Here is a 72,089-nt window from a genome sequence, read left to right as displayed (position 1 = left end):
ACTGCTTGGGGAAAGGCCTTGCATCCCTCCATATTGGATTTATATATTGAGCATCCTCCTATAGATAGCAGACACCTCCGCCATTGTTGAGCTCCAATGTAATGGCGAGCATCAACAAGCTGAACCCTGTACTGATAATAAGACTACCCAATGGGATACAGCCTCAGAATTCTACTTCTTGGGGGCCCAAGATGACAGTAGTGATGGTATATTATGTTTGAAGCCTACTGAAATTCTGGATTTAACTTGTGTCCCTGGCGACCATCACTCAGGTGTTTGGACGGGACCATTACGATGTGCTGAACTATGACTCTTTAGCAACTCAGAGTGGGGGATCAGCTTTGTACATTTATAATAATGAGGATGGATCAACCAATGAAACTCCCCACATGTAGTGAAACCCAGTCACCACTCAAAATATCAATCTTATTGCATCCATGGGGTGTAATGTTATCAATTCCCACATGGATTAATGTATAACTTATCATCCAGCCCTTCCTGCAGCTGCTCAATAACAGCCCTAAATCCATATCAGAAGCTTCTTAGCTCCTGTTCACTGAGGCTGCCGATAGATCACACCAGCTATGGTTGATTCGATATATCAGAGGACAGGATAATGGGGGATGGGCAGGAACAGACAGAAAGTGCAATTTTAATTAGAAAGTCCCAAACAATGCAAGCACTTTGCCTCATGCTGTACCCTGTGAGCACTATGCTGATACTTGCTGTCATCCCAGTTCATTTACCTCCAAAAATATCACAGAACTAAGTTGCTGACAGTTAAACAGAATCCACTAGGCCAATAGATTTGTTCAAGGGAGAACGTGGATTAACTTACATAGACTGGGCCAACAGCATACACACTGGGTGAGAGATTGGGACAGAGAGGAGGTTCACTGACAGAGGGGAAATCAGCATCTCAGCTGTAGGTCAAATAATGAGTGATAAAGTTTGCACATCACTTCCAAGATTTTGTAACACTCACACGAATTTATATAGCTCAACATCATGAATGCATTTTTACAATCACATCTCTTTGTTCTTTCCATATTTTACTATGGACAGAAAATCGTTTTGTGCATGCATTTTGTGTCGCACATTACATTAATAAGGTTTCACCTTATTCCTCTGTACCCTTAAATCTGCTGTTTATGTAAGTTATCAAGAATAATGTTCCAAAACTGGTCACTGGTAAATATCATTGTCGCTCCACCACTCTGACCAGCAATGTGCCCCAATTCTTTCTGTTTTCTGTCTATTATCCAATGTCATAATCACACTTTAGTTGAAGTTCAGTAAATGATACATCATCACAGTTCATTGATATCGATTATATCAACAACATGACCCTAATCTGCCCTCTGTGATCCTGGTATAACAATCTGCGCTGCATTTGTCAGGTACAATTCCCTGTTAACATATCCATGCTATCTGTCTACTTTAACCCTATGTAGTCTTAGGCAGATTTGTCAGTGTAAGTATGGATTATAAAGCTCTCTCAGTGTTTTACTTATGTTGTAATGACTGATCAGTGGTTATGGGATTTATGCCCCTTTAATGAACAAAGCAGCATGTTTATGCTCTGCCAATCTTTTAGAATTACTCCCATATCCAAGGTAGATTGCACGATTACGCACAACTGATCTACCATCTCCAATAATCCTTCCTTCAATCGCATTCACATGTCCCATTCAGAATGTGTAAATTTTAAACTTTTTAAAAAATTTTCGTTAAACAGTAGCGAACTGAAATGGGTTAATTGGAGCTATTTGTTCAGCAACTGTGATTAATGTCAGTCTCTGTGGATCCTAAATGTAGAGGGTTTGCCTCTTCTATTAATAAGTAACTCCTTTCAACATGTTATCCCACAGTATGAGCAGGAGCATCACCAACAGCCCTGACAGGGTTCAGCAGCTGCAGAGAGAGGCGGAAGAGAGATCAGAATATGACTATAACAGATACGAATATTCCAACAATGAATCAGAATCTGAGATCAAAATGATGGTATGTGACATTAATGGACAGGAGTTTATCCCTGGGTCTTTACTAGCTTTCTCAGCCTTGGGAATCATTAGTATTGTGGATGTACTGATGGTTATTCAAGGCGGTTACAATCCCCGATATATTTGGCGTTCCTGATGAATCTCTCTGTCTATTAAACTGGGTTGAACTGAATTGCTGCTCATGATATTTAAAATTTTGAATGGTCGAAGTCAATGTTTTCAGTTCCAATCAAAAATTTCATTCCATACAAATTATAACTAGCAAATTGCTATTTACTGATTACTCAACAATATGCTAGGAGGATACAAACTGTTCTCAAACTCCGTGATCCTTTCTCTCCTGCACAGATTTATGTCTCCATATCCTCACCACTCATGAATCTTGGACAGTACCACCATCATGATACCAAGTCTCCTCCTTAGCCTTAATTCAACTTCTGAATAAACAATAATTTGTGATTTCGTTAAATCTGGATACAACTGTTTCAAGTCCCTTATAATTACACTTGCATGACAAAATAATTGCACTTGAGGAGTTTCATTTTTTTCTCGCCATAGAATCTGTCAGATGGGAAGACAGTGCATGGTGCTCAAGTAATTGACTCATAATCTCAAGGCGCAAAATAATAAACTGTTCATGTCTCATGAAGGAAATTTATGGAATTCAAATGAAAACATCATTTTTTTTTACAAAGACAATGCTCATCTGCTTGCCTCATGTCTGTTAGAGACAGTAACGTGCCAGCCTTCCCTGGTCAGGTCTCCGTGTGACTGCAAACACACAACTATGTGTTTTATCCTTTCTAGTTTCACACAACAGCTGAACAAGCCATTCAGTTCAAGATAGCCACAACAAGCTGGCCTGGCCAGGGCAGCACACATCCCATGAAAGAAGAACAAAAGTCAAGATAGTTCCCTTCCTCTGCCTGTTTCGCATATTCCTACAACTCATTTCCATTCAGGTATATGACAGCTCCCTATCTCAATTGCATTCCCTCTCATTAAGTCTCCCCCTGCGAGTGATGTTCATCTGCATAGGCACCTCAAGCTGTCTTTATTGATGATGTCATACAGATGCAAGGGAATTTAAAATTTCATGTCAGTCACAGTACATTTTGCACCACAGGGAAGAAACGGAGGATGCTGATTGAGGAAAAAGAATTATTGCGCCCAACACTGAGAATATTGTTGAGGCAGTATTGAGGAACTGCGTACAGATTTTCTTTCTGATCTTAGGAATGATATCCTTCCCACAGAGGGAGTTTCACCAGACACATCACTGGGACAATGATACCATGAAGATTGAGTGAAGAATAACCTGTAGCACTGTGGAGAATAAGAGGTGATTGCATTGAAACTAGAAGATATTGGACAATCAATCATTATATTCTAAACAGACAGTGCTCAGGTGATAAATTCCTTGGATTTATTTTTTAAAACTGAGTATACATGATTCTGGATAGTTCAATTGCCACTCAGGACATTCCTGTTATCCCACCCCTATTCCCCAAGTTCATTGAGAGAGAGACAGAGAGACAGAGACAGAGAGATATCAAGGTTTTGAATAAAGTCTCATCAAATAAATGTGCATTTGGTGTGTGAACCTGCACTCAACGCCATATTATCCACAATCCCAGCTACAGCGACAATGTATTTACTCTAAAAGGGTTAACTATTACCACCAGTTTCTGACTTCCATGGAGAATATGGATCTGTCTTTTTGGAAATCTAAGATATTTCCTTGAGACTTGGCACAAAATATTTGGCTTCCCTCCTCACAGCCAGCAACCCACGTTAAAGTAACACGTGTTCCATAGGCAATGGAGCTACGAGGAACAAAATGAAGCAGTCTATCTGTGTAATCTCTACTTCATTGGTTTGTCATTTGAGTAAGTAGTAAGATGTGAGTATTCTCTCTTTCTTTTTCAGTTGTCAAAACTCATTCGCATTTCAGCCCAATTAGATTTTCTGTGATTGAATCCAAGTATATAATTTGTATGAGAAGAAAATGTAGAGTTTTTGATGTGAAGAAAGGTCAGAGGAATTAAATACAGTAGCGTCAACATAACTTATGCAAGAAGGGACATTGGCTGCAGTATATTTACTCGAGAGTAGTAAGGGAGTGGAATGCTTTGTCTGCAACAGTAGCAGATTCGCCAACTTTAAGTATATTTAAGCCATCATTGGATAAGCATATGGACGAACATGGAATAGTGTAGGTTAGATGGGCTTCAGATCGGGATGACAGATTGGCAAAACATCGACGGCCGAAGGGCCTGCACTATGCTGTAATGTTCTATGTTCTATGTCATGTTGGAGCATCAATGACATCCTTGTGTTCCTGTACAAGTGGCTTGAGGACCAACTGGGCTCTTCCTGGTGTCATCCAACAGATTCAAGAGCCTGATTGGGTTCCACACGTTCCTGTTTAACAGCTCGCTGTGCTGATCGGGTTCTTTGTCTTCCTGTGTAACAGGCAGGAGAGATTGAATGTATTGTCCCTCTTCTTGTTCAAATGTTTCAATCAGCTGAAAGACTTCATCTAATGCCTTTGCCAAGCGCCTGAGTTGCTGAATGAGCTCCTGTATTGACTGTGGAAATGTGCAGCATCTGGCAGAGCTGTTGCATGAATGTTACCTCCAGTTTAACAGCTCCAACTTCAATGTTGTACAGGTCTTGCTCCACCTGGAAATAGACTGTTTCAGTCGGTGAGAGGTGACAATTTTTTTTCAAATATTATGTAAACCTCAATGAACATCCCCGCTTCTGATCCTATGATAGGGAAAGACATTGTTGAAGCAGCTGAAAATGTTTGGGCTGAGTAAGCTACCCTGAGTATCTTCTGCAGAAATGCCCCAAGACTGAGAGAACTGGCGCCCATCAATCACAATCAGGAATTGTTTAGCCTCGAGAGTAAGGGGAGATAGATTACTGAAAGTATTTAAAGAGGAGGTGGATTGATTTTTGACCTGTCACTGAGGCGTGTGGAGAATTGGGCAGTAAGGATGAGTTGATGACAACAGTAGATTGCCATGATCTTATACAATGGCAAACCATGCTTGGCTATCTGAATTACTGACTCCTGTTTCTTATGTTCTCATATTCTGTAATTGGAGAGTTAATTGTTGTGATTTTCCTGGATGTTCTGTTTTTGATTGTCACGTTCAAAGAAAATGGAGTATTTTGTGAGTATCCTTTCACTGAGGCAGGGGGGCTATATCAATAATGAATCTGGGTCTACAACACGACCAACAAATGAAGCACAAATGCAGAGAAGGGAAGCTCTGTAAAGAGACCAGCCTGGATTTCACAACAACACTTTCCAACCCACACCAAACAACGTTTGACAGTCTTGATGAGGCTGAATTAAATCCTGTGTTACAGTGGAGAAATACTTGGAGCAAATGGCCTCCATCTGCTCCTGTGCAGGATGGTTGAGGGATTGAGTGGAGCATAGAAACATCGGACTGAGGAGCAGGAGTGGGTCATCAAACACTTTGTCAATGCTGCTGCAGACACTAATATTTTAACTGATCTGAGTGTGGTCTCATCAGCATTTTTTTCTAATCTGTAAAAACTGAAAGAACTGCAGATTCTGTAAATCAGGAACAAAAGTAAAAGTTGTTGCAAAAGCTCAGCAGGTCTGTCAGCATCATGGAATAAAAGATCAGAGTAAATGTTTCAGGTCCATTAAGCTCCAAAACGTTAACGCTGATTCTTTTCTTCACAGATACAGCCAGACCTGCAGAGGTTTCCTTGAAACTTCTGTTTTTGTTCTTTTTCTGTCTGTGCACCACTTTCCGTCCTTCATTTTTCTGTCAAATACTTAAGAAAATCAACTTTGAATAAATGGAAGCACCCAGGCACCGCAAACTTCTGGGGAAGAGAATTCACACCTGAATACCCTTTAAGGAATTCTCATTCATGTTGCGACCAATGTTGGAGGGTCACTGATTCCTTTTCCATTCCAAATTCTCTACTGGTTGCAACAAATTTTAAATGTAACCAGTTCAGTGCTTTTGCCATTCATAATAAGTCTCAGGCTGGGTCATTTTATCGAAAAATGTGAGACACAGCGACACACAAACCTCCAGATGCACACAATGCACAGAGAAACTGAAAAATGAAAGCTTTCCAGAGTTTCATAATAGTTTAATTCATAACAAATGGGAAAAAATGACAGTGTCCCAAATGTTATTCTGCCTCCAAAGTTGTTCTGCTCATACAAGCTGCTGGCATGGGAATTCTGCCTGGAACAATTGGACTTGGCTGAATTCCCTTTGTTCCAGGCAGTGGAAAGCTTTCAGCGAATGTTCAAAAGATGACTCAGGGAATTTCTGCTCTCATGCTTTGTTGTCATAAGACACAAAATAAAAGAGGGGGAGAAATAGGAAGGGAACACTTTTCTTCATATCTGTGTTGAAAAATACAATCATGTCGACTTAACACCCAAGCGGATCATATGAGAGCTCCTTGAACATTCTCTGGAATATATAATTATGGACTATATGCAGGTGCATCATTGTTGTTGTCAGACGGTGCGTATCATTAGTAAAAAAAAGTTCCCACTTTATAATTTAATGACATGTCTATATACATCTGCGTATTTTTAAAAAAACTCCCTTTTTAAAAATACATTTTCTTCATAATATCTGTTTGAAAACAATGCATCTTATTCTTTAACTTTATTCCTTAGCTTTAGTCTCACACATTTCTCAAAATCGTGTATCGTTCAATAAGATTTTTCATCTACATCTGAAACTGGTAATCTGTCATAACCAAAGGACTTTATTCCATGAATAAATGAAGGGAAACATCTTTGAAAATCTTCTAAAACAATTACTTTTGTTTCTGTTTTAGTTTAGGCGAGCAAAACTGCACACAGTGTATCAGATATGGTCTTGACAATGCCCTGTGCAGATACAGTAAAACATTCCTCCGATTGAATCCAATACCCTCTGCCAGAAACAGCATCATTCTGTTTATCTTCCAAATCACTTGCTGCACCTGCAGGTTAACGCACCAGGAACACAACAACAGTCTGTGCCACAGACGTCTGCAATTTCTCTCCATTCATATGGCTGACTGTTGTTTTATCCTTCCTGCAAAAACAGATGACTCATGTTATGTTATTTCTGCTGAAGATTTCCTCACTCTATACCCCTGTCTATATCACACTGAAGACTCAATACCTCTATCTGACAACTTATTGAAAGGCCATCTCTCTGTATGGGCAAATTGAGCTTCGCTCCATTTAATCCCCTTCATCCAAGTCTTTGATACAGATTACTGATTATTGATGACCACTTGTTGATCTCTTCAGCACTCCACTATTTACGTCTTTGCAAACTTGAAATAAAAATTCAACTCTACTCTCTATTTTCTGTTAGCAACAACTTCCCTGTTCCTGTATGGCAGCTTTGGTTGTTTGAATGGCCTCCTCCTGTGCTGTCTCAGATACTCAATGTGCCAAATTACATCGTTGTCTTTTTTTATGCATGTGTCGGAGGTGGGTGTTGCTGGCTGAGCTAACATTTATTGTCCATCCCTAGTTGCCATCGAGAAGGTGGCAATGAGCTGCCATCTTCAAATGCAGCCGTACACCCGTTGTGGATTGACCCACAATTCCATTAAGAAGGAAATTCCAGAGCTTTGACCCAGCAACAATGAAGGAGCAATGACATATTTTTAAGTCATGATAGTGAGTGGCTTGGAGGGCAACTTGAAGCTGATGGTGTTCCCATATACCTGCTGCAGTTGTCCTTCTGGATGGAAGTGATCATGTGTTTGGAAGGTGCTGTCTGAGAATATCTGGTGAATTTCTGAGATGTATCTTGCAGATAGTACACACTGCTGTTGCTGAGTTTCGGTGGTGGAGAGTGATTGCATGTGGATGCAGTGCCAAGTAAGTGGGGTGCTTTATCTTGGGCAAAGTCAAGATTCTGTCGTGTTGTTTGGGCTGAAGTCACCCAGGCAAGTCTGGCGTATTCCATCACACAGCTAACTAGTGCCTTGTAGATGGTAGAGAGGCTTTGAGGAGTCAGGTGGTGAGTTACTCTTTGCAGTATTCCAAGCTTCTGACCTGCTGTTGCATCCACTGTGTTTATCTTTTGAGTTAAGTTGAGTTTCTGGTCAAAGATAAGCCCCAGAATGTTGACAGTGAGGAATTCCATGATGGGATATTCCTTTGAGGCGCAGGATGGTCTCCTCTCGTCTTTTTGTAATGATCCTGACTGGTTGAATGGAGTGGTTCTGTGCCACTGGCTCTTTCCAATCAAATATGCATCAAACCCAGCCTTCACTGATCTCTTGGAAAGAAAAAATCAGATAGCATCACACCATGGAAACATACAAAAGGACGAGAAGTGGCCATTTGGCCAATCAGATCTGATATGTTCAAATATGTCTTGCATGTTTCTCAACAACTTTCTCCTGCTTCCCCTGTAAGGCTTGATCCCCATATTACTGAAGAAGTATCTATCTCTGTCTTAAAGACACTAGTGCCGGTGTCTCTGTGTCTGTATGTGTGCATGTGTCTCGTTTTCCAAGTGTTGATGTGGCTGTGTATTTGTGTCTATGGCTATTGGCCTGCATATCAGCCTGTGTGGTTCTGTGTGCACGCGCATGCTCATCTGTATATGTATTGTGTGTGTGAGCATACTTAGGTGTTTACCGATGTTTCTGATTATTTCTGTGTCTGCATCTCTGTGAAATGAGGTATCTGTTTTGGGGTGAGACAACTGAAGTCAGAAATGACAGTGGGTTTAAAGTGAAAATTGCCCTTCACTGATCAAAGCTCCTTGGTTGGTGGAGCATCAGTCTTTCAGAATCTCGACACGAGTCACTTGGGCCATCTCCAGCTTGTACCAGGGTCCACTCTACACTGAGGGTGGGGAGGTGACAGGGGAAGGGTAAGGGAACGGATTTGGCACACTGCAACATACGGCTTGGCTCTTTCTGTTCTATTACAAGCTGTTTCTCCTTGAACGAGGGAAAGGGAGATACATGAGTGAGGGTGAAGCGATGGGACTGCTGTGCGAGCTGGTGCAGGTTGGGAGAAATGGTGAGGTGCCCAGAGTGAGTAAGTCCATAATGTTGAATCCATGCAGTGTTATTTTTGCAGGGATATTGCCGAGGTGACAGAGACTGTGAGGCAAGGAAGGTATTGCATCCAGTAGTGGGAGGGGTAAGAGTTTGAATCTTAGTGAGGTTTGAGAAGATTTGCAGCTCAGGTTGAGATTCTGGATGCGAGTTTGCTCGCTGAGCTGGAAGGTTAGTTTTCAGACGTTTCATCACCATTCTAGGTAACATCATCAGTGAGCCTCCAACGAAGCTTCTTCGGAGGCTCACTGATGATGTTACCTAGAATGGTGACGAAACGTCTGAAAACTCTCCTTCCAGCTCAGCGAGCAAACTCAGTCCACATTTTGAGTCTTATTTGGTGATAGAGTGTGAACCTTTTTCAGAGTTAAGTGCTACAACAGGTGTAGAATGAGTGTGAAGTAGCAGGAAAAATACAGTGGCACTTATCCTGGCAGAAATGGAAAGGTTACTGATACTCGTCCTCTATTTCTGGGTGTTTCTTCAGATCAACTCAGCATTAAGGCATGGCCTCACTGTCTTGTCCAAGTCCATCACTACAACACCACAGGCTACATCCCTCAGATTCCACTGAATCAGTTTGGGTAGAGCTTACCAACAGCAAGAGGAAGCAATTTTTAGTATGTTGTATGTCTAAACCAAAACTAGCAAAAAAAAGTGCATATTTTCTTCTTTGAAAATTGGATATGCAAGTATTGTGGATGCTGCAGTAAGAATGGATGGCTAAAAGGCGCATCTAAACTGCATGAAGTGACTGCGAATGCTTAGAAAAATAAAATAAATTAAATTAAATAATGTGAGGTTGATTGAAAAGTACGTTGTGAACCAAACCAAAAACCAGGTAATTTTGACTTTGGTGTTATGTGGTCAGAAGAGCTTATTAATAACATCACTCTGAATCAGCTTTTGAAAAATAGTGACAATAATATACTGCATATTACATGGCATCTGCGTAAATGTCGAATTTTTAAACATTACTGTCAAACATCAGGAAATCCATGAGGATCGATTGTCAAGTTAGCTGGAATGAGCTGGGTAAAGTTCAATGTAAAATTTAGTGGCAGACAGCCAAAGGTTGTTATTTCTAGTAATACTCCAAAGTCTGAAAAACGCAAATATTTCTCTAAGTTGCAAACAACAATGAAAGGGAAAGTGATTCAATGATGGAAAACATAAGAAATTAAAATTGTATTAAATCAAAGAAAGTGGTTTCAGAGGAATTCCAGATAGTGTGGAAACCTGAGAATGCTGAGAAACTTATTACCGAGAAAAGGAGGACCACAAAACTGATAAGGAAATCAAAAAGAGAACATGAACACAAAAGAACACAAACACAAGGTCTGTCGACATTTACCAAGTATTCTTCAAAGAAACGACTAAAATCAAGGTTAAATATGGAAGATTAGCAATGGGGACAGGAGAATTCTTCGTGAAGAACAGGGAAATAGTGGATAAACTAACCGGCTACTTTGCATCTTTCTTCATGAAGGAAGATCCTGAAAATCTCCCAGAAACACAAAGTGCTGTTGTGGCACTTTTGGAAGTAATGACGTAAAGTCAATTCATGTCAATAACAAAATAGTATTTGGAAATGCAGCTGGATTGAGCATTGCAAAATCTGATGGACCAGGCGCACTTCATGTCAAAATGTCAGGAAAAGAAAGCAGCAATAGAATAATTAGTTGCACTGTTGATGACTATCTTTTATTTTCCTGTATATTCTGCAAAGTGTGGAAGCCATTATAGATAACTGGAAGGTAGTAAACCTGATCCAAGCATTTACAAAGGGAACTAGGGATAGTGTGGAGAACTGGCGTCCAATTATCTTGATACCAGCAAGGAATCTGTTGGAATATGTGATGGCGGTATGTGATATTGGATATTTAGTCATTCAAAGCAACATTGCAGAGAATCAGTGTACATTTCTGAAAGAGATCCAAAAGATCCTCCCCCTCACCACTCCCCACCGCCAACCAACCACATCAAAATACCCTGCATGTACTGAGAGTAATGAGGCAACTTGGAACAGCAGAGAGTCGCCCATCAAGATGATAGAGCAATATTTCCACAGTCTGAAAGTTTCTACGCTAAGTATCACTATGTCCCATAATCTCCCTAAATTTTTGTCATATATAGCGTTTCGTTCTTCCTGAAAAAAACTCAGAAGTTCACAGTTACCAACCTTATATATCATCTGCCAATTTGTCCGTTGCTTATCCATTTACATTCTGTCTACTTCCTCCTGATAGCTTAATGTACTGCTAACCTTAGCATCACTGACAAATATAGTTAGAGTACATTTTGTTGTGTTTACCTAAACCCTTGATATAAGACAATGCCCGAATATAATAGTTCACTTCCAGGCTCGCAGTCAGACCACGCCCACCACTCGAATCAAAAGGACGCAACGCACGAGGTAATTTTTTAAAAGCAGAAGGTTGCCGTCCTGGCTGGCCCCCGTCTCGCACTCTCACCACTCCCTCCAAAATTGTAAATCTGAATTGTAAATTTTTGATGACCACACACTGGTCCCTGGAGAATTCCATCAGGTGCAGCTTTCCAATATAAAAGTAAGTAGTTATTTCTGCTCTGTATTTAATTTTAGCGAACCAGGGCTCCCTGTTCCCACGTAGCAGCCTAGAAAGGTTGCATGACATCCTCCTGTGGTGCGTTGCTGGTTATCGAGGTGTTTCTGAGCTCAGCAATTCACCATTAGGGACATTTGTTGTCAGATAATCAGGGAGCGGTTGTGCTGTCAATAATTCTGATTTTTGAGACATTAAAAGACAAACGCAAAATAGAGACTAACACTTGAGTAGAATGTTGCTTGGCCAAAAATGCTGTCTTTCAGACGCAGCAAGAGATCTAACCTGCCCTCTCAATGCTGTGCTCAATTTTCCCTGGGCACGTATTAAGGAGGAGGGGAAATTTCCTGTTAGCCTGGATTACTTTTGTCCCTTAATCAACATGACCAATACAGATAATCTTAACGATTAATGACATTTCTGGCCGTGGGTGCTGTGTGGAAAAAAATTGCTGCAATCCCTACACAATAAAATAAACAATTGCCACTGAGGGGTGACTTATAGAGGTTTGTAAAATCATGGTAAAACAGCGTAAAGAGTCAAGGTCTTTTCCCTAGAGTGGGGGGAATCCAAAACCAGAGGGCAAAGGGTAACATGAGAGGGGAAAGATTTAAATGCGACCTAAAGGGCAACATTTTCATGCAGAGGGTGGTTCTTGTCTGGAATGAGCGACCAGGGGAAGTAGTGGAGGTTGATGCAGTGACAACATTTAAAAGGCATCTGGATGGGTACATGAATGGGTAAGGTTGATAGGGGTATCGACCAAATCCTGGCAAATGGGACTGCATTTCGTCAGGATATCTGAATAGCATGGAAGAGTTGCACCAAATGGTTTGTTTCCATGATGTATCTCTCTGTGACTCTATAAGTGAATATTTCATTCTATTCCTATGTAACTCCTTCAAGGGTCAGAATGGTCTCCTCCCATCTTCCGTAATCCTGACTTGCTGAATGGGCCTTCCTTTTCCTCTGTCACATCATCGAGAGGTGGAGTGAGATAACAACACATTGGAAAGGACCTGCAGTTGGCCATTTGGACCCTCGAGCCTGCTGCTCAATTTAGAAAGTTCATGGCTGATTTTCTTTTTGCCTGTCCACCTCTTTCTTGTTGATTCCAAATAAACAGTGATTCTACTGATCATCAAAGGTCAGTTGAGGTCATCATTAAATGTCTTTAATAACCGACAGTTCAATGTTCCCTGGGGATGACATCACTCCAGACAGCACAATATTATCCTTATCTCAGTCCTAATTTGGAGATGTCTTAAGGTGTGTTCACCTCACAGCAAATCAACTCCTCTTTAAAGAGCACAGAAAAATGGAGCAGATGTGACCATTCAGCCCCTCAAACTTATCCTAAATTCCCATTTACTTGATTCAGGAAAGTATTCATCAATCTCAGCCGCCACTGCTCTCATGGGAAAGTATTCCCAATTCTTTAAGACCATACAGCATAAGAAATTGGAGCAGTCTGCTCTGTTGTTCAATCGTAACTGACAGGTTTCTCAACACAATTCTGCTGCCTTCTGAATGTAACCTTTGATCCCCTTATTAATCAAAACCTATCTATCCCTGTCTGAACGACACACCTGTGTCTGTGTCCGTTTCTGCCTGTGTGTGTGATTCTGTGTATTTCTGCTTAATTGTAGGAGACAGGGTGGCCGTGTAGGGTTGTTTCCCAGACTTAAAACTGATGACCAGCAGTGGTCCAGAGAAATCGGTGCTGGATCTACATTTATTCACCATTTATGAAAATGATTGTGGTGTGAATTACAGAAGGCACAACCATCAAGATTGTGGATGACACCTAGGGTGGTTGTTTAGTGGACAGGGAAGAAGCTTATCTAAGACTGCAAAGAAATCAACTGGATGAATGAATCAAAAAGATGAACAGCATGGGAACAAACCGTTCAGTCCAACTTGTCCATGTCGACCCGATATCTGAAATTAATCTAGTCCCATTTGCCAGCATTCAGCCCATATCCATCTAAACCCTTCCTGTTCATATACGCATGCTGATACCTTTTAAGTGTTGTTTTTACCAGCCTCCGCTGTTTACCCAGGCTCTTCATTCCATGCAGGCATTATCCTCTGTGTGAAAAGGTTACATCTGAGGTCATTTTTTAAGATTTTCCACTCTCCCACTACACCTGCTCATTTTGGACTTCCCTACTCTAGGAAAAGATCTTAACTATTCACCCTGTCCGTGCCTTCCTGATTTTACAAACATCTAAAAGGTGCAAATTTTACTCCAATAAACAAAAATGACTCTGCTTTCTGACATCGCGGGCTTAAATCCTGAAATTCAAAACCGATACCTCGTCCTCCTCGATCAATTCACAATTCTAAAATAATTTTAACCAACTTGTTTAGATATGTTATGAAACACATCTGTGTGATTTGAATCTAGTCTTTGGGCCTAAAGGTGGAGACACTACCACCACACTGCAATAGTCCCTGAATCTGCAACATTATTCTTCTGTGTGTTTCCTCATTAACCTGCTCTGACATGCTGTCACACAAATCTGGAAGAGCAGGACTTGAATCTGGAACTTCAGTTCCAGAGCTGGGGACATTACCACAGGTTCAGGGGTGGGAATCAAATCCAACGTGCTGCCTCAGTGGCATGGATGCTACCCACTACACAAAACCTAAACCATGCCCAGATTTTGGTAACATTGCAAATTCAGCTAGATTTGGATTTCTTAAATTCTGGTGAACATTCCTGATTTACCGTGGAAGAACATGGGAGCCCATTCATACTGGCTCGATATAAAAAGGAGATGGCATCAGGGCTATGGCTTCCAAGCAGTATCAGATGGAAACAGAACTGACAGTGCTTTTAAAGTGAGAATTACCCTTCACTGAACTTTGCTCCTCACTCAGTTAGTGGGGCAGGGTTGTTTTGGAAACTCCACATGGGTCATTCCAGTTCTCCCTGGCTTGTGCCAGGTTCCTCTCTGCAAGGCAGGGGCAGGGATGGATGGAACTGATGTCGGACACTCTTAGACCCGGCTTGGCACTTGCTGTCCTCTTCCATGCTGTTTTCTCTGGAATGAGAGAAAGGGAGGGAGGGAGTGATGGTGATGTGGTTCTGTTGTTAGTGATGGTGTAGATTGTAGTGGGGAGAAATGGTGAGGTAGCTAGAGTGAGCCAGTCAGCAGCATTGAATCCATACAGTGTTTTCAGTGTAGGAGAGTAGTGGAGTCGCTTGAGAAAGGGAGAGGCGGAGAGACAGAGAGGAGAGACAATGCAGTGACACTTACCGTGGCAGAGCTGGGAAGGTTACTGATGACTGTCCTGTGTTGCTGGACACTTCTTCAGACTGCAGATATGGCACCGAGCTGGGTGGTGAGCTCAGACCATGCTCAATGGGTCTGGTCATGTGGCCTCATGTGGGAAGAGAATGGTCCTTCTCTGTATGAGCCCATCCACCAGGGCATCCGTGTCCCTTTCCATAAGGCTTGGTGCAATTGTCCCTTATCTGCCAGGCTCAGGGTAAACCGTGCAGGGCGGTTCCGGACTGAGAAATATAAACTCTGTGCCCATTGGCCATTTAAAGATGGCGCCTACGCCAGGGGTCATGGAATACCTGGGGAACTATTACCAGCCATGATGGGTGAGAGAATCAGGCTGGCATTGAATGAGAGGAATGGCAATGTGGTGGGGTAGGTAGATAATGAGGGGAGTTTGATAAGATCGTGTCAGTCAACTAACTCAGGCTCCTGCAGACTATCCCTCTGTCACACTCAATTAAAATGTCACTGAGACAAATTATTGTTAGATTCAACCCAATGAGTCAAAGACTGCGCTCACCACACTCTCAGTCACAAATGTAGAACAAATGCTCATTCAAAACTCTCCATCATCTGAACTCACAGCAATATCTTATTCACGCATCATTCCTGAAACACTGACCCATGTTACAAGATGCTACCAAAATGCCTACATGTTGGCATTCTAAAACATGTGAGAACATCCTTCTGAGACACCGTCTCTCCATCTCCCCCTTTATGTCTAAATATCCAACCCATGCCATTTGTTCATATTTAAACTGGTTTCCTACCATCTCTCTCTGGCAGTGATTTTCACACCCATGGCACCTCTTGTCATGGCACATTGGAGATATGGAACTGTAAATGGATGCGAGCCGCACATCCTGTCACTTCCAGCATGGGCTGCAAGCTTCCCCAGGCTGGGCAGCGATTTAACGCAGCGTTACTGAGCACAGCACTGGGGTGGTCTGTACAGATCTACACGCTGGGAGGGTAACTGCTCTGGGCTTACAGATCAGCTCAGTGGTGTTCACTTCACAGCCCCCCGTGCTGGAGAGATACCTGGCCCGGGTTTATAGATCAATGCACTGGTGTGGTCTGCACAGCTCCCCGTGCTGGACTGATATCTATTTGACTGGTGAGGCCTGCACAGTGTCGCACTCTGGGCAGATTTCCGGGTTGTATTGAGCAGGACACTAGCCTGGCCTGCACAGTGCCCCATGCTGAACAGCTATTTCAAGATAATAAAATGTGAGGCTGGATGAACACAGCAGGCCAAGCAGCATCTCAGGAGCACAAAAGCTGACGTTTCGGGCCTAGACCCTTCATCAGAGAGGGGGATGGGGGGAGGGAACTGGAATAAATAGGGAGAGAGGGGGAGGCGGACCGAAGATGGAGAGTAAAGAAGATAGGTGGAGAGGGTGTAGGTGGGGAGGTAGGGAGGGGATAGGTCAGTCCAGGGAAGATGGACAGGTCAAGGAGGTGGGATGAGGTTAGTAGGTAGCTGGGGGTGCGGCTTGGGGTGGGAGGAAGGGATGGGTGAGAGGAAGAACCGGTTAGGGAGGCAGAGACAGGTTGGACTGGTTTTGGGATGCAGTGGGTGGGGGGGAAGAGCTGGGCTGGTTGTGTGGTGCAGTGGGGGGAGGGGATGAACTGGGCTGGTTTAGGGATGCAGTAGGGGAAGGGGAGATTTTGAAACTGGTGAAGTCCACATTGATACCATATGGCTGCAGGGTTCCCAGGCGGAATATGAGTTGCTGTTCCTGCAACCTTCGGGTGGCATCATTGTGGCAGTGCAGGAGGCCCATGATGGACATGTCATCAAGAGAATGGGAGGGGGAGTGGAAATGGTTTGCGACTGGGAGGTGCAGTTGTTTGTTGCGAACTGAGCGGAGGTGTTCTGCAAAGCGGTCCCCAAGCCTCCGCTTGGTTTCCCCAATGTAGAGAAAGCCGCACCGGGTACAGTGGATGCAGTATACCACATTGGCAGATGTGCAGGTGAACCTCTGCTTAATGTGGAATGTCATCTTGGGGCCTGGGATGGGGGTGAGGGAGGAGGTGTGGGGACAAGTGTAGCATTTCCTGCGGTTGCAGGGGAAGGTACCGGGTGTGGTGGGGTTGGAGGGCAGTGTGGAGCGAACAAGGGAGTCACGGAGAGAGTGGTCTCTCCGGAAAGCAGACAGGGGTGGGGATGGAAAAATGTCTTGGGTGGTGGGGTCGGATTGTAAATGGCGGAAGTGTCGGAGGATAATGCGTTGTATCCGGAGGTTGGTAGGGTGGTGTGTGAGAACGAGGGGGATCCTCTTGGGGCGGTTGTGGCGGGGGCGGGGTGTGAGGGATGTGTCGCGGGAAATGCGGGAGACGCGGTCAAGGGCGTTCTCAATCACCGTGGGGGGGAAGTTGCGGTCCTTAAAGAACTTGGACATCTGGGATGTGCGGGAGTGGAATGTCTTATCGTGGGAGCAGATGCGGCGGAGGCGGAGGAATTTGGAATAGGGGATGGAATTTTTGCAGGAGGGTGGGTGGGAGGAGGTGTATTCTAGGTAGCTGTGGGAGTCGGTGGGCTTGAAATGGACATCAGTTACAAGCTGGTTGCCTGAGATGGAGACTGAGAGGTCCAGGAAGGTGAGGGATGTGCTGGAGATGGCCCAGGTGAACTGAAGGTTGGGGTGGAAGGTGTTGGTGAAGTGGATGAACTGTTCGAGCTCCTCTGGGGAGCAAGAGGCGGCGCCGATACAGTCATCAATGTACCGGAGGAAGAGGTGGGGTTTGGGGCCTGTGTAGGTGCGGAAGATGGACTGTTCCACGTAACCTACAAAGAGGCAGGCATAGCTGGGGCCCATGCGGGTGCCCATGGCCACCCCCTTAGTCTGTAGAAAGTGAGAGGAGTCAAAAGAGAAGTTGTTGTGGGTGAGGACGAGTTCAGCTAGGCGGATGAGAGTGTCGGTGGAGGGGGACTGGTCGGGCCTGCGGGACAGGAAGAAGCGGAGGGCCTTGAGGCCATCTCCATGCGGAATGCAGGTGTACAGGGACTGGACGTCCATGGTGAAGATGAGGTGTTGGGGGCCAGGGAATTGGACGTCCTGCAGGAGGTGGAGGGCGTGGGTGGTTGTGGTGTCTGGGCTGGTTCTGTGAGGTGGATTGAGAATGTGAGATAACTGACCACTTCAGCTGATCTGGCAATGCCTTTAATTTGTGTTTGCCAGTTGGGTTGAGTTTGGGGAGAGATTTCCACCGCGAGGCTGAGTGGCTCTCACCAAAACTGATGGACAGAAGGGCCTTTGTGATGTGGGTCTTTATGACTCCATCACATTCTGTAACCGACATTCCCCGGAACATTCTGTACCTGACATTATTTATGAACAGTTGGATGTCAGTTAATTGAACATAACATTACATCCCGGGGGAAAAGATCCCATTCCAGGGAGACGCAGTCACTGTTTCAAAATCCCCTCATGCAGTGAAAGGGGTGAATACATTTTCTCTGTGTTCTTGTTTCTTCACAACTGGAAATTGACCACAATTTAGACAAAAAGACAGAAATTTCCAACCTCTGTGGGTCTTCAGCGAACTGGGAGAGAATCCTTCAGGAAGGTAATGTCTTCACCCTCTGTATCAGGAACTGTAATGAAGTGAGTGACCTGTGCCTGCTCTCAAGTGATCAAGTCTGTGAGAATGTTCTAGAAACCATCCGTCCTTATGAATGTGTGTTTCTGTCTTTTGGGAGGGAGAGTTTCTTGTATCTTACGTTACGTTTTTTGTAAAAAAAATTGGTACATTACTATTTGATATTTCAGCTTCATTTGTATTTTTTTCAATAAATCGCCGATACATTTGAAAAAGTCACAGGATCCTCAATCAAACTGGTAACTTTGCCTCCAGGGTGATGTATATTTTATTTGTTTTCCTTCCTCACAGTTAACATAGTGGCGATACACATCCTGTTTTTTAAAGATTGTGGATTGTCTCCATGTGCCAGACGTCACCTGGGGGCCATGGCAGTGGCGGATCTACTGGTCATCATCCTCGACCTGATATTGAGACACATTCCCATTGTTTATCCGGAACAGTTTTATTTCCTGCGATACATCCCCGTGTGTAATATCCACGCCGTCCAGCTTTATGCAGCCACTGACTGTTCTGTCTGATTCACCGTCACTTTCACCTTTGATCGACTTGTGGCCATTTGTTGCCAGAAGCTGAAAAGTAAATATTGCAGTGAGAAAACGGCGGCTGTGGTTCTGGGAACAGTGACTGTGCTGAGCTGTTTAAAGAACATTTTCTGGTATTTTATGCTCACAGCTCGCTATTGGCTGAAGAACCTCCCCTGGTTTTGTGATGTAACAATCGATCTTCGATTATCTCGAGCCTGGGTCACAATCGAGTTCCTCCACCACATTCTAACCCCGACTCTCCCATTTCTCCTGATTCTGCTGCTCAATGTTTTCACCGTCAGACACATTTTAGTGACCAGCAGAGCCCGCAGGAGACTCCGGGCTCACACCAATGGGGACTGTCAGTCCGACACAGAAATGCAAAATCGAAAAAAAATCCATCATTTTACTGTTTGTGATCTCGGCCAATTTCATCCTGTTATGGTCAACATTAATGGTGTATTCTCTCTGGAACCAAATGTATGATTTTGGGTATCGGTCTGTGTATCTGGATTCCTTTGTGCAGGAATTGGGCTTCATGCTGCAGCTCCTCAGTTGCTGCACAAACACCGCGATTTATGCCGTGACCCAGACTAAGTTCAGGCAGCAGCTGAAGAATGTGCTGAAATATCCCTTTACCCAAATTCATCAATCAATCAAATTCACTCATTAATCAACCCAGCCAGGATTTTCTCATTTCAGTTCAATGTTTCAGCAATGAAGCAGCCTGTCGCTATGGTAATAGACTGAGGGTAGTGCTGGTTTATCCAACCTTATCCCACAGGTCATTAGAGGGACACATTTTAATGCTTCTCTCAACTCTGGAGCCAGTGGGAACTTCCATTTTTAATTAATAAAAAAGTTCATTGAAAAGTGTGAAGCAGCAGAGCAAACTGATTGTTTGTGTTTGTGTTGAAGAAGCTGCGCTGGAGGGAGACAGACTCAGCCCCAAGTCCTTGTCCTCAGGGAAGTGATGAGGGGACTCGGGCCGACCTCAGGAGTTAGGTTTAATTCAGCCTGTCTTTGCGTTCATCTCTGGTCTTCCATTCCAACCTGGTTTCCACAGAATTCATCTCTCCCCTTTGTTCCATTTCCCTCCATATCTCCATCCATACCTCATGATGATGCCCCTCTCTCTGTCTCCTCGTCCTTTTATCTCCATCTTTTTCAATCTCCCTCTCTCCCTTATTCTCCTTCACTCTCTCTACCTCCCAATCTCCCTCTCTCTGTTTTTCTCACACCCTCTGTGTCTCTCTTCGTCTAATCATCTCTTACCTTCCATTGCTGGAAGAACAGTGTGTTTTGTGGTGATAGGATATTGATCGGGACCATAGTGGTGGTGCAGCAGGCCGGGGGATCAAGCTGGGTGTAGGATCCCTGGCCTTTGTTCAGGGGATACTATGTTGGTGGGTCTGAAGGTCATTACCTGTGGAACAATGTGGGATGGGGCCACAGGCTGCTGCTGGGGGAAACATCTAGGTGTGGGCCCATAGGCCGTTGCCACAGGAAATGTCTGAGTGTTTCAATCTGCTGATACTAAACACATGAATAACTGAAGGACAAACAGTGACAACAGCTTGGGGCTGGCACAGCTGAGGGATCACCCAAACAGCAGATCAGGTCTGAGCTGTGCAGTCCTGCCAACTGGAGCTGTGAATGGGGGTGGGCAATGAGAGCCACAACAGAAGGAGGCAATGTTCAGAGAATCAATGCTGAGGGAATGCAGGCCATCATTCCACTGACAAGGCAGAACTACTTGATTCTATCCTCAACGTGAAGAATCGAGTTTATGACCAGTTGTATTGATTTGATTTATTATTGTCACTTGTACCTAGGTACAGTGAGAGGTTTTGATTTATGTGCAGTACAGGCAGATCTGTTCTTCCTCTCAGCCATCCCTTCCTCCCACCTCAAACCACACCTCCATTTCCAACCTACGACCTCATCCCTCCTCCTTGGCCTGTCCGTGTTCCCTGGACTGACCTATCCCCTCCGTACTTCCTCACCTACACTCTCCTCTCTACCTATCTTTTTTTTCTCTCTATCTTCTGTCCTCCTCCCCCTCTCTCCCTATTTATTCCAGTTCCCTCTCCCCATCCCTGTCTCTGATGAAGGGTCGAGGCCCGAAACATCAGCTTTTGTGCTCCTGAGATGCTGCTTGGCCTGCTGTGTTCATCCAGCTCCACACTTTGTTATCTTGGATTCTCCAGCATCTGCAGTTCCCATTATCACTGATACAATCTTAACCTCACTGCAAAGCCTCTTCCAGGGATGACTAACCTGATGTATTTACCCTCCTCCCTCCGGACCAACCTCAGGGAATCTCTCTCCCGCTGCAAGTCTCTTGTAATCTCTTCAGCCTCGAAACTGCTCGACCATGTCCTGAAGCAAACCAGGTACCACAGCCACATCACCTTCCTCAGAACCTGCCTACGGAACGGGATCATCCCCAATGGACTACAGTCTACATTCAAGCCTTCCCAATTTGTCCGTGACCACCTCTACACCCAGAGCATTCAGAAGCGTTTCTCCCAGCGAGTCCTGAAACAGACACTCGCAGCCATGCGCCAGCACCTCCAGGCACTGCAATCCAGCCTGCCCCAGCTCAGAGCCTCCCTCTCCCAGACCTGCAAAGGACCTCTCCTGTTTTTGTTATCCTCCGCAGGATGCACAGACTGAACACACATTTCTACTCAGCTTTACTGGACACTAAAAATCGTAAGTACAACAAACTCACTGGGTCCAGCCAGCAACAAGAGGGTTCCTCCACCTCCGAAATCCCGAGACTGTCCTTGCCCCTCCACCAGCATGTATCTGCCTCCATTGACCATGAGGACACAGCCGGTGACCCCCACCAATGACGTCACACCCGCCACTGCCTGGCACACCACGACTGCGACTGCGCAGGCGACCGCTGCTGCAGTCACCGCCTCCACTTCCAGAACCAACACCACACAAATCAGTGATAATAGGAACTGCAGATGCTGGAGAATCCAAGATAACAAAGTGTGGAGCTGGATGAACACAGCAGGCCAAGCAGCATCTCAGGAGCACAAAAACTGATGTTTCAGGCGTAGACCCTTCTTCAGAGAGGGGGATGGGGAGAGGGAACTGGAATAAGTAGGGAGAGGGGGGAGGCGGACCGAAGATGGAGAGAAAAGAAGATAGGTGGAGAAGAGAGTATAGGTGGGGAGGTAGGGAGGGGATAGGTCAGTCCAGGGAAGATGGACAGGTCAAGGAGGCGGGATGAGGTGGTAAGCAGGACATGGAAATGCAGCTTGAGGTGGGAGGAAGGGATGGGTGAGAGGAAGAATGGGTTAGGGAAGCAGAGACAGGCTGGGCTGGTTTTGGGATGCAGTGGGGGGAGGGGACAAGCTGGGCTGGTTGTGTGATGCAGTGGGGGGAGGGGACGAACTGGGCTGGTTGTGTGTTGCAGTGGGGGGAGGGGATGAACTGGGCTGGTTTTGGGATGCGGTGGGGGAAGGAGAGATTTTGAAGCTTGTGAAGTCCACATTGATGCCATTGGGCTGCAGAGTTCCCAAGTGGAATATGAGTTGCTGTTCCTGCAACCTTCGGGTGGCATCATTGTGGCAGTGCAGGAGGCCCATGATGGACATGTCATCTGAGGAATGGGAGGAGGAGTTGAAATGGTTCACGACTGGGAGGTGCCGTTGTTTGTTGCGAACCGAGCGGAGGTGTTCTGCAAAGCGGTCCCCAAGCCTCCGCTTGGTTTCCCCAATGTAGAGGAAGCCACACCGGGTGCAATGGATACAATAGACCACTTTGGCAGATGTGCAGGTGAACATCTGTTTGATATGGAAGGTCATCCTGGGGCCTGGTATTGGGGTGAGGGAGGAGGTGTGGGGGCAAGTGTAGAACTTCGTGCGGTTGCAGGGGAAGGTGCCGGGTGTGGTGGGGTTGGAGGGGAGTGTGGAGCGAACAAGGGAGTCGCGGAGAGAGTGGTCTCTCCAGAAGACAGACAAGGATGGGGATGGAAAAATGTCTTGGGTGGTGGGGTCGGATTGTAGATGGTGGAAGTGTCGGAGGATGATGCGTTGTATCCGGAGGTTGGGGGGTGGTATGTGACGATGAGGGGGATCCTCTGGGGGTGGTTGTGGCGGGGGCGGGGTGTGAGGGATGTGTTGCAGGAAATGTGCGAGACGCGGGCAAGGGTGTTCTCGACCACTGCCGGGGGCAAGTTGTGGTCCTGGAAGAACGTGGACATCTGGAATGTGCGGGAGTGGAATGCCTCATCCTGGGAGCAGATGCGGCGGAGGTGGAGGAATTGGGAATAGGGGATGGAATTTTTGCAGGAGGTTGGGTGGGAGGAGGTGTATTCTAGGTAGCGGTGGGAGTCAGTGGGCTTGAAATAGACATCAGTTTCTAGCTGGTTACCTGAGAGGCCCAGGAAGGTGAGGGATGTGCTGGAGATGGCCCAGGTGAACTTGAGGTTGGGGTGGAAGGTGTTGGTAAAGTGCATGAACTGTTCGAGCTCGTCTGGGGAAGCAAGAGGTGGCACCAACGCAGTCATCAACATAACAGAGGAAAAGATGGGGTTTGGGGCCTGTGTAGGTGCAGAAGAAGGACTGTTCAAAATAACCGACAAAGAGGCAGACATAGCTTGGGCCCATGCAAGTACCCATGGCCACCCCCTTTGTCTGTACAAAGTGGGAGGAATCAAAAGAGAACTTGTTGAGGGCAAAGACAAGTTCGGCTAGGCGGACAAAGATGTTGATGTCGTTCCCATTATCCCATTATAATACTGGACTACCTTAGGTCCCAGTTACCTTCCATATTTTTCATCAGCCTGACTGAGTACAAAGACTTGTAAATCACTGCTGACAGTTTTTACTGTTGTTCCCGTTCTCCTGGGCTTCCGAACCCGCGAAAATAGTCGGTTTACGCCAATACATTTTCAAGACCTTTTCTATAAAAATCTCTTCGCAGTGAATGTAGATCATTGGAAATGTACCAATCGGATGAGGTAGGGCAGACCTGACATCACTGACAAGCCTCGTCAACCAGCTCCATGACTAGCGGCCAGTCAGTGAGATTGCAGCAACAATCGGTACAGAACCGCACACTCAGAGAATGTCCCAGCACAGAGGAAGGTGTTGCAGCCTGTCACTGTCTGCATCAGCTGTCTGTACGGGTAACTTCACCAGCCCTGTAAATCTCTCATCATTCAACTCTCTCCTGAGGGCCGCGAATGATTCTGCATCCAGCGCCCTCTCAGACATTGCACAGCCGGCAGGAACCGCTCGCTGAAGACAGTGGCTCTACCTTCCTCGATAAACGTGACTCATCGTTGCAAAGAAGGTAAATCATCTCTGCCGCCTCCCAAACCCATCCCACCCTGTCTGTTTCTTTGAAATGTGTAACTCTCTGCAGTGTCAGTGTGCCTGCAGCTGCTAAAAGGGTCTGATTTTGTGCTGTTCTATTCTGTGCACTAAACAAACTGAACTGTTAGCAATGCAAAACATGCCTGCCTCTTCCCAAATCAAACAAAATACTTGAAACAAATTCTAATTCTGATTGAGTAATATCACTGACAGGAATTACTGGATCATAATTATAGACAGAATTTCTTCGACTGATCCATCTGACCGGGAATATATTGAACTCTGGTCCCCAAACCACTCCAACATCCGGAACATCACTCCCGTCCCTTCATGGATGGTGGATATTAAGTTCAGGACATTGAATAAGTCACAAACGGTTTGGCTTTGACTCCAAACATTCCAATTACAATCTGCTAATTTAGAATTGCAAATTAAGATCCAAGAGCTGTAGAGATATAAAGGATGGAAACAGACTGATTGCTGCAACTTGTCTATTCGAAACAGCTATCCTAAATTATTTTAGTTCCACTGCCAGCATTGGGCCCGGATCCCTCTGTCCCCTTCCTATGCACTTCCCAATCCTGATGCTGATTAAGAGCTGGGATTGTACCACCTCGTCCATACATGCAGCATTCTCTACATGTAAAACTGTCCCTCAGGTCCCCTTTAAAACTTTCGCCTCTCAACTTAAACCCATGCTCTTAGGTTTGGATTCCTTTCCCTGAGGAAAAGATATTGACATTTCACCCCATCCATGCCCCCCACGATTTTATAAACCTCTGTAAGGTCACGCCTCAGCCGACGATGTTCCAGGGAATCAGTCCTGGCCTATTCAGCCTCCTCTTCCTGTAGCTCAAACCATTCGATCCATGCGCCATCCTAGTAAATCTTTTTTTTTTTCTGAAACCTTTCAGTTTAACAACTTTCCTGTAGCAGGGATATTATAACTGAGTGCAGTATTCTAAAAGTGGTAATGTTCTGTACATCTGTATTGTAACGCCCAAACTCCTACACTCAATACATTGATCAATAAAAGCAAGCATGCCAAATGCCTTCTTCGCCACCCAGTCTAACTGTAGCTCCGCTTTCAAGGAACTATGCATCTGCACCCCAATGTCTCTGTTTGGTCACACTCCCCAAGGCCCTACCATTTATTTATAAGTCATGCCCTAGTTTGCCTTACCAAGTCGCAACACCTCACATTTATTTGAACTTTATCTGCCACTCCTTGGCCCATTGGCCCATCTGATCAAGGTCCCGTTGTACTCTGAGATAACATTCTTCACTATCCACGACAACATGAATTTTGTGGCCATCTGCAAACTTACTAACCATCCCCCCTATGCTTCCATCTAAATGATTTATATAAAATTATGGATAAGCAGTGTCCCAGCACTGATTCTTGTGACACACCCCAGGTCACAGGTCTCCAGTCGGAAATATAACACTCTACCGTCACACTGTGCCTCCTGCCTTCAAGCCAGTTTTGGAACCAAACCTCTAACTTCCCCTGGATTCCATGTGATCTAACCAGTCTACCATGAGGAACCTTTTCAAACACCTTTCTGAAGTCCATCCAAACAATGTTTACCCTCTGCCTTCACCAATCTTCTTTGTCGCCTCTGCAAAATACTCAAGTTAGTGGGACATGAATTACATCACAGACAGACATGTTGGCAATCCATAATCAGTCCTTGCCCTTCCAAATGCACAGAAATCCTCTTCCTGAGTCTGAAACAAACATGTCATAACCATGGTTAAATACTTCACCCCAAGATGAGTTTTCAACCAGATATCCCCACCATCACCAAGACTGCCACCTTAGTGGCATCACCCGGTTCCGCCTCGTCTGCTCATCTGCTGCTGAAACTCTGATCCATTCCTTTGTTACCTCTGGACTTAATCCTTACACACTCCTCACTGTCCTCTCACATTCCCCTCTCTGCACTTGTCTAACTTCCTCTGCCTCTGTTCATGGGTGTATTTGAGCTCTGTTAGTGTCTTATTGTTCCTTCCATTAACTCTATCTGAATGAGTTTTTACCACTGCCCATTCTCCCCACCATGTACTGCTGCCTTAGCAGCTTTAGCTTCCTACACAAATTCCCACAATGCTGTAAGGGAAGGAGTTACAGGTTATTCACCAGGTGATGAAATCCTGAGGTCATCCTAAACTCTGCTGCCCGTGTGAGTATTCACACCAGGGTTTGTTCACCCACTACCCCACCGTGCTCATGCAGATAAAGTTTAAATTTTACATCATTCTGTTCAAATCTCTTGATAGATAGAGAGGAGATTATCTCTGTGATGTCCGCCGGCCTCCAGCCCTCTCAAGGGGAATTAGGGCTGGCAAGTAAATGCTAACCCAGCCAGTGATGCCCACCCCCACCCCAAATATGAATTTTTACAAATGCCCTTGCATTGCCTCCAATGCCAGCCTCCTGGGCATTCTCGATTTTAACTGCCCCACATGTGGTCCCCTTACCCTTTAGCTGCCAAGGCCACAAACTGTGAAATTTGCTCACTATTCCTCTCCTGTTCTCCACCTCAGTTTTGCACTTAATAATACTCCTTGAAACCAACACATTTGCCCATTAAACAATTTGTCACCTCCCTAATATCTTGTTATGTGACTGGGGGCAGAAGTTGCATTATAACACTCCTGAGGAACAGCTTGAAAGTTTCCATTATGTGAAAGGTACTACATCGATATAAATTAATTGTCGTTGATTTGGATACATATCACAGTCCCTTCATCATTACCTGGTGAATAACCCCTTACCCAACAGCACTGTGGGAGCTATGAATGGAAGATAATTTCCAGCAGCAAATAGTCAGGCAATGTTCAGCTGTAAACACCTCATTTAGAGAGTTAATGGCAGTAACAATAAAATACCTACTCAGAGATAGTAAGAACTTCCGATGCTGGAGTCAGTGATAACACGGTGGAGGAACACAGCAGGCCAGGCAGCATCAGAGGAGCAAGAAAGCTGACATTTCATGGTGGGACCCTTCTTCAGAATTTCTGAATAAAGTACTTAAGTCGGTTACACCCATTATTGGAGACAGAGGAGGTTACAAAGTGGCAGAGAGTTAATCAGGGAGTGCAGAGATGAACCAAAGCAATGGATAGTCTCTGATTCAGGACTTTTATAAAGCAACTTTTGACAACAGTCACATAATGAGATATTAGATGGGTGACGAAATGAGTTGCATCAACACCAGAGTCGGATAACTGGGAACAGCACATGAAGCAAAATTTGTACATGACTGGTTAAAGATACTGAAACAATTTCATTGTCTTCAACTTTAAAATCAAATGCTGGAGTCTGCAGCTCAAAATATATCAGAAGCACTGTGGTCAGAGGAAACCCACAGTTCATTAAATGCCCAGGATTCAGGGTGATGTCACTGAGCAATTGCCTGTGTGTGATAACATCACCCACTTGAACACAGAGCATTCAAGTCTGCACAAACAGGTGGTGTGCACAAAGGATGTGAGGGTCTGTGGAATGATTGAAAGGAGATTGATCAGAATGATTCAGGAACTGAGGGATATTAGTTGGAAGGTCAGGTTGGAGAAACTGAAGTTGTTCTGCTCAAAGCAAAGGAGACTGAGGTGACCTTTGACAAAGGTGTCTCGGTTTATGATAGATTTAGATAAGGTAGGTAAAGAGCAGCTGTTCCTCTTCATTGATCGTAAAATTATTAGAAACACATATTTAAGATATTGGGCAATAGTTACTGGGAGATGTAAGGAAGGAACTTTACGTGATTTTTATTTGGCTCAATACTGACATTCAAAGACCAATAATATCCACTGCTGAATGAATAAAGAACCAAGTGGCACGCTTAGATCTTGCTGTATCACTTGGTTTTGAGTTTCTGTTTGTAAATCCTTTTCTAACACTCTGAAGCTCTGAAATCCATTTCCTTCGTCTGCTCAAACGCTATACTACAAAACAAAAACCTTGCTCCTTTTGAAACATGCAGGTTTTTTTGGAGAATTAACAGGTTGGATGCAGAAAGGTTAGTTCCCTTCTAGGACAGTCCAGGACCAGAGTACCTCATATCAGAGTGGGGTTACATATCTAAGCCAGAGATGAGGAAGAAATTATTCTCTCAGACAGTTGTGAATCAGTGGAATTCTATATAGCAGAGGTGTGTTGTGGCTGAACCAGTAAGTATATTTAAGGCTGAGATCAACAGATCTTTAACCAGTAAAGGTATCAAGGTTTGTGAGGAAAGGCAACAAAGTGCAGATCAGACAAGAGCTCATTGAATGGCAGAGCAGACTTGATGGTCTGAATGGTCCCTTTCTGTTTGTATGAGGCTGCAAGACTCTGCACAGTAAAATGTGCAAATGAAAAATACATGGCACCCCTCAGAAAGCTGAACCATGGTGAGAAATGCAAAGGGCAACACACAAATGATATTCAATGTGTTTCATTGATCTGGAGTGATCTGTGTACCAGTGTAAACAGGAAAACTAGTCTTCAGCATTCACACTGAACTTGGCTCAACGTTATGGCAAAGATCTGTAGCTCAGGTTGTGGGTGAGGTTGATCACTTGCTCGCTGAGCTGGCTTGTTCTTGTTCAAATGTTTCATCACCATGCTAGGTGATATCATCAGTGGAGACTCCGTTGAAACGATGTTATTCTACTCCACTTGGAATTTATGCTCTGTTATGGTGAGTTGTTTACTTTTTGGTTTTGATCTGTATGGATTTGTAAATGGGGTCCAATTCTGTGTTTGATGATTGCATTACGGGTGGAGAACGATGCCTCTAGGAATACCCATGCGTGTCTATGTTTGGCTTGGGCTACTATGTCCCAGTTGAAATGATGGCCTTCATTGTCTGAGTATATCGATATTAAGGAGAGTTTGTTATGCAGTATTGCTGCTAGTTGATGTTCTTGAATTCTAGTTTCATTCCTGTCTGCCCGATGTAATATTTGAGGTAGTCATTGCATAATATTTTGTAAACCACTTTGGTTCTGCATGCTGTGGGAATTGGGTCTTTAATTCTTGTACGTGTTTTCTGTGGAATGGCTGTGGGCCACGATGGTTCTGAGTCTGAGGAGTCCTGTTGTCAGTTCCCGTATGTTCTTGATGTATGTCGGTATGTGAGGGCATACTGAGTCCTTCCATTGTTGTCTGTTTAACATCAGTAACCTCACCGGTTCCCTCACACAAGGAAATAGCCACTACTGCAGAAGACCATATAATCCCAGTTCCCAGGCCTGGAATTAGAAAAACTCTGGCCCAGCTGTGCAGATACAGCCGGAAATGGGAATGGCAGTGAGCACGCGGAGCTACTCTGTGACTCCAGTGATGCAATCGGTGAGCACACGGTCCTTCTACAAGGTTATAGAGGTGTATGAAAGCAGGGTTAATGTTCCCGGTTCAGACACCCTTCTTTCGAGCTCTTCAGAATGAGGAATCTAACTGTTGGTTCAGTGTTTACCGAAAGTTCAGTCAAATCATGAGCCTGTCCACCTGAGTGAGTTGCTGGTCTGCTTGGCCCCTTTGACATTATGTGTATGTTAATCATACATTGCTGTGTGTGTGCGTGCTTCTGCCTGTCACATTCTGTGCGGTGTGACACTGTGGAACTGTACAGCCAGGAAGGCCAGTCAATAAGCGTGCTTCCATTCACAAGCAAGAAGGAAGTAACAATAAATTTCAGTTGTGAGTTACCCAGCCGTGTGTGTTGTAATGGGAGCACACTGGGCCCATCACCCAGACGTCACTGGATTGAAACCATTCTCTGCTGTTTACACCAACAAACTGATGTTTACTACCTAGGCAGTAGCAGCTAAGTTAATTGTGCTCACATTGTCTCTGCATCAACTTATTGTTCCCAGCGACCACTTCAATCTGCATTTATCCTGACATGGACACACTGTAAGTGCTGCAAACATGCACCAGCTGATACTTTTCCCTTTCACTCACTCCTTTTCTCACCAGGAACTAACACCAACGTGATGGTCTCAATGACCTTCTGCTGATCTCTGTTGCTCTGGGTAGATCCGAACAGTGAAAGTTATTCTCTACAGTAAGGTAATGCAGCAGCGAGATAGCAGTGCAGTGGTGATATACATCCAAGTAATCCCTGGGGACTGAGACACAGCAGCTGCTGGAGTTTAAATTCAGTGAATAAAATCTGGAAAGTAAACCTGAATTTCAGGAACAGAGGCCATGACTTTAATTTCCTGAAATCCCATTCATTCACATCCCTTTGGAAGGGAAGTCCTTGCCTGGTCTACAATACAAGTGGCTTGTGGCCCACAACAAAATGGTTGACCCCTAACCACCCTCTGTCATCAGTTCAAGGTAAATTAGGGATGAACAACAAATGCTGTCCTGACCAGCGATACCCACATCCTATGGGAGAATAAGGAAGATTAAAAACACATTCACAACAGGGAAAACTGGGCCTTCTCTCTGCATTGATTTCAATTCACCTCATCGTCCAATCCGGACAGAGACAAGGACACCCACAGCACAGAGAAACCGAGGGAAGGATTCAATTACCCACTGAGGTGGAAACTGATTCACTCAGACACACTGGGGAGAGGTTGTTCACCATTCCCGTGTGTGTGAAGGCATCGCTCAGCAAAATAAATTCCGGAGACACCTACAAATTCATATACAGTTATATTCTGCTTTTATAGCTGCTGCAAATCCCCAACTAAAAATGAACCATATCTGGTTGTCTGTTTCCAGTGAAATTCTGAGGGTTACTCACACTGAAATATTATCTTAAGATTTTTCTCTGCAGATGCTGCCACTTCTGCTGACCTTTTCTAGTAATTTCTGCTTTTTATTTGTTTCTGATTTACAGCATTTGCAGTCCTTTCAGTTTTTAATCCAGTGGAGTTCCACTGTTTTGTGAAACATAACCATCATTAAAACCTAGCTGTAGAAGCCATAATTTAGAAGTTTGCACATGACATGCAGTAAGTAATCATATCGTTGACCATGACAAAAAAAAATTATGGACTGCAGGGAGATATCAATCAAGTTGAAAGATAAAATGGTGAAAGGAATTGAATCCACAGGAGTGAGTGATAATGATTTTTTCGAGACTGAACTATGAAAGTGAGGAATAGCAAGTGGTGTAGAAGAAGAAAGAGATCTTGGAGTGAACATTCACAAATCCCTGAACGTGGTTGGACAGGAAGATCAGGTGGTTGAGAGGGTTAGACGTATTTTGCAGGCACATTATTCAGCTGGTAGGTCCATTTCAGTTTCTCATCAATATTAGCCCCCAGGATGATGATAATGGGGAATTCCATAAAGATACACCCAGTGAATGTCACTTGGCTGTGGTTAGATTCTCATTTCTCAGATTTGGTCATTATTTTTTGGTACTTGTTGGTGCAAATGTTCTTTGTCGCATGGCAAGCTCACGTCAATGTTGTCCAGGCTCACTGCATTTAGATATCTACTGCTTCAGTATCCAAGGAGCCACAAACGGTGCTCAAGTATTGTGCAAGCATCAGCAAACATTCCCACTTCTGACCTTATGGTGCAGGGAAGGTCATTGATGAAACAGCTGAAGGTGGTTGGGACTAGAACCTGATCCTGAGGAACTCCTGCAGCTGAGACGATTGCCCTCCTATAATCACAAGCCTCTTCTTCTGTATTCAGTATGATCAAACCAGGGTGAAGTAGGGTAAGGAGGGTAGGAGAATGTACATTGGGAACAGAGAAGGAAAAGGAGCAGAACTTTAAAACACAGAACAAGTAGAAAGTAAATGTGTCCAAGCAGTACTGCATAAGATATAAGTCAAATAAAACTATATCTAGACATAGTCTTACCGCATGTCTATGACAGTGGACCATCAACAGTTCCTGAGCCCTATGTGCCTATCTGTATAGCTTAAGATAGTCATGCAAGTATTACTCACGCGGAAACGCTTGCATCCTGTGATGCATCCTGATGGTGGGATAGAGAAGCTCTTAAGATACTGTGGAAGTGGAAGCCCTGTTGAAATTAGATGACTCAGAACTTTGTCCTGTTTTTGTAGTAAGTAACTGATATGAAATAAATTATGTGTCAATGTTACGTGAACCATTCTGATGTGAAAATGACTTAATATGCTGTTTTGAGCTGTAAAAGGTTGTGTGTCTCTGAGCTAGACTTAGAGACTTCTTCCCTATGTATGTGGTACAAATTGGAATAAATTCACCTTGTTTCGATCTACTGATGTCTGAAGACACAATGCTTTCAAAGACTGGCTACCCAAGGAAGAATAATATTCTCTGGTCCTTATTGAATTTAGCTTTGTCATGATTCCTCAATACAATGGTCTGTCAAAGGGAGTCTTAGGATAGTGGATCGTCACTCTCACATTTGGAATTTAGCTGTTTGCTCTATGTTTGTGCAAAGACCTTAATGAGGATAGGAGATGACTGGCCATTGCTTAACTCAAACTGAGATCCATTACTATGATATTACAAAACAAGTGCTGCTGGATGTCATTGTTGTCACCCTGTTTTGACTGTATATATGTACTGACAGGGCAGACGACTGACTGAAGGCTTGTCCACACAGACCACGTGTATGGTTTCTCTTCACTGTAAACGATGCTTGTTCCTTCCTTGTTCAAAGCTCCAGAGAATTAAATGTTCCTGGCAGTTCCTGATCCAGTGTTTGAGTTGAGCTTTCTGTCAGTAGATGCTCCCTTTCCAATTCCCTGGAAAATAAAAGTAGATTGAAAGCTGCTGATTGTCACCTGGATCATTAAAAACTGCGGGTGCTGTAAATCAGGAATGAAAATACAAGTTGCTGGAAAAGCTCAGCAGGTCTGGCAACATCTGTGAATGAAAAAAAAACAGTGAATGTTTCAGTTCTGGTGACCCTTTCTCAAGTTCAGAAGAAGGTTCGCTGAACCTGAAATATTAACTCTTTTTTTTCCTTCACAGATGTGTCAAACCTGCTGAGCTATTCCACTTGGATCATTTGATATCTTTGAAAGGACAGAAGATGAAAAATACAGGACAAATCAGGCTGTGGAACTGGCTGCAGAGCCAATCATTATTTGTGCAGAGCCAGCAGAGTGGGAGGTTTGAGTGGGACCACAACAATGCTGTCGGTGTAGCAATACAAACCGTACAACTATCTGACTATAACCTGTGTCAGTCTGTAACTGGATATGTGTAAATGACCGAAGCTTGCTGAAAATGCATTCCTGCAAGCAAGTCGGAATTCATGGTCCTCCTTTCGATAATTAATTCCCCTTTTGCACTGGTGGGATTTGTATTTGGAGGACTGTGTTCAGTTCTGGTCACCCGACTTAAAGAAGGTTGTTATGAAACATTTCGGGGCAGATTCAATGGACTAATACCTGGAATGAGTGGATTGCCTTGAAGGAACATCTAGAGGAAAATACAGGCTAGGCCAGTGTTCTCTGGAGTTTAGAAAAGAAAGAGGAGACTAAATAGAAACATCAAAGATCCTGAGGGGACCTGACCAGATGCATGGTGAAAACATTGTCCCTCTTGTGGAAGGATCTAGAAGTGAGGGCCATTGTTTAAAGGTAAGGATGAGTCCATTTGAAATAGTGTGGAACATTTCTCTCAGAGGGTTGAGAATCTTTGTGATTCCCTTCGTCAAAAGGCAGTGGATGCAGAATCATTCTTCAAAAAAAAATCAGAGGCAGATTCTTGCTGACCAAGATGATGCAAGATATTCTGAGATATGCAGGCATGTAGAGCTGAGGTTGAAATTACATCAGCAGTGATTTCATTGAGTCGCAGAGCAGGCTCGATGGGCCAAGTGGCCTTCACTTGTTCCTTATTCCTACATTTGAGGGAACCGCAGGACAAAAAAAACTAGAGTCCTGTCTGATTACTGCGGGTGAGGAGGGAGTTTGAGCTCCAACTTCACTCACCCAGTGGATTAGTTCCTCTCTACACCCCAACCAGCTTCAATTAACATTTGCAAAATTCATCCTTCTAAGTTACAGAAAATACATCATTCCTGATGAGATGATGCATTTTAAATCGGAGCAGAGAACACACAAATTAGGAATCAGTTGTCCATTCTGCCTCTTGAGCCTCAGGTCAAAGCTGATCTATTTACGCTTCAATTCCACATTCCCACTTGTCCTTGATAGTTTAAAACAAAAACATCCTGTGGGCATTGCTGGCTATGTTTAATTGTCATTAAGAAGGTGGCAGCAATCTGTCTTCATGAACACTGTGGTCCATGAGTGGTAGGTGGACACACAATGCTGTTAGGGAGAGAATTCAGTATTTTGATCCACCCACACTGAAGGTATAACAATACATTTCCAAGTCAGGATGGCGAGTGTTGTGGAGGGGGCCTAACATATTTTTTCCAACCAACAATTTTGTGCAAATTCCCTGTTTTCTTTCTGACTCCCTTCTTACATAGTAAGGTTACATTAGCTATCCTCCAAGTCATAAAAAAAAACTGAGAGTCTATAGAATTTGGAGGATAGCCACTCGTGCATCTGCTATTTCTACAGCCACTTCCTGAGGTACTTTGAGATGAAGGTTATCAATCTCTGGGGATTTATCTGCCTGTTATCCCATTAGATTTCCCAATATCATTTTCCTCCTAATACTGATTCCACCTTCCTATTAGACCCTGAGATCACCTTAATTTTGGGAGGTTATTTGCACCCTCCTTATTGAAAACCTCAGTCATATTTAATTATTCCACTATCACATTGTACCCCATTATAAATTCACAGTTTCTGCTTGTCAGGAGACCCTATATTATTCGTGACCAGTCTTTCATTACCAATCTCCAATTAAGAGTTTAATGATGATTATAGAGCCATTTTTGATCATCAGGAAAAAAAAACATCTGGCTCACTAATATCCGTCAGGGAAAGGAAATGTATCCTTACCTGGTTTGGTCGATATGTGACGCCAGCCTTACAGCATTGCAGTGGACACTTGATAGCCCTCTGGGCAATCACAGATGGGCAATAAATTCTGGCCAAGCCACCAAAGTCCACATCCTGTGAATGAATATATAACAAAGTTCTATTGGTTTGTATGGTCCCTGCAGCATGCACTCATGTTCTGTTTTCTCACTCTGATTAAATCCCTTTGTTTCCCTTTGCAGAAATCTAAACAGCTCCCAATCCTGTTGTCAGTTGTTTTATTGACCTAATTGTGTATGCTGCTTCCTTAAATTTAATACCTGTTCATTTCCCTTTCTGTGCTGTGGTTTGATCATGTTTCCCATTTTGTTCTTATGCCTGGCTGCGATGAATAACTTCCACAGCTTGCCCACACGCTCTTTCAATGTTTGCCATTACCATTTCCCATCATCCATTTAAACACTGATTCACCATTTATCACAACTGGCTCGTGCCTCATACCATTTTAACTGCTTTCATTTAATTACAGGACCCAAGACTCAGTAACAACACGATCACTCTCCAGCTTTGTGAAGAATTCCAAACTATTGTGGCCACTCATCCTTAAGGGCCCATATTCAACTGGATTGTCAATTATTCCATCCTCATTATACAAAACCCATCTGCTTCTTCAACATAATAAAATGTGAGGCTGGATGAACACAGCAGGCCAAGCAGCATCTCAGGAGCACAAAAGCTGACGTTTCGGGCCTAGACCCTTCATCAGAGAGGGGGATGGGGAGAGGGAGCTGGAATAAATAGGGAGAGAGGGGGAGGCGGACCGAAGATGGAGAGTAAAGAAGATAGGTGGAGAGAGTATAGGTGGGGAGGTAGGGAGGGGATAGGTCAGTCCAGGGAAGACAGACAGGTCAAGGAGGTGGGATGAGGTTAGTAGGTAGCTGGGGGTGCGGCTTGGTGCGGGAGGAAGGGATGGGTGAGAGGAAAAACCGGTTGGGGAGGCAGAAACAGGTTGGGCTGGTTTTGGGATGCAGTGGGTGGGGGGAAAGAGCTGGGCTGGTTGTGTGGTGCAGTGGGGGGAGGGGACGAACTAGGCTGGTTTAGGGATGCAGGAGGGGAAGGGGAGAGTTTGAAACTGGTGAAGTCCACATTGATACCATATGGCTGCAGGGTTCCCAGGCGAAATATGAGTTGCTGTTCCTGCATACTTCGGGTGGCATCATTGTGGCAGTGCAGGAGGCCCATGATGGACTAGATGACATGTCCATCATGGGCCTCCTGCACTGCCACAATGATGCCACCCGAAGGTTGCAGGAACAGCAACTCATATTCCGCCTGGGAACCCTGCAGCCATATGGTATCAATGTGGACTTCACCAGTTTCAAAATCTCCCCTTCCCCTACTGCATCCCTAAACCAGCCTAGTTCGTCCCCTCCCCCCACTGCACCACACAACCAGCCCAGCTCTTCCCGCCCACCCACTGCATCCCAAAACCAGTCCAACCTCTCTCTGCCTCCCTAACCGGTTCTTCCTCTCACCCATCCCTTCCTCCCAAACCAAGCCGCACCCCCAGCTACCTACTAACCTCACCCCACCTCCTTGACCTGTCCGTCTTCCCTGGACTGACCTATCCCCTCCCTACCTCCCACCTATACCCTCTCCACCTATCTTCTTTACTCTCCATCTTCCGTCCGCCTCCCCCTCTCTCCCTATTTATTCCAGCTCCCTCTCCCCATCCCCCTCTCTGATGAAGGGTCTAGGCCCGAAACGTCAGCTTTTGTGCTCCTGAGATGCTGCTTGGCCTGCTGTGTTCATCCAGCCTCACATTTTATTATCTTGGAATTCTCCAGCATCTGCAGTTCCCATTATCTCTGCTTCTTCAACATGTTGATTCATAAAATTGTACCATACAGACACGAAGGATTCCTCCTGCACTGTACTGTTACAGTGTGATTTGGGCAATTTATAAGTAGGTTGCAGTCACCTGTAATTAAAGCCATACCTTTATGCCTTGTATCTCTCAATTCCACCCGAATGCCTTCCCTAATATTACTGCAGCTTGGGGTCCATATGCAGCACTAAGGTCATTTTCTTTGTCCATTGGTGTTTTTCAGCTCAACCCAAACAGACTCTACTTCAATGCACCCTATATCCTGGCTCACATCAGTTTCCTGTTTTAATCAGCAGCTCCTGACAAATCCTTTTCCCTCTTTCCTGCCCAATCCATCTTCCTCAGACAACCCACTGATTCCAGGTTTCAATCTTGTAATCCTCCTCTGAGCCACTTTGAATAAACGAACGGAAGGCCAAAACCTGATACGGTATTCGAGATTTGGTCCAACCCCTTCCTTGTACAAATGAAGCAGAACATCTTTTCATTGATTATTCCTTGTTGTCATAACAAGGGAGATGGCCTCGTGGCTTTCTGGATTTCAGAGAGATCTTAATCAATTGGGGCAATGGGCTGAGGAATGACAGGTTGAATTTTATTAGGATAAATGTTTGTTTTACCACAACGCAATACTTCACAAAGGCAGGACTTGCACAATTAATGGTTGGGCTCTGGGTAGTGTTGCAGAATAGAAAAAAACCTCGGGTTTCAGGTACATCATTCTTTGAAATTTGCATCACAGGTAGACAGGGTGGTTCGGAAGACATTTAGCACACTTGTCTTCATTGCTCAGGCCTTTGAGTACAGGACTTGGGAAGTTATGTTGGCTAGTCCTCTTCGGTCGGACTATGTGCTGCTCTGGTCGTCCTATTATGGGAAGATTATTATTAAACTGGAGTGGGTTTGGTCAAAATTACCAGGATATTGTTGGGAATGGAGGGTTTGAGTTATAAAAATACGCTGGATTGGCTGGGACTTCTTTCACTGGAAGCTAAGGGGTTGAGAGATGGCCTTATGTAGGTTAATAAAATAATGAGAGACACAGATAAGGAATAGCCAAGGTATTTTCCCTCAGGTGGGGGGTTTCAAAACCAGGGGCATTTTTTTAAGATGAGGGGAGAAAGATTTAAAAAGGACATGACGGACAACTTTTTGTTATACACAGAGTGCTCAGTGTGTGGGATGAACTGCCAGAGGAAGTGGTGGATGTGGGTACAGTTACAATGTTTAAAAAACATTCAGATAAGTACATGAATTTGAAAGGTTGAGCGCGAATATGGGCCAAACGCAGGAAGATGGAACTAATTTAGTTTGGGAACACGGTTGGCATGAACGAGTTGTATCGATGGGCCTGTTTCCATGCTGTATGACCCTCTCATGACATTCTATATCTGCACACTAACTCTGAAACTCAATTTCTTAATTTAAATTCTTCTGCACTTCAGAATTCCATTTAATGAATATTGTGCTCCATTCATTTTGGTAGGAAGAATTTTTCCACTTCATCCAACGCCTGCAAGATATTTTCCCTGTAATAATGTTCCAGATTTCAGAGGAAAGATCGAAAGGGGGGCAAAACAGGTGATGGAGTAGCTTTTATTAATAAGGAAAACATTGCTGCTATCACCAGAACAGATATTTTAGAAACACCATCCAATGAAAACATATGTTGAAATTAGAAATGAAAAGGAACGATCATCTCATGGGATTGTACCATAGGCTTCCTAATAGTCAGAGGGAAATTGAGGAACAAATGTGCCGAGGGATCTCAGATAGGTGTAAGAATAATAAGATTATAATAGTTAGTGATCTACAGTTTCCAAACATTTAAAATGGGCTGACAGAGTGTTAAAGATTTGGATGGTGAGTAATTTGTGAAATGTGTTCGATAAAGTTTTCTTTCCCAATAAATCAATGTTCCTATGAAAACAGGAAGCTTTTCTTGGTTAATAAGGCATAGCAAGTGACTGAAGTGGCAGAACAGAGAAACTTTGAATCTTGTGATAGTAATTCTATCAGTTTTAAAACAGTTGTGGATAAGGATGTGTCTTCCAGAAAAAATTAGAAGTTTTCAATTGGAGGAAGGCAAATTTTAATGGTATAAGACAAGAACTTTCAAAAGTTCCGAGGAAGGATCAACGGGCCCGAAATGTTAACTCTGACTTTTCCTCACAGATGCTGCCAGACCTGCTAAGCTTTTCCAGCAACTTCTGTTTTTGTAACTTTCAAAAGGTATCAGGAGGAGAATGCAGGTATAAGGATGTCTGATAAGTGGGAGGCTTTCAAAAGTGTGATAATTCAGAGTCATTATGTCCCTGTTCGAGTGAAAGGTATGGCTGGTAGGATTAGAGAACAATGGGTGAAAAAGATACTCAGGTTTCAGTCAAGAAAATAATAATAATAAATTATTAGATGCAAACAACTTGGCTCAAATGAATATCTTGAACAGTGTAAATAGTGTTAGGGGAATTCTTAAACAGGAGATCAGGATGGCAAAAAAGCAACTTGAAACTGCCATGGTAGATAAGCTTAAGAATAATTCAGAGTTTTTACAAGTGCATTTCGAGGAAGAGAGCACCGAGAGAGCAAGCAGGGCTCCATAAAGATGAAAAAGGTCAACTTTGTGTTGGACCACAGGAGCAGAGAGAGATCTTAAAGGAATATATTGCATCAGTTTTTACTGTTGAGAAAGAAATGGAGGCTAGACAAGTCAGGAGGAGAAATATTTTGGTTTGAAAACAGTTCACAGAAATGGGGGAGATTTTAATGAATTTCTTCTCAGTGTTTATTAAGTAGAGAATCATGGATGCTAAGGATAAAAAGGGAAGCAAGTGGGGATGTTCTGGACCATCGCGGAGGTGTTTACAGCCTTAAAGCACTTTAAGGTTGATAAATCCGCTGGACCTGATGAAGTCCAGCTTCGGACACTGCGGGAGGCTGCGGAAGAAATTGCAGAGATTTTTGCTTCATCTTTGGCCACTGCTGAAATTCTGGAAGACTGGAGGGTGACTAGTGTTGTCTCATTGTTTAAGAAAGGTAGCAAAAACCAGCCAGCGAATTACAGGCCAGTGAACCAGTGGTAGACACGGTATTGAAGATGATATTCAGGGAGTGGATGCACAAATGTTTGGATATTCAAGGTCTGATTTGGGATAGTCATCATGGCTTTGTGCACAAGAATCATGTCTGACAAATCTATTCATGCTTTTCGAAGAGGTAAGCAAGAGGATTGATGAGAGTAAGGCAGAGAATGTTGTCTATGTGGATTTTAGTAAGGCCTTTAACAAGGCCCTATACAGCAGGCTAGTCATGAAGGTTCGGTTGTGCGGGATCCAGGGAGCGCTAGCTCATGGGATCGATGGTAGGAATAACAGCGTGATGGCTGAAGGTTGGTTCTTGGACTGGAGTCCTGTGGCTCATGGTGTAACACAGGGGTCAGTACTGGGACCTTTGTTATTTTTCACTTTCATAAACGATCTGGATGTGAATGTACACAGCATGATTAGTAAGTTTGCGGATGATACAACATTAAGAGGTATCACTGATTGCAGTGAAAGTTATCAAAAATTACAGCGGGAAGTGGGCTGAGGATTGCCAAATGAAATTCAATACAGCTAAGCGTGAGGTGTTGGCCTTTGGTAAGTTCAACCGAGGTCAGAGTCATACAGTGAATGGTAAGTTCTGAGGAGTATTGTGGGACAGAGACAGTGAGGAGTACAAGTACATAGTTGGTTGAAAGCAGCATCACAGGTAGACAGGGTGGTGAGCAAAGCATTTAGCAGGCCGGCCTTCTTCGGTCAAGGCAGTGCTTATTGGAGTTGGGACATTATAGATGTACAAGTCATTGGAGAGGCCACATTTGCAGTGCGGCGTACAGTTTTGGTCACCCTGTTACAGGAAAGGCATAGCTAAACTGGAAAATGTGCAAAGAGGAGTTACAAGGATGTTGCTAGGAATAGCAGGCCTGAGTTCTGAGGAGAGGTTGGCCAGGATTGGATTTTATTCCTTGGAATGTAGGAGAATGAGGGTTGACCTTACTGAGGTGGATAAAATCATGAGGGGCTTAGATAGGAAGAATGCATGTCGTCTTTTTCCCAGGGATGGGGAATGGAAAACTAGAGTGTACAGATTTAAGGTGAGAGGGGGCAGATTTAAGGAGGATGTGAGGAGCAACTTCTTCACATAGAGAGTGGTGCATATTTGGAATGGGCTGCCAGAGAAAGTGGTTGAGACAGGCTCAAAAACAACAATTTAAAAAAAAACAACATTTGGGCAGGAACAGAGATGGAAAGTGTTTGTAGGGGGACATGTACCAAATGCAGGCAATTAGAACTTGTTGAGTGGGCAACAGAGTCAGCATGGACCAGTTTGGGCCGAAGGGCCTGTTTCCGTGATGTGTTACACTCTGACTTTAAACCTCTAGGTCCTGCTCTAGAGCATCAAACCATGTTGTGGTAAGTTAAAGAGAAAACATGGGGCCCCCTTGCAGAAATATTTGTATCATCTATAATTACAGGTGAGGTGCCAGATCACTGGAGAGTGGCTAAAATTGTGCCTTTGTTTAAGGGACGTAAGGAGAAGCCTGGGAACTATCGAGCTGAGAGTCTGACCTTGGTTTTGGGTATATAGTTGAAGGTAATCGTGAAATGTAGGATTTATGTATTTGGAGAGATAGGAATGATTAGTTGATTGATTTTCTTGGAGAAGTAACAAAGAAGATAATTGAGGGCGGAGTGGTGGAAGTAGTTTATATTGACAAGAGTAAATCCTTTGACAATGTTCCACAAGGTGGACTAATTAGTAAAGTTAGATCATATGGGACTCGGGGGGAGCTTGTCAACTGCATACAAATATGGCTTAGTGACAGGACACAGACACTGGTGGTGGAGGGTTGTTTATCAGACCAGAGGCCTGTTCCCAGAGGTGTTGCACAGGGTTCAGTGCTCGCTCTAATTTTGTTTGACTTTGTATAAAAAAGCGATTTAGATGAGAATAGTGGAGACATGGTCAGTAAGTTTGCAGATTACACCAGAATAAGCAGGATAGTGGACAGTGAAGTAGGCTGTCCAAGATTACAAAGAGATCTTGATTTATAGGGTCAACAGGCTGAGGAATGGCAGGTGGTGTTTCATTTGGATAAAGGCGAGGTATTTCATTTTGGTAAAACAAACAAGATCAGGACTTATACAATTAAATGTAGGGTCTTGGGGTTAGTGTTGTCGAACAGAGAGACCTCAGGGTTCAGGCCCTTAATTCTGTGAGGTTGGCATCACATGTAGAAAGGGTGGTTAAGTCGGTGTTGAGCCTGCTTGCCTTCACTGCTCAGATCTTTTGTGTATAGGAGTTGGGATGTGATGTTGAAGTTGTGCAGAACATCAGTGAGGCCTCTTCTGGAATAATGTGTCTACGTCAGATCTCCTGTCATACGAAGAATATCATCATGCTTGGAAGGGTTCAGAAAAGATTTATAAGGATGTTGCCAGGAATGGAGGCTTTGAGTCCTAAGGAGAGGCTTGATCGGTTGGGATATTTTTCCACTGCAGTCTAAGAATTGGAGGCGTGGACTTATATGTTTATAAAATCATGAAGAGTACAGATAAGGTGAATGGAAGATCCCTTTTCATTCACGTGAGGTATTTCAAGACTAGGGGGCTGGAGAAAACCAGCTGAAACGTTCACTCTCCATGTATGAAGTTGGACAGTCCCTTTTGCCAAACTATTTGACGAAGGGCCAAACAGATGGAGACTATGTGATGCTTCTCGTGGTTGGATTAACTTTCTACTCTGGGTGGCTTCATGCTACACTTACCCTCCAGTACTGGTAACCTATAGACTGTATGAGTTATGAGGAGAGACTAGGACTTCACTTGAAAATAGGAGGTTGAGGGATGACTTTAGAGAGGTTTATAAAATCATGAGGGGTATAAAGTGTACAACAAGGGTCTTCTCCCTTGTAGAGGGGAGTCCAAAACTGGAGGGTATATTTTTAAAGGGAGGGGAGAAAGATTTAAAGGTAAACAAGTGGGAGCTCTTTCAAACAGAAGGTTGTTTCTATGTGGAATGAACCGCCAAAGGAAGTGGCAGATGCAGGTATACTTCCAATATTTAAAAGACATTTGTACAGGTACATGAATAGGAAAGGTTTAGAGGGATATGGACCCAACACAAGCAAGTGGGACTCGTTCAGTTTGGGAAACTGGTCGGCATAGACAAGTTGGAACGAAGGAGGCTACAGAACTCAAATAATTTTTGACATTTTGGAAACAGTTCATGTTGCAGGAGAGGAAGAGTTAAATGTCTAGGAAATATGAAGATGGATAAATCTTCAGCACCTGATCTAATGTATCCCAAGACATTATGGGAAGCAAGGGAAGAAATTGCAAAAATGTTGCTATCATCTATAAATACGTGTGGGGTGCCAGATGGCCAGAAATGGCTAATATTATGCCTTTGTTTTAGAAGGGATAGGGAGAAGCCTGAGAACTATAGACCTTAATGTAACACTGGAAGACAGTAACAGAATTAGAGTCAGTATGGATTTATGAAAGGGAAGTCATGCTGGACAAAACTGCTGGAATGTTTCATTTGGAGTTGAAAAGCCAGCGGATGTTGCTCATGTGCGCTTTGAGAAGGCGTTCAAAAGGTCCCACAGAAGAGATTAGCAAGTAAAGTTAAAGCATATGAGATCTGATTGCTTCTGTGTGCCAGCCAGTGACAAGTGTGATAGTGCAGGGGTCAGTGATGGACACCAGGTACTCACATCATCTATTAGCTATTTAAATGAGAAAACTTGAATATCGTATCTGCAAGCTTGCAGGATTAGGACAGTGATCCGTGAGGAAGATGCAAGTATGCTTCAGTGTGACTTGGAGTTGAGTGAGTGGGGCAAAAATGCAAGGCAGATGAAATATAATGTGGATAAGTTCAAGACTATCCAGTTGGATTACAAAACGAGGAAAACACAAGTCACTGACAGTAAGCATGCAGGTGCAATGGGGGGCAAAGAGGGCTAATGGTATTTTGACCTTCAGAGTGACAGCATTTGAGTACAGGAGCAGGGATGTCTTGCTGAAATTGTAGAGGATCTTAGTGAGACCACACCTGGGATGGTATGTGCAAATTTGAAATTCTTATCTGAGGAAGGATGTTCTGGCTATGGACGCTATTCACAAAGTTGATGAGATTGATTCCTGGAATGGCAAGACTTACGTATAAGGACAGCACTGATTGGTTAGGATGAAATTCACTGGAGTTTAGATTAGATTAGATTCCCTACAGTGTGGAAACAGGTCCTTCAGCCCAACAAGTCCACACCACCCCTTGAAGTATCGCACACAGACCCATCCCCCTCCCCCTCCAACCCACGTACCCCGAACACTACGGGCAATTTAGCATGGCCAACCCACCTAGCCTACACATCTTTTGACTGTGGGAGGAAACCGGAGCACCCAGAGGAAACACACGCAGACACAGGGAGCATGTGTAAACTCCACAGACAGTTACCCGAGGCTGGAATCGAACCTGGGTCCCTGGTGCTGTGAGGCTGCCGTGCTAACCACGGAGCCACCATGCCGCCCTAGTTTAGAAGAATGAGGAAAGATTTCACAGAAGCCAATAACATTCTAACAAGCCTAAATTCAGGAAGGATGTTTTCAATGACCAGGGAGTCGGAGCTGAGGGGCATGGGCCAGGCTGTTAAGGACTGAAATGAGGAAACTTTTTTTAAAAAAAAACAGAGACTGGCAACCGTGTGAAAGTTGCTGCCGCAGAAAGCAGTTAAGGCCAAACACATGATGATGGTGATGATATGTATCGTTGTGAGGGCTTCAGGGATCAAAGGGTATGACTCTCAAGTGGGAAGAATATGAGTAGAATGATCAGCCATGATCAAAGTGACTAGCAGAGAAGGATAGAAAGCTACAATGGCCTGCACCTGTTCCTATTTTCTACGTTTCTAATACAGTGAAGGTGGAATAAGAACAAAATGATTACAACTGACAGAAATATCAGTACGACCTTATCACCACTGGATGAAAATCCTATAACTCCTTACCAAACAGCAACATGGGAGCTACTTCACCACGTGGATTGCAGCAGGTCAAGAAGGTGCAGTGTGATTTTGGAAGCTTCTGGAGTGGCTGCTCTGTCTCTCATTTCAATCCAGTTTTCAAGTTGTTGAATGCTGTGAGAAAAGCAACATAGTACGTAAGAAATATCTTTGGACGTTTGCTGATAATGGGGGACCTGAGGGGTGGGATAGGGGCTGGAGGTACAGAAGTGGATAAAGTTGTGGAAGAGGGACAATGAGAGAAACAACTGGCTGGATTTTGAGGCGGGGTGACGGGCGAAGAATAACCCCAATATCCAAACCACACAGCCCCACCCTGTTCAGCTCTCTCCCTCCACTCTGTGGTCTTTCTCTGAGCCTCTGTCGCACCAACAGCCAGCTCAGCGTCAAAGATGTGCATTTGGCCCAGTTTCAAAGTCCTTCTGTTTGACCACATTCTCTCCCAGACTTGCTGGCACCAGTTCTCAGATGCTGACCTTATTAATGGCCAAAAGAGTCTACACAGTTTTTGAATAAGAAACAACCTGCAATTAACTTCCAGGCCAGGCCTCAGAAACCAATAATTGATTTTGTATTTTTTTTAGCACAACTGCTGCTCACAGCCCAGACGTCACCGTTCAACTCTCAGATTCAAGCCAAAAATGGTTTTTAAAAACTCAGTGAGGGTGCTATCACAGGACACAGTGGAAAGACCTTTAACCAGTGAGTACACATTGGAGTTCTGCTTTACTGAGAACACCTCTCATTGCTGTAATCACATTCTGAAGTGGCTGGACAGGGTAAAAGCTGACAGGACTTTCCCTCTCACAGGGCAGTCTCGGCCTGTTTCAGGGAGGAAGCCTGAGGCTCTCTGCAACCTACACGCAGCACCGGAAGACCCCTGTTTGAGACTTTAGTCCTAAACTGAGCAATCACGCAGCCCTCTTGCTGGAATACAGCACCGAAGCTGCCCTCCCGTTTAACCTGTACTCACCACTTGTGGCTCTCATGGAGGACCATTTCATTCCGGATATCTCTCCCAGTGCGCATGCTCCGTGGCTGAACGACATCTAACAACCAATAGCAAGCAAAAGGCGGAACAGGAAGAAGGCACCGGATGTGCTTGTTCTCCAACCAATCAGAGGAGAACGAGGCCACAATTCTGAGGGCGGGCCACCGTCCGGAAACATGAAACTCGGCCTGATCCTTCATAGATGCTGCAGACAGGCTGAGCTTTTCCAGCAAAACAAAGTGTGGGGCTGGATGGACACAGCAGGACAAGCAGCATCTCAGGGGCACAAAAGCTGGTGTTTGGGGCAGCTTTAATGCAGTTCCCATGATCTCTGAGCTTTTCCAACAGAGATAGTAGGAACTGCAGATGTTGGAGGATCTGAGATAACAAAGTGTGGAGCTGGATGGACACAGTAGGACAAGCAGCATCAGAGGAGCAGGAAGGCCAACGTTTGGGGCTTAGACCCTTCATCAGAAATGAGGGAGGGGAAGGGGGCTCAAATAAATAGGGAGAGAGGGGGAGGTGTATAGACGATGGATAGAGGAGAAGATAGGTGGGGGGGAGGCAGACAAGTTAAAGGGGCGGGGATGGAGCCAGTAAACGTGACTGTAGGTAGGGAGTTAGGGAGGGGATAGGTCAGTCCAGGGAGGACGGACAGGTCAAGGGGCGGGATGAGGTTAGGAGGTAGAAGATGGGGTGGGACTTGAGGTTGATGGAGGGAATAGGTGAGAGGAAGAACAGGTTAGTGAGGTGGGGACAATCTGGGCTGGTTGTGTTGTGCAGTGGGGCGAGGCGACGAACTGGGCTGGTTTTGGGATGCAGTGGGGGAAGGAGAGATTTTGAAGCTTGAAGTCCTCATTGATACCATTGGGCTGCAGGTTTCCCAAGCGGAATATAAGCTGATGTTCCTACAACCTTCGGGTGGAATCGTTGTGGCACTGCAGGAGGCCCAGGATGGACATGTCATCGACGGAGCAGGAGGGGGATTTGAAATGTTTGGTGACTGGGAGCTGCAGTTGTTGAGTGTGAAGCAAGCATAGGTGTTCTGCAAAGCGGTCCCCAAGGCTCCGCTTGGTTTCCCGATGTAGAGGGTGCCACAACGGGAACAGCGGATGCAGTATACCACATTAGCAGATGTGGGGTCTGGGATGGGGGTGACAGGGGAGGTATCGGTGCACATGTAGCTCTTCCTGCGTTTGCAGGGAAAAGTGCCGGGTGTAGTGGGGCTGGAGGGGAGTGTGGAGCGGGCAATGGAGTCATGGAGAGAGTGGTCCCTCCAGAAAGCAGATAAGGGTGGGGAGAGAAAAATATCTTTTGTGGTGGGGTTGGATTGCAGATGGCTGAAGTGTCGATGGATGATGTGTTGGATCGGAGGTTGGTGGGGTGGTATGTGAGGACGAGGGGGATTCTGTTATGGTTGTTATTGAGGAGAGGAGGTGTGAGGGATGAGTTGCGGGAAATGCCGGAGACATGGTCGAGGGAGTTCTAGATCACTGAGAGGGGTGATTGCAGTCCTTGAAAAATGAGGACTTCTGAGATGCACAGTGGTGGAATGCCTCATCCTGGGAGCAGATGTTGCAGAATTGGGAATAGAGGATGTCATTTTTGCAGGAAGGTGGGTGGGAGGAGGTGCATTCTAGGTAGCTGTGGGAGTCGGTGAGCTTGAAATGGATATCAGTTTCTAGGTAGTTGCTGAAGATGGAGATAGAGAGGCCAAGGAAGGGGAGAGAGGTATTAGAGATGGTCCAGGCGAACCTAAGGTTGGGGTGGAAGGTGTTGGTGAAGTGAATGAACTGTTTGAGCTCTTCCTGGAAGCAGGAGGCGGCATTGACACAGTCGTCAATGTAAGGGAGGAAGAAGTGGGATTTAGGCCAGTGTAGGTACGGAAGAGGGATTGTTCCACGTAACCTGCAAAGAGGCAGGCATAGCTTGGGCCAATGCGGGTACCCATGGTCACCCCCTTTATCTGTAGGAAGTGGGAGGAATTGAAAGAGAAGTTGTTGAGTGTGAGGACGAGTTTGGCTGAGCAGATGAGGGTGTTAGTGGAGTGGGACTGGTCGGGCCTGTGGGACAGGAAGAAGCAGAGATCCTTTAGGCCATCTGTATGGGGAATGCAGGTGCATAGGGACTGGGCGTCCGTGGTAAAGATGAGGTTTTGGGGACCGGGGAATTGTAAGTTCTGGAAGGGGTGGAGAGTGTGGGTGGTGTCACGGACGTAGGTAGGGAGTTCCTGGACAAATGAGGAGAAAATGAAGTCCAGATAGGTGGAGATGAGTTCAGTGGGGCAGGAGCTGGCGGAGAAAATGGGTCGAGCAGGGCAGGCAGGTTTGTGGATTTTAGGAAGGAGAGAGAAGTGGGCAGTTTGGGGTTGGGGAATGATGAGGTTGGTGGCTGTGGGTGGGAGGTCATCTGAGGTGATGAGGTTGTGGATGGTTTGGGAGACGATGGTTTGGTGATCGGGCGTGGGGTCATGATCAAGGGGACAGGAGGAGGTGGTGTAGGAGTGTCGGCATATAGCCTCGGCGATGTAGAGGTCAGTACACCATACTACAACTATACCTCCCTTGTCCATGGGTTTTATGGTGAGGTTGGGACTGGAGCGGAGGGCTGCACGTTCTGCAAGGGAGAGTTTGGAGTGGGTGAGAGGGGTGGAGAGGTTAAGGCGTTTGATGTCATGACGGCAGTTAATGATGAAGTGGTTGAGGGAGGGTAGGGGCCCTTGGGATGGTGTCCAGGAGGGGTGGGTGCATTGGAGGAGAGAGAAGGGGCCAGTAGAGGGAGGGTTAGTCTCACGTTTAAAGAAGTAAGCGTGGAGGCGGATGCGGTGGAAAAACTACTCAGCGTCCAAGCATGAGCGGTTCTCGTTGAATTGTGGGTGGAGGGGGACAAAAGTGAGCCCTTTACTGAGGACTGACCGTTCGTCCTCAGTAAGGGGGGTAGGAAGGAAGGGATGGTGTAGACTCGGCAGGGCTCAGTGTTTCTGTCTCCTCTGGAGCTGCTGGCTGTGGAGGCCGTGGGCAGAGTTACTTCGGCAATGGCGGGTGGAGTTGCATCGGCGTCAGCAGTGGGCAGAGTTGTGTACGGCGGCAGTGGGTGGAGTTGCATCGGCGGTGGGCAGAGCGCCGTAGGTGTCGGTGGTGGGTGGAGCAGGGTAGGAGGCGGCAGCAGCGGTGACGGTAGGAGTGTCCTCAGTGTCAATGGTGTTGGACTCGGAAATGGAGGCGGTGGCATTCGCTGTCCTGGAAACGGTGTATCCGGCGGCGGAGGATGTGACATCTTTCCTGGTGGCTCCGACAGAGGCCACATGGCCAATGGTGGTGGGCACATTGTGGGGGAGTTCCTGGGTAGGGTTGGGGTTTTGGGAGTTGGGGGAAGCCTGTTTTGGGTGGTAGGCACCAGTAAGTTTACTGTACTTACGGTTTTTTGTGTCCACTTAAGCTGAGTAGAATTGAGAGTTCAGGTTGTGGATCCTACGAAGAATAAAAAACAGGAGAGGTCCTTTGCAGGTCTGAGAGAGGGAGGCTCTGAGCTGGGCGAGGCTGGATTGCAGTGCCTGGAGATGCTGGTGCATTGCTGTGAGTGTGTGTTTCAGGAGTCGTAGGGAGAAACACTTGTGAAATGCTTCTGAAGGGTCTTAATGTTCTGGATGTAGACTATGTCACGCTTGGGGCCAAATTGGGAAGGCTTGAATATGGACTGTAGTCCAATGGGGATGATCTGGTTCCATAGGCAGGTACTAAGGAAGGTAATATGGCTGTGGTACCTGGTTTGCTGCAGGACATGGTCGAGCAGTTTCAAGGCCGAATAGGGCAGATTTTGGACACTTTTCCAGGGTAATGGTGAGACTGCATTGAGAGCACTGTGTGCATGATGAAATCAGAAGCCATCCAGAGATGATTGGCTGAACTCATTCCTGTGAGAAGTATTTATCTTCAGAGGAAATCATGACCAGACTGGCCCTGAATTTATTGGACTTTAGGCGAATGACACATGATCTTGTTTAAACCCAAAATATTCCGAGCAGTCTTTTCAATTTGAATGCTGAAACAATATTTCCATTTGTGAACAGTGGATGGACCGTAAAACTGGAGAATATCTCAGTTAGACAATGGTGACTTATTTCTTTAACCCTTCGAAAGGATTGTGTGCTTATGGAAATCTTTCCAGAAAGAGATGGAGGATAAATCATTGAATATTCTTAAGGGAGAGGCAGAAAGATTTTTGACTAAGAATGGCACACTAATGTTATAAGGGGTGGAGAGGAATGTTTATTTGAGGCCACATCCAGATCTTTCAAGAACTCATGGCATGGCAGACTGGGTTTGATTTTTCTGATCACTTACTCCTGATCCAAGTTTCTACGTCTATTGTCTGTAGAAACCGGAAAATTAAGACAGAATTAATGTGGTCATGAAGGCTGCCCCTTTCAGAATGATGGGTACTTCCAAATATGATTTTTAAACAGCACTATGAAAATACTCAGGAAAGTTTCATGGTTTTTCAGAAAGATCAGAGACATAGAATGAAGTTAAATTCTCATTAAAACTGCTTTAGTAAACAGATTGGGCTGAATATATGTCTTTAATAGGACAGATTACTTTTATTTGTTCTGGTGAGATGAGTTTCATTGACAAGACCAGCATTTATTGCCTCTGTCTAATTCCCATTCAGAATATGACGGTGAAACCCAGGGACACTACCAGATATGTTCCATGGAGAAGTACAGGATTCTGAGCAAGTGACAGTGAATGGACAATGATATATATCCAAACCAGGATGCTGTGTGGCCTTGGACAGCGTAATCCTCAACATTTGATGCTCACAAAATATGGAAATTGTAAAACTGTATTTTCTGTTTTCAAAAATTAAGGTCAGAGAGTCATTCAGTAGACCAACAGGACCTTCAGCTCAGCATGCCTATTCCAGTCAAACAAACAAAACTACATTAATCACACTTACCTTGAAGTCTACAGACACTAGGCTCAGGCATTTTGAATGCTTCTCCAGCTGCTTCTCAAATGCTGAGTTATCTTGAATTATCTGTGACCTGAGATTTGGCTTTTTTCTTTCACTTTATACGTGAACTGTGTTTTGCAAATATATCCCACAACATCAAAGACAGTGATTAGCTCGATAGATCATTACAAATGTCTACATTGCTTTGTAATCTTCTGGAAAATCAGACTTTCTTTTGAATTCCTTTGGGATTTTAATGTAGCGAGATCAGCCCTAATTGACCTTGAAAACTTCCAGCCTGAATTTCTCCAAATTGGAAATGTAGTGGACACTGAAAAAGGTTACTTCAGAGTACAATGGGATCTTGATCAGATGGGCCACTGGGCCAAGAAGTGGTAGATAGAGTTTAATTTGAATAAATGTGATGTGCTGTGTTTTGGAATTCAAATTAGGGCAGGACTTATACACGAAATGGTATTGCTGGGGAGTACTTGGGGAGTATTGCTGGAAAACGTGTCCTGTTAGTGGGCGCAGAGTTCCTTGAAAGTGGATTCAGAGGCAGCTAGGAGAGTAAAGAAAGAATTTGGTGCACTTACCTTTATTGGCCAGTGCATTGCGTATAGTAGTTGGGAGGTCCTGTTGCAGCTGTACACTGTTTAGGCCACTTTTGGAATATTGCATGCAATTCTCTCTCCATGCTATCGGAAGGATGTTGTGAAACTTGAAAGGGTTCAGAAAAGATTTATAAGGGTGTTGCCAGGGTTGGAAGCTTTCAGCTGTAGGGGGAAACTGAATAAACTTTTTCCTGGAGATTCGGAGGCTGCGTGGTGACCTTCCTGATGTTTGTAAAGTCAGGAGGGGAATAGATAGGGCATCCAGACAAGGTGTTTTCACTGGGCTCGGGGAGTCCAAAATTAGAGGGTGTGGGTTTAAGGTGAGCTGGAAAAGATTTAGAAGGGACCTCAGGGGTAACTTTTTCACACAAAGGGTGGTGTGTGTGTGTGGAATGAGTTGCAAGGGGAAGTGCTAGATTTTGGTACAATTACAACATATGAAAGGATGGGTATGTGATTCGAAAGGGTTTAGAGGGATATGGGCCAAGTGCTCGCAAACGGGACAAGATTTATTTGGGATATGTAGTTGGCATGGACAAGGTGAAACTGAAGCCTCTGTTTCCGTTCTTCAGAACTTTATGACTATGATTTGGTGAATTTCTGATGAATAGTTACATGCAGGATATTTGTTGCTGGAAGTTGATTATCTCATTGAATATCAAAGGAGGGCTTTTGGTTTGCCTCCTGTTGGAGATAATTCCTGCCAGACAGCATTGAAGAACTATTCTTGTGAGCCATTCATCAGCTAAACCTGAATGGTGCCACATCTTTTGGAATAACGACATAGACGTCTGCAGTAACTGAGGACCATGAAACGGTGCTGAGGACTCGGTTTCCATACTGTTGGGTTGCTGATGTTTTAATCTCCTGTCAGTATGTTCTGTTAGTTTATGAACATTCACAATCCTGGCTCAAACACAAACACTCTCTTTGGCAATGCATGTTCGAGTGACACAAACATGGAACCAGATCATGGAAACAGCACTGGAAGGGAGTGGGGATTAAGAACTGGCAAGAAAACAAATACATCATCAAAATATGCACATGGGAACAAGGAGTCTATTCTTCTTTTGAGGAATGAGCCATAACAGCTAAAATACATTATTCTAATGAAGGGAAAGCTGTATCCATTTTATCAGTTTCATTAAAATAATGGTGATAAACAGCTGGAATAATCTGGCACTGACCATTTGACAAAAGCTGGATGTTTTCAGAGACAGCTCGACTGTCCCAGGTTGAGTAAGTGCTGATACTTTATGAGAGATGCGGTTTTCAAAAACTTTCTGAACACAGTTGATGGAACAGACAAACAAGTGCCATTGGCTAGTACTTCGGAATATATCAGACCTTTCATGGCTGCTACCACATAGAATCAGACAATTGAAAAAAGACTCATTGAGACTGCACCACCAGGTGCTGATCCAAATGCTTTTTATAGTTTGGCATGTTACCTGCCTCAGCCATCCTCCTAAGCAGTGCATTTCAGACACCAAATAGCCTCATCACAAATAGGACAAACATCTCCTGACAGAATTGGAAGTCAGTACCGAAAATTCTTCCGAATTTTGTGAGGACAGTGAGCACAGTGTTCTGTACATTTGCTCTTTATTGTTTCAGCTGGTGTTCCAATCTCATTTGAAGTGAGATCAGAGTAAATTCCCATGCCACTTCACTCATTATGGCATCATGGACCTGAAGCAAAAATGTGATCAATGCAAATTGGAGACAATCCTGCACAATCTTGGAACCCCTTATAAACAGCTCTGTGTGTACTTCTGCACCACTTGGATTGGAAGCATTTCAGGAAGGCAGCTTCACGTTACGTTCTCGAGAGCTCTTGATGATGAAAAATAAACATAGCCTTTGCTCGTGCCTGCTAAAATCCATGGATGAGTGTGTCTTATTAAGAACATCAAGATACTTTATGGTTTCAAAGTTGAGTCGAAAGTCTTGGAAGGTAAGACTTTGCCGAATGAGTGTAAGCCCAGCGACATCAGGGGCATGGCATGACATTGTGGTAAGGATCCTCATCGTTTTCAATCAGAGGACTGATCATGCGAAATCAGTGCCACTGAGTTCAAACCATTCTTGGCAATTTATCTCAATGCGACATGGCATCAATATTAGGGATCTTTAATACACAAACTTTGCAATGTCTCATTTAATGATCATTCACAGATACTTGAAGGTCAACTCAAATGGCAGCTTTGTTGTTCTGATCCAGATCAGACAAATTGTGACAGTCCAAAAGAAAGAAAAGAAATTCTGGAATGTAACTTATCCAGTCCAGCAGCATCTGTCATATGACTTTTTCAGAACTGGTTGATAACAGACTACATATGTTAACTCAAAATCTGTCTCCAGATGTTGCCTCATCTGTTGCGTTTCTCCACCAATTTCTGTTTCTGTTTCAAATTTCCATAATCTCCAGCATTTTGCTTTTCTGGACTGGCCCAGCTTGGTGAGATTTTGACAATATCATCCATTCCTGTTTATGCTTGTGTTATTCTGCCGATTACACTCATCATGCCCCAGTGTTTGTTTCATCGTTTAAGTTCCAAAAAAATTACGAATATCATCCTAAATGCATGAATATCTGGAAATCAATTTTGATTAAAATTAATTTTAGAGGCAGCTGCACTTCATGAGACAACGGAAATAGGTTACTCATGACGACACAATCCGTGCCCTTCACTGAAAGCATCTCCCCTCAGGCTCTGAAAACTTTTCATACTATTCTCAGAATATTTACAGCAAAGCTGTGGTCACTCAGCCCATCATCTCTGTACCGGCTGGGGATGAACTATATTCCTACTATTATTATTCTGTCATCTCGGGATACACCTAACATTTTGAAATCTTGATCTGCTTTTAATTTTGAATGTCCTGGGCATACCCCATGATTAAAAAGTGTACACATAATACAAAATTTCCGACATCGCATTTAAAGTTATCATACTATGATCGTATTGTTGTTTGGCACTCCATCTCCCAAGTATAACGTATCGACTTGCTCTGCTTTGCATTTCATTCTGTCTGTCAGAATAAGTGCTAGTTAAATACTGGTGACATTGGGATATCACTGTCCTCCTCTCCAGTCACTGCAGCCACTGCCGCCATTCCACTCAGTCTCTGAACCATTGTCACATTCATTCTGTCACTGACTATTTAGTCCATGGGCTTTAATGAACAACATCATTGTACACGCTGCATTTGATTTTAGTTTTGGTCAATTGAATCAAGAAATGTAAGTGTTACTGTTTTAAAGCCCATAACCTGCAATGAAGAACTTTGCATGTTGAAGATACATTGTTGTTTTATTATAGCAGTGAGAAAACCACACTTACTCTGCAAGGTCAGCCTGACTGTGCCCAGCGATTTTTTTTTGTTGTTGTTGGCTGTGTCAGAGTAATCAGCACAGGAATAACATTTTGATTGTGTTTTGTTTTGGAGGGGGAGGGTGTTGGTGCAGGTGGTTACAGCATTGCACAGGGACAATAGGGCAGAGCCATTTAGCCTGAAAAATGAAAACATCCATCATTCTCCCTCACGACAGACGTCGTTAGAGCAATTGCTAATGGTATATAAGACCTATAGCTAACGATGTTAACATGTAATCCAGTCCACTTTTAATTGTGATCTGAAGGTTCACTGAAGGTGGATTGAAAGGGGTTAACTGGCACTGTTTGCTTGGTGACTGTGATTGATGTCAGTCTCCATGGATTCGAACTGTGTCACAGGAGGCTTTCCCTCTCCTATTACTGAGGGGCTCCATTCAGTGTGTTATCCCATAGTATAATGAGACATCAGCGACAGCGCTAACAGGGATCAGCAGCTGCAGAGAGAGGGGACGGAGAGATCAGAATCTGAGAACAATAGACTGGAATGTGACAACATTGGATCAGAATCTGAGAACAATAGACTGGAATGTTACAACAATGGATCAGAATCTGAGAACAATAGACTGGAATGTTACAACAATGGGCAGGAGTTTATCCTGGGGTCTTTACTATCTTACCAACTATTGGTCGACATTACCAGATCGGATACTAGGTGTACTGTGGGTTATTCAGGCTGGTTACTATCCCATTCTCGCTATTGTTGGTGTTCCTGGTAAGTCTCTCTATCTCTGTCCAGTCATTACTTCCATAAAGTATATTCAACTTTATTGCTGTTTCTGTTGCCTACATTTGGAAAAGATGGAATCTATTATCTTCAGTTTAATTAAAACCTCACTTCATTGTTCATGAATTTCAGACTCATCCTTCGCAAGCATCTGAGAACAAGAATTGTTCACATCATTAAGGGCCTTTATTGATTTATGTTTCGCTATTGTGTCCATCGCCAAACCTGTCCAACACCAGCTGCATAAAATCCCCACTCTCCCCCTCTGCCTCTGTACTGTTACTGAATAAACCATTATCTATGACGTGGTATTATTCAGACGTTATAGTTCCAGCTCTTTTCTGACCAGTCTCCCAAGTTATAAATAATTTGATCACACCCTTGTTCTTGTTTCTGAAGTAATTAACGATAAGAACATCATGTCAGAGCAGTTAAGTCACTCAGCAGGTAATTCCGGAGACACAAGTTATTACCCTAAAGATACTGTTTCAAATCACACCACAGTCGGTGGTAGAACTTAAATTCTAATGATAAGAAATGTAACGAAAGTGAATTTCAGTAATAACAACCATAAAATCAGCAGCATTTTGACTCAAAAACCGATCTCATTCCACTGATCTCCTCTGATCGAACGTTTTACCTGGCCTGGATTAAGTGTGAATTCAGACCCATAACGATATGTTTGGCTCCAAACTGCCTTGTGGAATGGTCACAGTTACAGGTAATTAACGATGGTTCACAAATGCTGCTCTTGCCAGTGATTCTGACATCCCATTCAAAAAAAAAACGTTTAAATCAAAGAAAGAAAGATGTCAGAGATCTGAAACAAAAAGAACCAAAGTGCTGCGGGAAATGAACAGGTTTGACAGGCATTGATGAAATTTAAACAGAGTTAGCATTTCATGTTCACTGAACAGACATCAGAACTGAAATCAGCTGGTAACTATTGTGATTTATTCTGTTGACATGGATGTTTGTTTTGAAGGGGAGAAGGAATAAGTTGAATAAATGCTGAATGATAGAGCTAGAGGGAAAAAAAAGAAACAAAGAAAGGGATTGTTGATGATCAGGTGGGATGGAAATAAAATGTGAAATTAATTACATTTATTTTTCGCTTTTTCCCATATTCCTGAATGTCGTGCCCATGTAGATATACTTCTAAATCCCTGTCTGAAATAAGTTATGTCCCCTCAGTCTGTCTTCTCTGAGTGTGGTCATCTTCACATTCATTCATGGGATGTGGGTGTGACTGGCTGGGCCAGCATTTATTTCCCTTTCCTAGTTGCCCTTGAAAAGATATCTGTGAGCTGCTTTCTTGAATCACTACAGACCACGTGCTGTACATTGCTGTTATATAGGTCTGTCCTGTGTCATTTCTTTGAGAGTTTGTGGTGATTGATACAAGTGAGTGGCTGGCTTGGCCATTCCAAAAGACGGTTGAGAGGTAACCACATTACTGTTGGTCTTGAGTCACATGTAGGCCAGACCAGGTGAGGATGGCAGATTTCCTTCCCTGAAGTCCATTAGTGTGCCAGGTGGGGTTTTTTCCCAATGATCAACGATGGCTTAATAGTTTCATCATTCCATGTAGTTCATTGAATTCAAATTCCACAATTTGCAGTGGCAGGATTTGAATCAGGGTCTGGGTCATTACCTGGATCCTTGGATTAATAGACTAGAAATAATACCACAAGGTCATCTCGTCCCCAACATCCCCAGTCACCTCCAGCAGCAATAGTGGTGTTGCTGCTATCGCGACTGTGGTACAGAAAATTGTGCAATTACATTGTCCACTACTTCTATTAAGAGCAGACTCATTAATATTTCAGGCCACTGCAACTGTGTCGAGATATGACTGTTTATCAGCCAGGAAAATAAACTAAGGAGAGGAAGGCATTTCCAACACTGAGAGAGTACACGATGTATGTATCAGGGAGAGGGCAGTACTGACAAAGGGCATCAAGTGAGCTGGTTTCATTCCAGAACTTACTCAGAGATAGTAGGAACTGCCGATGCTGAATATGAGATTAGGTATCGAGCTGGATGAACACAGTAGGCCAGGCAGCATGAGAGAAGCAGGAAAGCTGATGTTTCGGGTCTGGGCGCTTCATCCAGCTCTTCACATTGTTATCTCTATCTAGAACTTTCTTCGCAGCAGTGGGTGACTTATCCATCATGTGCCAGAGTGCCGACCTCCGATATATTCACGACATGACACACGCCAGCTCTGCCTGGTGTGGTGAATGTGATGTTCTGTTTCCATGAAGGGAGGAACAGAAACTCTTCCAGAAATAGCAGGGAACATGGTGAATAGTGAAAATGAGGAACTGTGGGAAATTCAAATCAAATTTTACTCTGAGATAACTTGCTTCATTGTTCATTACATCATCAATTTTAGTGTCATCTGCAAACAGGAAATGACATCACCAACCCAAGGAAACCGAAACAGATAAATAGAAAGCGGGACATAACACCAACGCTTCATCGGAGGCTCGCTGATGATGTCACCTAGAATGGTGATGAAACGTCTGAAAACTAACCTTCCAGCTCAGCGAGCAAACTCACATCCAGAAGATCCTCTGTCTCACCTGTCATCTATTTTCTAACGATCTGGGTCCATTTTTTCCCTGCCCATCCATATACCTGTCCAAATATATCTTAAAAGACGCTGTGTCTGCGTCTACCATCACTGCTGGCAACGTGTTCCAAGCACCCACCACCCTCTGTTAAAGACCTTTCCACGCATATCTCCCTCAAACATTCCTCGTCCCACTTTGAACTCATGACCCCTAGTAATTGAATCCCCCACTCTGGGAAAAAAGTTTTGCTATCCACCCTGTCTATACCCCTCATGACTTTGTAGACCTCAATCAGGTCCCCCCTCAATCTTTGTCTTTCTAATGAAAATAATCCTAATCTACTCAACCTCTCTTCATAGCTAGCACCCTCCATACCAGGCAACATCCTGGTGAACCGTGAACTCCTGGTGAACCGCCTCTGCACCCTCTTCAAAACATGCACATCCTTTTGGTAATGTGGCGACCAGAACTGCACACAGTACTCCAAATGTGGCCGAACCAAAGTCCTATACAACTGCAACATGACCTGCCAACACTTGTACTCAATACCCCGTCCAATGAAGGAAAGCATGCCATATGCCTATTTGATCACCCTGTTGACCTGCGTTGTCACCTTCAAGGAACAATGGACCTAAACACCCAGGTCTCTCTGTCCATTAATTTTCCATCGGATTTTTCCATTTACTGTATAGTTCGCCCTTGAATTTGATCTTCCAAAATGCATTGCCTCGCATTTGCCCGCATTGAACTTCATCTGCCATTTATCTGCCCAACTCTCCAGTCTATCTATATTCTGCTGTAATTTCTGACAGACCCCTTCACTATCAGCTACTCCACCAATCTTAGTGTCATCTGAAAACTTGCTGATCCGACCACCTGCATCTTCCTCCAGATCATTTACATATATCACAAACAACAGTGGTCCCAGCACAGATCCCTGTGGAACACCACTGGCCACAGGTCTCCAATTTGAGAAACTCCCTTCCACTACAACACTCTGTCTCCTGTTGCCTAGCCAGTTTTTTATCCATCTAGCTAGCACACCCTGGACCCCATGTGACTTCACTCTCCATCAGCCTGCCATGGGGAACCTTATCAAATGCCTTACTGAAGTCCATGTATATGACATCTACAGCCTTTCCCTCAACAATCAACTTTGTCACGTCCTCAAAGAATACTATTAAGTTAGTAAGACATGACCTTCTCTGCACAAAACCATGTTGCCTATCACTGATATGCCAATTTGCTTCCAAATGGGAATAGATCCTATCCCTCAGTATCTTCTCCAGTAGCTTCCCTATCACTGATGTCAGGCTCAGCGGTCGATAATTACCTGGATTATCCTTGTTGCCCTTTTTAAACAAGGGGACAACATTAGTAAGTCTCCAGTCCTCCGGGACCTCACCTCACCAGGATGCTGCAAAGATATCTGTTAAGGCCAAGTCTATGTCCTCTCTCGCTTCCCTCAGCAACCTGGGATAGATACCATCCGGACCAGGGAACTTGTCCACCTTAATGACTTTTAGGATACCCAACACTTCCTCCTTCCTTATGTCAACTTGACCTAGAGTAAGCAAACATCTATCCCTAACCTCAACATCTGTCATGTCCCTCTCCTTGGTGAATACCAATGCAAAATATTCATGAAGAATGTCACCCATTTTCTCTGAATCAGCACATAACTTTCCTTCTTTGTCCTTAAGTGGGCCAATCCTTTCTCTAGTTACCCTCTTGCTCTTTATATATGAATAAAAGGCTTTGGGATTTTCCTTAACCATGTTTGCCAGCAATATCTCATGTCCTCTCTTCGCCCTCTTAATCCTTTGTTTGAGATTCGCTCCACATTCCCGATATTCTTGCAAAGCTTCGTCTGTCTTCAGCCACCTAGACCTCATGTATGCTTCCTTTTTGCTCTTGGTTAGACTCACAATTCCAACTGTCATCCATGGTTCCTTCATCTTGCCATTTCTACTCCTCATTTTCACAGGAACATGTCTCTCCTGCACGCTAATCAACCTCTCCTTAAAAGCCTCCCACATATCAAATGTGGATTTACCCTCAAACAGTTTCTCCCAATCTACATTCCTCAGAATCTTGGTATAGTCAGCCTTCCCCCAGTTTAGTACTCTTCCTTTAGGACCACTCTCATCCTTGTCCATGAGTATTGTAAAACTTACGGAATTGTGGTTGACATTTCCAAAGTAGTCCCCTACTGTAATATCAACCACCTGGCCGGATTCATTCTCCAGCACCAGGTCCATTATGGCCCCTTCCCGAGTTGGACTGTATACATACTGCTCGAGAAAACTCTCCTGGACACACCTGACAAATTATGCTCCGTCTTGACCCCAAACACTGAGTGAATCCCAGTCAATGTTGGGAAAATTAAAATTTCCCATCACCACCAGCCTGTTTCTCCTACACCTTTCCATTATCTGTTTACATATTTGGACCTCTATCTCACGCTCGCTGTTGGGAGACCTGTAGTACAGCCCCAACATTGTTACTGCATCCTTCCTATTTCTGAGTTCTACCCATATTGCTTCATTGCTTGAGTCCTCCATGGGGCCCTCCTTCAGTACAGCTGTGTTATCGTCTTTGACAAGTACTGCAACTCCTCCACCCCTTTTACCTCCCAATCTAACCCCACTGAAGCATCGATATCCTGGGACAACTAATTGCCAATCATACTCTTCCCTCAACCAAGCCTCAGTAATAGCAATAACATCATACTTCCAGGTACTGATCCAAGCCCTAAGCTCATCTGCCTTATCAACTACACTTCTCGCATTAAAACAAATGCACCTCAGGCCACCTGTCGCTTTGTGTTCATCATCTGCTCCCTGGCTATGATCCCCTTTCGTCACACTGACTCCATTAAATATTTCCCTACAGGCGTTCGTTCCTACCTCTTTTCTGTCCAATATTTGGTTCCCATCCCCCTGTCACATTAGTTTAAACCCTCCCCCACAGCATTAGCAAAAGTACCCCCATAGACATTGGTTCCAGTCCGGCTCAGGGGTAGACCATCCAATTTGTAATAGTCCCACGTTTCCCAGAACCGGTTCCAATGTCCCAAAAATCTGAACCCCTCCCTCCTACAGCATCTCTCAAGCCACGCATCCATCCTAGCTATTCTTTCGTTTCTGCACTGACTAGCACGTGGCACTGGTAGCAATCCTGAGGTTACTACCTTTGAGGTCCTACTTTTTAACTTGGCTCCTAACTCCCTAAATTCTGCTTGGATGACCTCATCCCGTTTTCTGCCTATATCGTTGGTGTCTATATGCACCACGACAACTGGCTGTTCACCCTCCCCCTTCAGAATGTTCTGCAGCCGATCGGAGACATCCCTGACCCGTGCACCTGGGAGGCAACATACCATTCGAGAGTCCCGTTGGGTCTCCCCTCAACCTTCTAAACTCTAATGAGTACAATCCCAGGGTCCTTAGTCGTTCATCATACGGTAAACATACCATTCCAGGGATCATCTGTGTGAATCTCCGCTGGGCACGTTCCAGGGATGGAATGTCCTCCCTGAGGTGTGGGGCCCAAAGTCATGCCCTGCTTTACTCTACCAAACGCAAAACCTCTCATTTATCTAAATTAAACTCCATCAGCCACACCTTGGCCCATTGGCCCATCTGATCAATGTCCCATTGCCCTCTGAGATAAACTTCACCACTGTCCACGGCACCACTTTTTGATGTCATCTGTAAACTTACTAACCATGTCTCTGATATTCACATCCAAATCCTTTATATTAATGATGGAAAGCAGTGAACTCAGCACTGATACTTGCGGCACACTGCTGGTCACTGGCCTCCAGTCTGTAAAACAATCTTCTGCCTTCAAGACAATTTTGAATTCAATTGGCTAGCTTCCCCTGGATCCCATGTGATTACCCATTACTAATCTGTCTACCGTTCGGAACATTATGGAACACCTTCCTGAAGCCGATTTGGAAAATGTCTGCCACACTGACTTCATCAACCTTCTTTATCACCTCTTCAAAATAATCAATTAGTGAGATGTGATTTCCACTGCACAAAGCAATGTTGACTGTCCCTATTCACTTCTTGCCTTTCCAAATGCATGTGAATCCTATCCCTCAGAATCCCCTCCAACAACTTACCCAGCTCTCATGTCAGCCTCACTGGTCTCTGGCGCACTGGCTTGCCAGGTCACTGTTTCCTTTTCTAGTCCCACCTCTCCCCTGATCACTCCAAATTTTAAATGTAACCAGGTTGGTGATGTGGCTGATAATATCGGTCTCAGACTGGGTCAGGGTCAGTGTAAGGAAAGATTCAGACAGTTTTCTTTAATCTGCTAAAATGACACATTTATGACCAAACCAATTTTACTCAAACTATGATGCAAAGAAGAAACACACACACACACACACACAGACACACACACACATACACACACACACACACACACACACGCACACACACACGTATATTTGATGACAAGCTGAAATATTAATTTGAAAGAACTTTGTCCACGTAACAGTTGAACTCATGATACAAGGAAAAATGTGAGAGATTGTCCCAAATGTTATTCTGCTTCCAAATTTATTCTGCTCGCACAAGTTGTTGGCAATGGGATTATTTCCTGGAACTGCTAGATTTGGCTGAATTCCCTTTGCTACAGGCAGTGGGAGATGCCAATTAATCCTCATCATGAATCCTCCATGAGTGGTAAAGATGATTGGTGCGTTTTCAGCTCGCATACATTGATGCGATGAGGAACAAGGAAATAGAGAGGGAGCAATAGGCTGTTGCTTTTCAGGTAGGTTGTGTTTCTTTTCCCCTCTCTGAGTTGAATCGTGCAATAATGCTATGCAACCCCCAGACATGAACATGTGAGGTCCTCTTGAACATTGTCCGAGCTATTAGTTTCCATCACATTCCCTGCTCCATGTTGGCGTATCATTGCTGCTGTCATACACGGAGTCATTTCCTGAGCAACAAAAGGGCCTACTTGATTTAAAGACATGTTTATATGTGCCTGCATAATTTAAAAATAACAAGTCTTGATGTCTTCACAACATCTATATTAAAATGAATGTGTCTTACTCCAAAAGAAATACAGAAATTAGTGGAAAAGGTCAACAGCCTGGCAGCATCTATGAAGAGAAATTAGAATTAATGTTTCCGGTCAAGTGCACCTTCCTCAGTATCTGTTTTATTTTTTAAATTATTTCCCCAGTTGTATTCTCCCAATCAAGACAAATTATCCGTCAGGTATTCACCATTTACACTCTCCTCAAGTTCTTATATAGTCAAGACTATTTCTGGTTCTCAGAACTAAACTGTTAATCCTCCCTAACATTCTGCCTTCATCACAGGACAGTGTATAGAGAACCATCTTTGAAAAGTTTCAAAGGCTATTTGATGTTTTTTTAGTTTCAGGCATCATACCTACAGACAGAGCATGAGATGGATTCTCAGCAATGCCCTGTACAGAAGCAGGGAAACATGCCAGACATCATACCCAGCACCCTTTTCAAGAAACAGCACTATTCCATTTACTTTCCAAATCACTTGTGACATCTTCAGACTAACTTTATATGATTTCTGTACCAGGACACACAAATCACTCAGTAGCCCCAATCTCTGCGTTACTTCTCCAGTCATATAATTTACTGCTGTTTTATCCTTTCCCCAAAACACAAATGTCCCACAACCCACACTGTACTGTTTTATTTGCATTGCCGGAAGTTTGCTCCCAAACACCCACTGTCTACACACCAGTGTAGATCGCCTCCCTCCACTTGTCATCTTATTGGGCGGCTATAATGCTGTACTAGCACATTGAGCTCCAATCCTATCAGCCCTTCATCGACATCGTTAATCTGGATTGTGAACTGTTGATGAACTCACAACATTCCTTGATGAATTCCATTAGTCGCAGCTTTCCAACCTGAAACTAAATAATTATCTATATTCTGCATTTCCTGTTAGTGAACCAGGATTCACTGAGTTGCAGTGATAATGGGAACTGCAGATGCTGGGGAATGCAAGATAATAAAATGTGAGGCTGGATGAACACAGCAGGCCCAGCAGCATCTCAGGAGCATAAACGCTGACGTTTCGGGCCTAGACCCTTCATCTGATGAAGGGTCTAGGCCCGAAACGTCAGCTTTTATGCTCCTGAGATGCTGCTGGGCCTGCTGTGTTCATCCAGCCTCACATTTTATTATCTTCACTGAGTTGCAGCCCAGAAAGGTTGCAGGGCCTCTCCTGTGGTGTGTAGCTGGTTGTCAAGATGTATCTGAGCTCAGCAACACACCATTCAGGCCATTTGTTTTTAGATCATCAGGTAGAGGTTGTACTGTCAATGATTCTGATCCTTGAGTGTTTAAAAAACAACTACAGAACATAGACTGACATTTGAGTAGAATGCTGTACGGTCAAAAATGCTGTCTTTCAGATGCAGCAATAAATCTAGTCTGCCCTCCCAGTCAGGTGCGCAATTTTCCCCGGAAATGTATCGAGGAGGAGGGGAGATTTCCTATCAGTCTGGTTAACATTTGTCCCTATAACAACAGCACGAGTACAGATAATCTTAATGATTAATTTCATTTTTGGCTGTGGGTGCTGTGTGGAAAAATTGCCACAATTGGTACACAATAAAATAAAATGTCTTTGATGAGTGACCTTACAGATGTTTGCAAAGTCATAAGAGACACAGGAGTGTAAACAGCCAAGGTCTTTTCCCCAGGGTTGGGGAGTCCAAAACGAGGGTCACAGCTTTAAGGGGAGAGGGGAAAGGTTTAAAAGGGACTTAAGGGGCCACATTTTCATGCAGAGGGTGGTGTGTTTATGGAATGAGCTGCCAGAGGAAGTGGTGGAGGCTGGTACAATTTCAACATTTAAATGGCATCAGGATGGGTGTATGTTTTGGAATGGTTTGGAGAGGAATGGACCAAATGCTGGCAAATGGACCCAGATTTATTTAGGATATCTGGATGGCGTGGATGAGTTGGACCGAAGGGTTTGTTTTCATGCTGTATATCTCTGTGTCTCTACGATAGCAACCATGACTGTTTGAATGGGGACATCCTTTTCCTCTGTAACAGCTTTGAAGGGTCAAGTGAGACAACAACAAACAGGATATGAGCTGCAGTTGGCCAGTTGGACCCTCGAGACTGCTGCTTAAATTAGAAAGATCGTGGCTGATCTGTTTGTGGCTGAACACACTTTTCCTGTTTATTCCCATAAATGGACTCTCCTGTCCATTAAAGGTGAGTTGAGCTCCGCCTTGAATATCTTCACTAACCCAGTGTTCACTATTCCCTGGGGATGAGAACACCACAGACAGCACAATATTAAAGAAAAGATATATTCGTATCTCAGTTTTAATTGGGAGACTCCTTAAAGTGTGTTATCCTCACAGCAAATTACCTTCTCTAAATATTCCCGATATCTTCAGACCAGACAGTATAAGAAATTGGAGCAGAATTTGCCATCTGGCCCATCAAGTCTGCTCTGCTGTTCGATTATGCTTGACGTATTTCTCAAAACAATTCTCTTGCCTTCTCACCATAAACCTTGAACTGCTTATTCATCAAAATCTATCTATCTCCACGGCTGTGTGCGTGTGTGCAAGTGCGTGCGTGTGTGTGTGCGTGTTTCTGCTTTGTGGCAGGAGACAGGGTGGCCATGGAGGATTGTCCTTCAGACCGGAAGCCTGTGGTTAGAGGTGATCCACAGGGATCGGTGCTAGATTTACTGTTGGTTGTCATTTAAATGAATGATTCAGATGAAAATTATAGAAGGCAAGGTTAGCAAGTTTACGGATGACACTGAGATTATTTCAACCATGGACAGACAAGGTTATCCAAGATTACAAAGAGATCCTGAGCAAATGAATGAATCATAAAGATGTACAGAATGGGAACAAATCCTTTGGTCCACATGTCCATGTTGAACAGGTATTCGAAATTAATCTAGTCCCATTTGCCAGCATTTGGCCTACATTCCCCTGGACCCTTCGATGGCCCCTGAATCGCCAATATGACTGTCCCCTATATTTGCTCATCAACCTGTTCTGACAGGCTGTGAGACACCTCTGCGACTGGCAGGAGTTGTATCCAGAACTTCTGGTCCAGAGCTAGTGACATTATACCCATTACCTATACCCATCCTTTGAAATTGTGTTTTCACAAGCCTCCAGCACTTTATCTGGAAGTTCATTCGTATGATTTTTAAATCTTACCTTTTGTTCCATAAACCTGTGCCTTCTAATGTTTGACTCCCCATACTCTCAGAAAAAGACCCTGACTATTCACCCTATCCATGCCCTTCATGATTTTATAAACATATATAAGGTGCACATTTTGCTCCATTCAACATGAATGGCTGTGCTTTCTGTTATCCCGGGGCTGAATTGTGAAATTCAACACTGGTCCTTCTCAATCAAGTCACAATTCTGGAAAAAAATTCACCATCTTGTTTAGACATTTTCTGAAACAGTACTGTGGGATTTGAGTCGAGACCTCTGGTCCAAAGGTGAAGGCCACCACACTGCGATGGCCCCTGAATCTACAATATCACTGTCACATATATTTACTCATCAACCTGTTCTCACAGGCTGTGACACATCTCTGCAACTGGCAGGAGTTGTATCCAGAACTTCTGGTCCAGAGCTAGTGACATTATCATAGATTCAGAGATTGGAATTGAATCAGAGCACAGGCACAGAGGCATTGGTGCTGCCCATTACACAAGATCAAAGTCATGCCCAGATTTTGAGTCACATTTTACATGCCAACTTTCAGCTGAGTTTGGATGTATCAAATTCTGGTTAAATTTACTGAATTACACAGGGAAGATTTTTCAGTGTTGAACAAATGCAAGGTATTTGCCTCAACTACAGGATGTTGAGGGAATGTGCTGTGCCATTGAGATAAACTATGAACATCTTTAATTGCTTGGCTATGATTTACAGCTTAAATGGTTATTATCTGAAATCCTGCCTCTACTGACCCCTTCTCCCACCGCCAACGCACCCCCTCCTCCTGGACACCATCCCCAGGCCGCCTACCCTACCTCGACTTCTTCATCTCCAACTGCCATTGAGACATCAATTGCCTCAACCTCTCCACCCCCTCACCCACTCCAACCTCGTCCCGCAGAACATACAGCCCTCCGCTCCCTTGTCTCCAACCCTCACCTCACTACAAAACCCACGGACAAGGGAAGCACAGATGTAGAATGGCGCACTGACGTCGACATTGCTGAGACCAGATGCCAGCTCTCTGACACCTCCCTCTACTGCCTCCTGGATCATGACCCCACCCCTGACCACCAATACATCATCTCCCAGACCATCCTCAACCTCATCACCTCAGGTGACCTCCCACTCACAGCCTCCAACCTCATTGTTCCCTAATCCTGCACCGCCCGCTTCTATCTCCTTCCCAAAATCCACAAACCTGCCTGCCATAGTCAACCCATTGTGTCTGCCTGCTCCTGCCCCACCGAACGTATCTCCACCTATCAGGACTCTATTTTCTCCCCCTTGGTCCAGAAACTCCCCACCAATGTCCATGATACCACCCACGCGCTCCACCTCCTCCAGAACTTCCAATTCCCTGGTCCCAAACACCTCATCTTCACCATGGACCTCCAATCCCTGTATACTTGTAATCCCCATACAGATGACCTAAAGGGCCTCTGCTTCTTCCTGTCCCCCAGGCCCGACCAGTCCCCCTTCACTGACACCCTTGTCCGCTTAGCTGAACTCGTCCTCACCATTAATAACTTCTTCTTCAAGTCCACCCACTTCCTACAGACAAAGAGGTCGGCCGTAGGTACCTGCATGGGCCCAAGCTGTGCCTGGCTCTTTGTAGGTTACAGAGAACAATCCCTTTTCCAAAGCCACGCTGGCCCGAAGCCCCACCTCTTCCTCCATTATATTGGTGACTGTATCGGTGCCGCCTCGTGTTTCCATCTCTGGAAACCACCTGGAAACCAATGTCCATTTCAAGCCTACCAACTCCCACAGCTACCTAGAACACACTTCTTCCCACCCACCTTCCTGCAAAAATGTCGTCCTCTGTTCCCAATTCCTTCGCCTCCTCTGCATCTGTTCCTGAGATGAGGCATTCCACTCCCAGACATCCCAGATGTCTTCGTTTCTCAAGGGTTGCAACTTCCCCTCCACAGTGGTTGAAAATACCCTCCAACACATCTCTCATGTTTTGCGCAACCCATCCCTCAAACCCCCTCCCATCAATAAAACCAAAACAGAATCTACTCGTCCTTAGGTACCCCAACCGCCCCGACCACCCAAACCATCCTCCGGATCCAACACATCATCCTCCAGCACCTGCGCCATCTGTAATCTGACCCCACCACCAAAGACATTTTTCCCTCGCCACTCTTCCCTGCTTTCTGGAGGGACCACTTTCTCCATGAATCTCTTGTCCACTCCACACTCCCCTCCAGCTCCACGTCACCCGGCTCTTTTCCCTGCAACTGTGAGAAGTGCGAAACCTGCCCCTACCCCACCACCCCGTACCCTCCATCCCAGGCCACAGGAAAACCTTCCACATCAAACAGATGTTCACCTGCACATCTGCTGATGTATATTGTATCCCCTGTTCCTGATGAGGCCTCCTCTTCATTGGGGAAAACACGTGGAGCCTTCGAGACCGCTTTGTGGAACATCTACGCTCCACACCCTGGATGGCACGTCCATCCTGGGCCTCATCCAATGCCACAATGATGCCACCCGAAGGCTGCAGGAACAGGACCTCATATTTTGCTTTGGAGCCCTGCAGCCTAATGGTATCAATGTGGGCTTCACATGCTTCAAAATCTCCCGACCCCCAACTGCATCCCAAAACCAGCCCAGCTCGTCCCTGCCTCCCTGACCTGCCCATCCTTTCTCCCACTGATCCACTCCTCCCACCTCAACCTCTGCCCCTATCTCCTACCAACCAGTCCAATCCCTGTCTCCTTGGCCTGTCCATCTTCCCTTGACTGACCAACTTCCACCCTAACTCCCTACCTACACTCACCTTTACTGGCTCCATCCCAGCCTCCTTGACCTGTCTGTCTGCTCTCCACCTATCTGTTCGTTTATCCATCTTTCATCCGCCTCCCCCTCTCTCTCTCTATTTATTCCAGAATCCCCTTCCCCTCCCCCATTTCTGAAGAAGTGTCCAGACCCGAAATGTCAGCTTTCCTGCTCCTCTGATGCTGCTTGGCCTGCTGTGTTCATCCAGCTCGATACTTTGTTATCTCAGATTCTCCAGCAGCAGCAGTTCCTACTATATCTGGAGACTGCAATGTTAGGGAAAGGAACTCTGCAGATATGTTCTGCACTATGAAGAATCTCGATTAGACATTACTGAACACCAGACATGACAAAAGAGTGTAATTTCCAACCCCAAAAGATCATATTGCAGATCACTATTTCCCACCTCTAAGGTGTGAATGCTGTCATCTTAAAAGCATTAAATGTTACACTGCAACAAATTATATTCTAGGATCAAAAACAAAGTTGCTGGAAAAGCTCAGCAGATCTGGCAGCATCTTTGAAGGAAAAAAAACTGTCAATGTTTGGGGTTCAGTGACCCTTCCTCAGAATTGTTGGTGGCTGAGAAAATGACAGTTTATATGCTGAAAATAGGGAGGTGGGTGGGGTAGAGAGTAACCGAGATGCTAGGGCCCAAAGAGAGAGAAAGAAGTTGGACAGACAAAGGAGTTAATAACGATCAGTCTGGGAGGGTGAGTAGTTGCTAATAGGGACTGTTAGTGACTAACAACAGGGAGTGTGTAATGGCAGGCTGTGTGGTAACAAGGCCTGGTGTGTGCAGTGGGGTGTGGGACATGGGAGAGTTTAGCCCCTAAAATTATTGAACTCAATACTGAGTCCGGAGGGCTGCAGGGTCCCCAAGTGGAAAATGAGGTGTTGTTCCTCCAGCTTGCTTTGGGCTTCACTGTAACACTGCAGCAAGCCAGAGACAGAGATGTTGGCCAGGGAGCAGGGTGGTGCATTAAAGTGGCAGGCAACAGGCAGTTCAGAGACTTTTTTTTACAAGTCGCGCATAGATGTTCTACCTCGCATTCACCAAGTCTTCACTTCATTTCCCAATGTAGAGGAGACCACATTGTGAGCAGCGAATGCAGTAGACTAGATTCTGGGAAGTGCGGGTGAAATGTTGCTTCACCTGGAAGGTATGTTTGCGCCCTTGGATACTGGGGAGGGAGGGGGTAAATGGGCAGGTGTAGCACCTTCACCGGTTACAGGGGAAGGGCCGTAGGGCTGTGGGGAATTGTTGGGGGTGAAGGAAGTGTGTAACAGGGTGTCCCGGAGAGAACAGTCCCTGCGGAAGGCAGGCCTGTAATGCTGCTTGGCCTGCTGTGTTCATCCAGCTTCACACTTTGTTATCAAGGGAGAGGTGGTCTGGTGGTGGCATCTCACTGAAAGTGGCAGAAGTGGCGTCTGATGATCTTCTGGATGTGGATGCTGTTGGGATGGTTGGCGAGGCTAAGGGGAACCCTATCACTGTTGCGGGAGGAAGGAGAAGGAGTGAGGGTAGAAGTGTGGGAGATGGATCAGACCTGGTTGAGGGCCCTGTCAACAAAGGAGCTGGGGAATCCTCAGTTGAGGAGGAAGGTGGACATGTCGGAGGCTCTCTTGTTGAAGTTAGCCTCATCTGAACATATGTGCTGGAAACGGAGGAACTGAGAGAATGGGATGGCGGGAGTCTTTGCGAAAATAAAGACCAGAGTTTGTAGGCCTTCTGGAGTTGGGAGGGTCTTTCAAAACATGTCAGGGTTGTGTGGGGGTGCAGTGGGAATATCACTCACTGGGCTGTGGTGTGGCAGATTGTGTTTAATTTGCATAAATGCAAGACATTTACAGGATTTTACAGGAAGGAGGGTGTGAGGACAAATAGCCCAGGTAGCTGTGGGAGACAGTGGATTTGTAATGAATATTAGTGGCCAGTCTATCCCAGAGATGGAAACAGAAATGTTGAAGAAGGGAAGGTCAGAGATAGACCAGGTGAAAGTTTGGGCAGGGTGGAAGTTGGAAGCAAAATATGTGAAGCTTTCCAATTCCAGACGAGAGAGAGAAGCAGTACTGATGATATCTCAGATTCTCCAGTATCTGCAGTTCTTACTATCTCCGATGATATCATTGATACAGTGGAGAAAGAGCTGTGGGTGGAGGAGGGTAGCAGAATAGGACTGGGAAAAGGAATGTTCCACGTACCCAATGAAGAGACAGGCATAACTAGGGCCCATCTGGGTGCCCATTGGCAAACTCTCTACCCTGAAGAAAATGAATCTCCCCATCACAGGCTGGTCTGCAATCCACACTCCCACCACCACCACCCCACGCCTCCTGCTGCCCGCACAAGGCAAACCAAGCTCAGGGTCTTTGCGAAAATAAAGGCCGGAGTTTGTAGGCCTTCTGGAGATGGGAGGGTCTTTCAAAACATGTCAGGTTTGTGTGGGGGGTGGGAATATCACTCACTGGGCTGTGATGTGGCAGATTATGTTTTATTTGCAA

General features: G+C 44.7%; 1 long non-coding RNA gene across 2 annotated transcripts; it reads right to left on the bottom strand.

Moving 5' to 3' along the window:
* Positions 1–29,644: 29,644 nt before the first annotated feature.
* LOC132208945 (uncharacterized) lies at positions 29,645–46,324 on the bottom strand. 2 transcript variants are annotated; one of them, XR_009445047.1, is made up of 5 exons: positions 46,259–46,324; positions 45,271–45,399; positions 35,351–35,464; positions 32,990–33,166; positions 29,645–32,107 (listed from the first exon to the last, which is right to left on the bottom strand). It is a non-coding gene; the product is annotated as an uncharacterized LOC132208945 (long non-coding RNA). The 2 variants fall into 2 exon arrangements; XR_009445046.1 differs by lacking the exon at positions 29,645–32,107 and having other exon boundaries at positions 32,316–33,166.
* Positions 46,325–72,089: the final 25,765 nt, after the last annotated feature.

Source organism: Stegostoma tigrinum, unplaced genomic scaffold, assembly GCF_030684315.1.
Source record: "Stegostoma tigrinum isolate sSteTig4 unplaced genomic scaffold, sSteTig4.hap1 scaffold_58, whole genome shotgun sequence".
Taxonomy (NCBI): domain Eukaryota; kingdom Metazoa; phylum Chordata; class Chondrichthyes; order Orectolobiformes; family Stegostomatidae; genus Stegostoma; species Stegostoma tigrinum.
The sequence above is the reverse complement of the archived record's forward strand: the minus strand, read 5'-3'. Positions and strand labels throughout refer to the sequence as shown.